This window comes from Notamacropus eugenii, chromosome 6 (genome assembly GCF_028372415.1).
Source record: "Notamacropus eugenii isolate mMacEug1 chromosome 6, mMacEug1.pri_v2, whole genome shotgun sequence".
NCBI classification, from domain to species: Eukaryota; Metazoa; Chordata; class Mammalia; order Diprotodontia; family Macropodidae; genus Notamacropus; species Notamacropus eugenii.
Genome location: NC_092877.1, coordinates 172,939,574 through 173,011,662, shown reverse-complemented (window position 1 = coordinate 173,011,662; position 72,089 = coordinate 172,939,574). Strand labels below are relative to the sequence as shown.

Genomic DNA, 72,089 nt, shown 5'->3' with positions numbered 1-72,089 from the left:
TTGGGAGACCTCAGCTCTTCCCTCTCAGAACTCAATAAACCCAACCAAAAATCAACAAGAAAGAAACTAAGGAGGTAAATAGAATATTAGAAAAGTTAGATGTAACAGACCTTTGGAGAAAACTGAATAGGAACAGAAAGGAAGAGACCTGTTCCTCAGCAGCACATGGCATCTGAACAAAAATGGACCATGTATTAAAGCATAAAACCCTCAAAATCAAGTAGTAGAAATATTAAATGTACTATTTTTGGATCACAATACAATAAAAATTACATCCAAAAAAAGGGTAGTGGAAAGAAATGTTAAAAATTAGTTGGCAACTAAATAATGTAATCCTAAAGAATAAGTGGGTCAAAGAACACATAGAAACAGTCAATTTCATTAAAGAGAATTTTAACAATAAGACAACTTACCAAAATTTATGGGATGCAACCAAAGCAGTACTTTGTGGAAAAATTGTTTCTCTAAATTTTTAAATCAACAAATTTGAAAAAGAACAGATCAATGAATTGCCATGCAACTAAAAAAAACATACAAAAAGAATAAAAATCTCCAATTGAGCACCAAATTGGAAATTTTGAAAATCAAATGTGATTAATAAGATTTAAAGTTAAAAAATTATTGAGCTAATAAATAAGTACAGGAACTGGTTTTATGAAAAACCCAATAATATAGATAATTTCATTAATTTGATTTAAAAAAAGAAAGAAGAAAACCAAATATTCAGTATCAAAAATGAAAAAGATGAAATCACCACTAATGAAGAAGAAATTAAAAGAAGCAGTAGGAAATATTTTGCTCAATTATATACCAATAAATCTGACAAACTGAGCAAACTTAACTGACAAAATTGACAAATTTATATGCACATATAAATTGCCCAGATTAACAGATCAGGAGATAAAACACCTAAATAACCCCATCTTATTGAAAATTGAAATTGAACAAGCCAGTAATTATCTTCCTAAGAAAAAATCCTCAGCATCAGATAGATTCAGAAGTGAATTCTACCAAACATTTAAAGAACAATTAATTCCAATACTATATAAACTATTTGGGAAAATAGGCAAAGAAGGAGTCCTACCAAACTTATTTTATAACAAAAATATGGACTGATACCTAAACCAGGAAGAGCTAAAACAAAGGAAATTATAGACCAATTTCCCTAATGAATATCGATGCAAAAATCTTTAATAAAATATTAGCAAGGCAACCACAGCAATATGTCACAAGGACTATACATCATGACCATGTGGGATTTAATACTAGAAGTACAGGGTTGGTTCAATATTAGAAAAACTATCAACATCATTGACCGTATGAAAAACAAAATCAAAATCCCATGATTATATCAATAGATGGAGAAAAAGCTTTTGATAAAATGCAGCACGGATTCCTTTTAAAAACAACAGAGAACATATTAATAAAAGGAGTGTTCCCTAAAATGAGAAGTAGTGCTTATCTAAAAACCATCAGCAAGCATTATCTTCCCTATAAGATCAGGTATGAAACAATTAATTCAACATTATTATTCAATAGAGAACTACAGCAATAAGAAGAAAAAGAAACAGAAGGAATTAGACTAGGTAATAAGGAAACAAAACTATCACCCTTTGCAGATAATGATGGAATACTTAGAGAACCCTAGAGAATCAACTAAAAAACTACTTGAAATAATTGACAACTTTAGTAAAGTTTCAGAATGTAAGATAAACCCATTTAAATCATCGACATTTCTTTATATGACCAATAAAGCCCAGAAGCAAGAGATACAAAGAGAAATTTCATTGAAAATAACAGTAAACAATATAAAATCCTTGGGCATGTACTTACCAAGACAAACCAAGACAACTATATGAACACAATTACTAAACATTTTTCACACAAATAAAGTCAGATCTAAACAATTGGAAAAATATTAATTATTATTGGGTAGCCCAAGCCAATATAATAAAAATGATAATTCTACCTAAATTAATTTATTTATTCAATGCCATATCAATGAAACTACCAAAAAATTATTTGATTGAGCTAGAAAAAAATAATAAAATTCTTCTGGAAGAACACAAGGTCAAGAATATCAAGGGAACTGATGAAAAAAATGACAAAGGAATGTGGCCTATTAATACCAGATCTCAAACTGTGTTATAAAGCAATAATCAACAAATCTATTTGGTATTGGCTAAGAAATAGAGTGGTGGATCAGTAGAATAGATTAGGTACACAAGACAGAGTAGTCAATGACCAAAAAAACCTAATGTTTGAAGCTTGCTATTTGACAAAAAGTACTGAGAAAACTGGAAAACAATAGGACACAAACTAGGTATGGACCAACGTCTCACACCATATAACAAGATAAGGTCAAAAAGGGTGCATGATTTAGATATAAAGGACAACACCACAAACCAATTTGAAAAGTAAAGAATAGTTTACCTGTCAGATCTGTGGGGAAGGGAAGAATTCATGACCAAACAAGAGACAGAGAGAGATAGAAATGTAAAATAGACAATTTTGCTTATATTAAAACAAAAAGCTTTTATATAAACAAAAGCAATGCAATCAAGATTAGAACCAAAGCAGAAAGATGGGAAACAATCTTTATACCAAGTATCTCTGATAAAGGCCTCATTTCTCAAATATATAGGGAACTGAGTCAAATTTAGAAGAATACAAACCATTCACCAATTGATAAATGGTCAAAGGATATGAACAGGCAGTTTTCAGAAGAAGAAATTGAAGATATCTATAGGCATATGAAGAAGTGTTCTAAATCACTTTTGAGTAAAGAAATGCATATTAAAAGAACTTTGAGGTACCATCTCACATCTATCAGAGTAGCTAATGTAGCAAAAAAGGAAAATGATAAATGTTGGAGAGGATATGACACAATTGGGACAATAATATGCTGTTGGTAGAAATGTGAATTGATCCAAGTATTCTGGAGAGCAATTTGGAACTGTGCCCAAAGGGCTATAAAACTGTACATACCCTTTGATACAACAATACCACTGTTATGTCTGAATCCCAAAGAGATCACAAAAAAGGAGAAAGGATTTACATATGCAAAAATATTTATAGCAACCCTTTTTGTGGTGGCAAAATATGAGAAACTGAGGGGATGCCCATCAACTGGGGAATGACTGAACAAGTTGTGGCATATGAATGTCATGGAATACTATTGTGCAAAATAAGAAATGATGAATAGATAGATCTCAGAAAAACCTAGAAAGAATTGTAGGAACTGATGCAAAGTGAAATGAACAGAATCAGGAAAACATTGTACACAGTATGAACAACATTATGTGATGACTAACTATGAATGACAACTCTTTTCAGTAACACAAGGAAAATAACCATATCCAGATAACAAACTGATGGGCTCTGAATGCAGACTGAAGCATAATTTTTTTTCACTTCCTTTATTCTTTTTCATGGTTTTTTCCTTTTGATCTGTTTTTTCTTTCAAAACTGACTAAAATGGAAATATATTTTATATGATAGCACATGTATGACTGATATCAAATTGCCTACAATTTTTGGAATAGGCAATGGAGGGAGTGTAGTGCCAATGTGATACTTACAGCATCTACAGTGGCCATGAACATCCTGGTGCAATTCTGAATTGTGAAATACAACAGACTCTCCACATGGCACACAAGAACCAAAACATTTATTCAGACACCAGAAAGCCAAATCCATTATAGTTACAAAAATCTATACGCAATAACAATGCAGAGAACAACACCATTCCCAAGCCCTGCTAGGCTTCCCACAAACCATCTCCATTAAACAAATTGCAAGCAGGCTTCTCTTAAACGAATCACAAACAAGCTCTCTCACTTACACTAGCCAGCTGCCTGCTTGCCTGAATCCTTCCTAGCTCTGACTAGACTCTGACCAATTTCCTCTCATCTCTGCTCTAGCTCCATCTCTTCCTGTTCCACCCATTCAACAAACTCCTCCCACCACAGGCTCCATGTGACTCAGACTCATGTGACTCAGGCTTCCATGTGACCTAGGCAAATCACATGGGCCTATTAATGAATGGGAAAGATTTTCCCATTTAAATTACCATTACAGGGAGGGAGGGAGAAAAATATGGAACTCAAAATCTTTCAAAAATGAATGCTAAAAATTGTATTGACAGGTAATTGGGAAAAAATTAAATACTTTAAAAAAACAAAAACAGAAAAAGAAAAAAAGATTTTCTTTTGACTTTTTTTTGACTGAATTTATCTCCCCAATCTTTAGCAGAGTATAAGAATTTAATAAATGAGTGTTTTCTGCTTCCACCATCTAGCTGCTGGATGGGTCCTGGGACAAACGGTCCCACCACCAGGCCTGTACTTGAAACTTTTTAAGCTGGAAAAAACTCATCAGTACTGTTTTTGTTAGGTACACATTTCACAAGTAAAGACATGGAAATAGGAAAGCAAAAGACCAATTAAGTAAACTAATAAGATAGGATTTACAGAATGAAATAAAGTGAAATGTCTGGAAAGGTAGGTTAGAATCAGGTTGCAGAAGGTTTTCAAATGCTAGAGAAAGGAATTTAGACTTTATTCAATAGGTTTTGGAATGCTCTAAGGCAGGGGAATGTGAAGAAACCTGTGGCTTTGGGAAGATTACTTTAGAACCAAGGATGCATTGGAATAATGGAGTAAGGGGAAATTGCTACTTATTACTACTTTCCCTGGGCAGGGAAATGGGTTAGGAGACTCTATAATAATCCAGGATTGCATCAGGGGTTGTAATGATGAGAAAAGAAAAGAGGGAAGTGATGGAAGACCTATTAGAGAAGTGAAATAAATAGTATACTAAAAGTTGATCCGTTGAGTAAATTGTTTATCCACAGGTTTTGTTTTTTTTTTTTTAAAACCATACCACCTAGTCTTTCTGAAACTGATGGTTGTGAGAAGCATTAATAATTATTCAAAAACAAGGGCATACAGAAAACTGAGAACTAAAAGTGACCTTTGATACCATCTAGCCTAGCAGTTCTAAACCTTAGTTGCGTTACGAACCCTTTTGGCAGACTGTTGAAATCTATGGACTTAATCTCAGAATGATAATTTTTTTTAAAAAAATGAGTAAAAAAAAGACAATTTTGATTAGAGATGAATGAAACTAATTTTCATTTATTTATTTAAAACAGAAGTTCATGGGCCCCACTGAAATCTCTTCCACAGCATCTTGGACTGCATTTAAAAATGCCCAATCTAGTTTAACTTCTTCATTTTACAGAGAGAGAAAAGTTAAATGATTTAATCAAGGACATAGAAGTACAAAGCCAGGATTTGAATCCAAACTGTTTAAATTCATTGCTTTTACTACTGTCCCACATTGCCTGGCATCATTTTTTAATAAATGCATTGTCTGTGTTAGTGCTCTGCCTTTGGACAAACAAAGCTAAATGTTTTACAGTTTGGCTATTGTTTAGTTGTGTCTGACTTTTTGTGGCCCCATTTGGGGTTTTCTTGGCAAAGATATTGGATTGCCATTTCCTTCTCTAGCTCATTTTACAGCTGAGGAAACTGAGGCAAACAAAGTTAAGTGACTTGCCCAGGATCACAAGGCTAGTAAGTGTCTGTAGTTAGATTTGAACTCAGAAAGATGAGTTCCTGATTCTAGGCCCAGCTCTCTATTTACTGTGCCACAGTATGTGAGTGTGTTTTTGCTGGGTAGCATATCCCAGAAAGAGAGTAAATGACTATATTAATATAATAAACACAGCTAGGTGGCACAATGGATAGAATATAGGGCTTGGAGTCAAGAAGACTCATCTTTCTAAATTCAAATCTGGCCTCAGACACTTACTAGCTGTGCGATCCTGGGCAAGTCACTTAACCCTATTTGGTTCAGTTTCTCAACTGTAAAACAAGCTGGAGAAGGAAATGGCAAACCACTCTGGTGTCTTTCCCAAGAAAACCTCAAATAAGGTCATGAAGAGGGGTACATATCTGAAATGACTGAACAACAACAGCAAATAATGTACGTTGTTTCATCAAAGCCATTTGGTACTGTTTAAAAAAACAAGAGGATGGATCACTAGAACAGACAAGACAAGGGAAGGCAAGAAATAATGGATCTTAATTATCTAATGTTCTTCTGCTTCTGTTCACTTCACTCAGCATCAGTTCACATAAGTCTTTCCAGATTTTTCGGAAGTTTGCCTCCTCCTCATTTCTTATAGTGCACTACTATTACATTGCATTCACATACTATTACTTGTTCAGTCATTCCTCAATTGATGGACATCCCCTCAGTTTCCAATTCTTGGCCACCACAAAGAGAGCTGCTGTAAATATTTTTGTATATTTGAGTCCTTGTCCCATTTTATCATCACTTTGGGATCCAGACTTAGAAGCGATATTGCTAGGTCAAAGGGTATACACAGTTTTATAGCCCTTTGGGCATAGTTCTAAATTGCTATTCAGAATGGTTGGATCAGTTCATAACTCCACCAACAATGCATTAGTGTTCCAAATACAAACAACTTTCAAAAAAAAATGACAAACTATTGATAACAATATGAAATCATTAATAAAAAGAGGACTATAAATCAACACAATCCTGAGGTTTTACCTTTCAGCAAACTGGCAAAGTGACACAACATGTTTGTTGTGGAGAGATTGACACACCAATAATGCATTACTGATGGAACCTGTATATTGGCATTCATGGGTCTGAGAAACTGTAGTATGCACAGTGGCTATACCCTGGTAAAACTGTGTCTCAGAGGGGCTAATCCAGGCTGAGAGTAGCCCACAGGCCATTGATGAGTTAGGGGGACATCTATCCCAAGCGTGTGAAGATTTCCCCAGCAGAACAGACAGATGAGAACAATTTGTTCCAATAACCACGAAGGTCGTGGAAGCAGGTGCTGTAGGACAGCTTAGTCAGACATCAACGATGCCAAGGTAATCCTACTGCCAGTCATGGCTTGTTTTGCCACTGCATTTCCATGATTTTGGAAGAGAATATGGGGCTGTAATTTGTGCAACCTGGCCTAACTTAAATCCAATTCATGCACAAATCAAGACATTATCCCATGGTGTCACTGATCCTCTTCAAAAAATGAAGGCTAAACATCAAATTGATATAACTATCCTGGAATGCAGTTTGGAATTATTTGAAGATAGTGACCAAAATGTCTATACTACTATAAATACTTTTGCATGTAAGGATCCTTTTCATCTCTTTTTGATCTCTGTTGGAATACAAGCCTAGTACTAGTATCGCTACTACTTGTTAGTACACCCATGCTAAGAGCAACTATATGATATAGGATGTGGATTGCTTAGTGACTTTGGGGACATAATTACTAATTCTTTTTCAGAATGACTGGAGAAATTCACAAATCCACTAACATCACTTTTTCTACAGTCCCTCAATTTGTTATTTTTCTTTTTACTTATCTTTGCCAGTCTAATGGGTATGAAGTGGAATCTCAGAGTTTCTATAATTTACATCTCTTTAATTATCAGTGATTTGGAATTTTTAAAAATATGATTACTGTTAGTTTGGATTTCTTCCTTTGAAAACTCTTTTCATGTTTCTTGACCACTTAACTATTATAGAATAGCTCTTAATCTTAAATATCTTGGATATGAAACTTTTATCAGAAAAATTTGCTAAAAATTTTTCTCCCAGTTTCTCTTTTATTTTCAACTAAACTTGGTTTTGTCCACTTTATCCTTTGTGACCTTATATGTTTCTTGTTTGGCTATTAACTGTTCCTCTGTCCTTATATCTGAAAGATGATTTCTTCCTTCCTCCCTTCATTTGCTTATGGTGTCACATTTAATTTCAAGTTATACATTCATTTGGAGCTTCTTTTGGTGTGTGAATGTGAAGTGTTGTTCTGTACTTAATTTCTGTCAGACAGATCATTTTCCCCAACAATTTTTGTCAAATCTTTGGACCAAATGGCCTCCAAGGTTCCTTGTAACTCTAAATTTGTGATCCTAAGAGGAAGAAAAAATATACCATAGGACCATATGGGCCAACAGAAGCCTATATATAATAATATAGGAAGTATTCTTCTACCTTTCAGACAGGATAAACTTCACACAGGATAACTAAGCTGATAAAACAGAAACAGTGGTAATACAACAGCGCCCTCTGGTCGTGATGTATAGGTAATAATCCTGATTCATTCATGTTCTATTGACTCATTATGAAGAATAACGCAATTAAGCAGATTGTTCAGATTAGACATCCTCCATAACGTAGGAAAGGAATCAGAGGACATCTAGGAAACAGAGAGGTTAAATGACTTGTCCAAAGCCACACGAGTAGCAAGAAGCAGAACTAGAATTCACATCCGTGGGACTACGGCTTCTGTGATTTAGGGCACAAAAGTGGAGTAGTGCAGTGTAGTATGTAGTTTAGGGGTATCTTCAGAGGAGAACAAGTAAACCAGTCTGACCAAAATGTGGAGAAAGGAAATAGTGTGAGATAAAGCCAGAAAAATGGGTTGGAATCAGACTGGTGAGAGCCTTGAATGCTGAGTTAGGGAATTGAGAGTTCATCAACTAAGTAATAGAGGGTTAGAGGTTTTTGGAAAATGAAGTAATGTGATCAGAAGGATGATTTAGGAAGCTTGATCAGGCAGTCTTTTATGGGTTGTGCTGGGCAAGTAAATAACTTTTAATTAAATAACTTTTCAAGAACTGTTCTATCACACAAAGAAGTGTATTCATGTCTTTGTGAAGGTCAAACTTACAGCTCAATTCAATTGAAAAAATAATTACTGAAAACATGCCATATAGACAGAACCAGTGCATGATGGGTAGGGGATACTTGTGGTATATAAGGGAAAGTACAACTATTATTGGTAAGGATGGCTAGGGATTTAACTAGCAATATTTTAGCTTTAAGGTTTTTGTTTTGTTTTAGCTTCCAGTCTAGGTTGATTTTAGAATAACCAGAGGTTAACTTCAGATTTGTATTTCTTACACAGTCTCTTTAAATCTAATTACTTTAACAAGTATTTTCCAAGTTCCTTAATACTAGAGAAACATCTCCAATTTAGTACAATTCAAATCAAACTTTATTTTTTGCATTACATGAAATTTCTCAGGGATTTTAAGTTGTATGGTTTGCTGTGATCAAGGGTAAATCATTTAACTTTTTTGATTTTGCTTCCTCATCTGAAAATAGTATTTGCACTCCCTACCTTGTACTGTGAAGAAAATACTTTGAAAATTATAAGGCACTAACTTAATAGAAACTATTGTTATTGGGGAAAATGGTTATTTTCCCCTCTACATCTCTTCTACTTATGTCTACAGATAAACAGGTTATCCTACAGTTAACCAAGGCACCCAACCAGAAGATTTTACTATATTAAAAAAATTAAGTTTAACGAAACTTAAATTCCAACAATCAAAACAGTTTATGTTAATGCTACAAAGTATTCCAAGGAAGAAAATATTTGGAAAATTATGTTTTACTTTTTTGTGGTTTGCTCTGTTGGTAAAGGTTGATGATTTATATTCCTGGAACTCTTTCTGATCTTTAAATACTTATAGTTTCAAGATGATTTCCAAACATTTTCTAATATTTAAAAAAGTAGCTTCTCCCTTAAAATCATAACATCTGCTTAAGTCACTTCTTAAAAATTTGTGAGCTTTGCTTACTCCACTCTAATTTACATTATTTTCTTTTTTGTAGTTGTTGCTGTTGTTACCTTTATTGGTTATTTGATTGATCATTATAGTTTTTTTTCTTCTTTATTTATTTTATAACTTTTAACATTCATTTCCACAAAATTTTGGGTTCCAAATTTTCTCCCCTTTTGTCCCCTCCCCCACCCCAAAACACCGAGCGTTCTAATTGCCCCTGTGTGCCAATCTGCCCTCTCTTCTATCATCCCTCTCTGCCCTTGTCTCCATCCTATACCCCTTTACCTGTATTTCTTATTTCCTAGTGGCAAGAGCAGTACTCGACAGTTGTTCCTAAAACTTTGAGTTTCAACTTCCCTTCCTCCCTCCCTCCCCACTCCTTCCCTTTGGAAGGCAAGCAATTCAATATAGGCCAAATCTGTGTAGTTTTGCAAATGACTTCCATAATAGTAGTGTTGTGTAAGAACTAATTATATTTCCCTCCATCCTATCCTGTCCCCCACTACTTCTGTTCTCTCTTTTGATCCTGTCCCTCCCCATGAGTGTTGACCTCAAATTGCTCCCTCCTCCCCATGCCCTCCCTTCCATCATCCCCCCCACCCTGCTTATCCCCTTATCCCCCATTTTCCTGTATTGTAAGATAGGTTTTCATACCAAAATGAGTGTGCATTTTATTCCTTCCTTTAGTGGAATGTGATGAGAGTAAACTTCATGTTTTTCTCTCACATCCCCTCTTTATCCCTCCACTAATAAGTCTTTTGCTTGCCTCTTTTATGAGAGATAATTTGCCCCATTCCATTTCTCCCTTTCTCCTCCCAATATATTTCTCTCTCACTGCTTGATTTCCTTTTTTTAAGATATGATCCCATCCTCTTCAATTCACTCTGTGCACTCTGTCTCTATGTGTGTGTGCATGTGCGTGTGCACGTGTGTGTGTGTTATCCCACCCAGTACCCAGATACTGAATAGTTTCAAGAGTCACAAATATTGTCTTTCCATGTAGGAATGTAAACAGTTCAACTTTAGTAAAGTCCCTTACGACTTCTCTTTGCTATTTACTTTTTCATGCTTCTCTTCATTCTTGTGTTTGAAAGTCAAATTTTCTTTTCAGCTCTGGTCTTTTCATCAAGAATGTTTGAAAGTCCTCTATTTCATTGAAATACCAATTTTTCCCCTGAAGTATTATACTCAATTTTGCTGGGTAGGTGATTCTTGGTTTTAGTCCTAGTTCCTTTGACTTCTGGAATATCCTATTCCATGCCCTTCGATCCCTTAATGTAGAAGCTGCTAGATCTTGTGTTATCCTGATTGTATTTCCACAATACTTGAATTGTTTCTTTCGGGCTGCTTGCAATATTTTCTCCTTGACCTGGGAACTCTGGAATTTGGCCACAATGTTCCTAGGACTCTCTCTTTTTGGATCTCTTTCAGGCGGTGATCAGTGGATTCCTTGAATACTTATTTTGCCCTCTGGTTCTAGAATCTCAGGGCAGTTTTCCTTGATAATTACATGAAAGATGATGTCTAGGCTCTTTTTTTGATCATGACTTTCAGGTAGGCCCATAATTTTTAAATTGTCTCTCCTGGATCTATTCTCCAGGTCAGTTGTTTTTCCAATGAGATATTTCACATTATCTGCCATTTTTTCATTCTTTTGGTTTTGTTTTGTGATTTCTTGGTTTCTCATAAAGTCATTAGCCTCCATCTGTTCCATTCTAATTTTGAAAGAACTATTTTCTTCAGTGAGCTTTTGAATCTCCTTTTCCATTTGGCTAATTCTGCTTTTGAAAGCATTCTTCTCCTCATTGGCTTTTTGAACCTCTTTTGCCAATTGAGTTAGCCTATTTTTCAAGGTGTTATTTTCTTCAGCATTTTTTTGGGTCTCCTTTAGCAGGATGTTTACTTGTTTTTCATGCTTTGCTTGCATGTCACTCATTTCTCTTCCCAGTTTTTCCTCCACCTCCCTAACTTGATTTTCAAAATCCTTTTTGAGCTCTTCCATGGCCTGAGCCCATTGAGTGGGCTGGGATACAGAAGCCTGATGGTAAGCTTTGTTCTTCCTCATCAGAAAGGAAGGGAGGAAATGCCTGTTCACCAAGAAAGTAATCTTCTATAGTCTTATTTTTTTTTCTCTTTTCTAGGCATTTTCCCAGCCAGTGACTTGAGTTCTGAATATCCTCTCCACTACCACCTAGCCTCCAGATCTGCCCAGCCAGCACTTGGGGTCTGAGATTCAAATGCTGCTTCCCAGCCTCAGGGCTTTGGGCAGGGGCAGGGCTGCTATTCAGTGTGAGATTAAGTTCAGGTGCTCAGGTCAGGGCAGGGCTGCCTCTCAGGCTCAGTTCCCTCAGGGGGTTTATGTAGAGACCTTCAACAATGGATCTGGGCTCCTGCCTGCTTGGGGAGCCCTGGTCTGCTCCTGCCTCCGCTGCTGCCTCCCGAGGGGGCCTGAGTTATGGGGGCACCCCACTCCCCTCTCAACTCGCCAAAGAGACCCTCTCACCAACCCTTGTCACCTGTGGGCGGCGGACCCACATGGCTGCTGGAGATTCCATCCCTGAAGCCTGCTCGGATCCTCTCCTTTCCGTGCCATGCCGCCAAGGCAGGATTTGGTTCTGCTCTGGGTCCAGGGAGTGAGGGACCTTTTGCAAGAGGTTTTCAGGCTCTCTGGAGCAGAAATCTCCTCCGCTCCATTGTTCTGTGGCTTCTGCTGCTCCAGAATTCGCCAGTGGTTCCTTTTTTTACAGATATTTTATGGGCAGTGGGTTTGGAGGTAGCGTATGTGCGTCTTTCTATTCTGCCATCTTGGCTCCGCCCCCCCCCAATTTACATTATTTTCAGCATTAATGAAGTTAAATTTCCCAAAAGGCTACTGAAAGGATTGGGAAAATATTTCATTATAATAAGGAAACTATAACATTTTATAAAATGTAGTCAGCATAAATATGCCTACAAAAATCCTAAAATGAAAAACAATTTAAATTCTACAAAAAATTTGTTACACACAAAATCCATGTATACAACTTAATATTCTGCTTTGTTTTATTTTTATAAGCTTAGAGAAACAGGTGTTGTATGTATTAAAGATATTCCCTTACGACTTGCAAATTGTATTACTTATTAAATGCAATTCATGAGCATGACATTTAAAGGAATTCTGTAATACATTATTACTCAGTGTAAAATATTGTTCTTGAATTTAACTTTTGGAAATTCAAATTTTCACCCGTTAGGGTTAGTCACACTAGGACATAAGCACATAACTTACTGGTTCAAATATAAACTCACAATTTTTAAACAATCTAATTTTAACAAATTAATGAAAAAAAGATTTAAATATAAAAGTTGTTTTGGTATACTTTTTTCTTTCCTTAAGAGAACCTTTTAAAAATTCCATAAATATTTAAAATTAAAATTTGCCTTTATCTTGTAAAATACAAGATTTCAAATTATTATTTTGAGCGGATACAAATAATTTCTAGGATGTTAGTTGATATGACTTACCCTTACTTATATTTATGATGTAGTTATGTTACGTGTGAAAATTAATAAGATCTACTGTGTCATTTTAATTCATGGATTTCACAATTTGACTAAATTGATATATTCCATACAAAAATAATAAGCATAATGGACACATATTTACTTCCTAAGTTGTTAATTTAAATAAAATAGTTGTTTAAATAACCGATAAGATTAAATAGGGAGCAAAGGTTAGACTATTTAAATAATCACACCACCAAATTCAGATTGACAAATGTCAGGCCTTATCTATGGTGACTGTTACAGAAGTTTTTCACCTAAACTTGCAAAACACATCCAAAATCATTTGCATAATTAAATGCTTCCTAATTAGGTATGCATCATGGATAACTCTAATCAGAAAACTTTAAAAAAAGTTATGTAAAAGGCCAGAACACTTAAAAGTATACTTCATTTTCAACTTTATTCTATTTGACAGTGAAACCTCAGTTATATTTTCTCAATTTAAAATTTTCCACCTCTCTTCAGTCCCATCAAATTTCTTAGGTTCCTGTAAAAAGGTCAAAATTTTTACTAATTTGCACAGTCCCCTATATTAAAGTTATTGATGCCACTATCAGTATTTCCAGATTAGGACCACCTCCTCAAGGCCCTTTTCTGTTTCCAAAGAGGATAGTGATAATCTCAGACACCAAATATAAAAAACAGGAATGTCTATTTTTAGCTGAACTAAAAAGGACTAACAGAAACTGATGGCAAGAGAATAAAACTGCAGAGTGAGGGTCTCTTTTTAAATACACACATAAGTGGAATGATTTAATTTACCAGTGTTAGTGATGACTCAGCTTGGCTGACAACAGACCCCTTTAATACTGACCAACACTGCCATAAATTTTAAGATTAAGTTAAATTATTTCACATCTTTTTTCATCTTCCTGGGAAAGAAAAAAGATCTTGAAGAAGAGATGTTGCTCTGGAAAATGCTAACTTCTGCAGAAGCTCTGATAATTATACAAATAGTTCCTCTCATTTTATCCATCATAGTCCTCAGGAATGTATAAGAGAAAATGTATCTCTGTGTATACACATATGGTTTGAATGTTTCCAGGCAATAAAAAACTTTTTTTTTTCTTCTGAGTTTCTAGAGTCTCAATATACTGCACTGGGCATATTTGTTTACCCTTTTATTCTTTACTCCAGTTTTATTCTCATTCAGAGCTGAATGGTAGGATTCAAAATTAGAAGGGAGAGACCATTTTGAATGACAAAGACAAATGTTAATTAGCTATAAAACTTATTCATGCAGTTAATCAAAAATTTTTAAAGGTTTTACCAGAGAGAGAAAAATTGTTATTGCCAATTTCTCTTCTCTAAAATAGGTGGCACGGGAGTCTCTAGCAGAAATTATTAAAAATTTACATTATCTACCCTACATGATCCTGTCATGACAGTAGCAAAATAAAATGCTTAGAAGTAATTTACATCACTGTTGCATTTTTCAAAATCTTGAAGAATACAAAACCCCCAAGCAAATCAACACTATCCTTGCTCTCATTTGTAGTGTAATATAGACTGCAAATTACAAGGAAAGGTCTATTAGCAATGGAACATAGGCTAGGATTTCAAAGCAAAAAAGGACCCTGGAAATCATCTAGGCTAATACTCTCATTTTAAGAATGTGGAAACTGAAGCCCCGGAGGTGAAATCACATGACCAAGGTCAGGCAGAATACAAATGGGAGAGACAGTATTTGAGCCTGAATGTCCCAATCAGCTTTAGTCAGTGCCTTGGAGACAATGGGCATTCAGGTGTGTTCACTTCAGGCTTTAAGTAGAAAGACATGGTCCCTATTTTCAAGAAGCTAAAAAATTAGTTATCTAAGAAGAGTCTATAAGTAGTTTTATTCACCTACAATTCCTCATTTTTATGGTCTGTGCTATAATCCCTGGGGTAAAGGAGGTAAGGGAGTGGAGAAAGACAATAGTGTTCTATGAAATTGAGGGGGGAGAGAGCATGAAAAGGGGTATTGGTTGAATAAGAAAGGTTTCATAGTTCTGATGCCCTTTCAGCTGAGGCAGGTAGGGTCCCACAGGAGACTTTAGAGCAAGAGGATGGCCTGGTTAAGTGCCTAAAGAAGATTACTTCATGCCTTTGTGTAGAATGGACCAGAGAAGGTAAGAACCAGAGATGAGAAGACCAGTTAGTAATTTATTGCAAAAAATAATTTTCAATGTTCATATTTCTTTTTTCTTCTCTTTCTCCCCCCCTTGTCTTACAGATTTATTTGAAGAATTAGATTTAGATGATTCAGATGTCATTTATGGTATTGACCTTTTATCCCATTTTACAAATATGAGGATGAATGAATTTTTAAAAATCACACCTAATAGAAGACATTTCCTGTAGTGTTCAGGTTTTTACATTTCTGTTTCAAATGCCATATTTCAAACTGTATTTTTATACTTCCTGGCTTTTTTTCTGCATTGTATGAAGACAATAAATCCAATTATGTATATATTCTCTCAATTCAAGTTAATAACCATTGAGCAACTATTATGTATCATGTGCATCTCAAATGTCTGCTCTGTTGCTGTAGGGCACAAAGATAAAAACAAATAGTCCTTTACCTCAAGGAATTTACTTCCCATGAAGCAATACAACATAGAAACTATATCTGGAGTAAAGGACGTAAGGGAGAAGGATAATTGTGCTTTAGGAAAATTGAAGGGGGCAGAGGATGAAAAAGGATAATGGTTGAGGAAGGAAGATTTCATAACTCTGATGCTCTCTGAATTGAGTCAGTAGCGTACCACAGAAGGTTTTACAACAAGAGAATGGCCAGTTAAGTACCTTAAGAAGATTACTTGTTGACTTTGTGTAGAAGGGACCAGAGAAGATAGAAACCACAGATAAGAACATCAGTTAGCAGTTTACTGCAAGAATTCAGGTAAAATAGGAGGGTGAATTTAGGAATGAAGAAACTGGAGAGGATGACAGATCCTCTGGATCCTCTGGAGGTAGAATCAAAAGGACTTAGCAATTTTTGGATCTGTGTGTCTACATAAACACACACACACACACACACACACACACACACACACACACACATATATGGAATGAGAGAAGTGTTAAAAATACAGAGCCAGATGACTGGGAACATGGCCTGTTTTTAACAAAGATAAACAATATTAAAGGACTGATGACTTCAGAGATAGATATGAGAAGACAGAAAATGATGAGTGCAGACTTGTTCATGTTGAATTTGAAGGTCCAGGAGGAAAAACAGGCTGAGAGGTCCAGAAGCCAGTCCTAAAATGTGCTGTCCATCACTAAGCACAGTATTCAGGTATGGTCTGATCAAGGCAGAGGTCAACCAGACTAACATCTCCCTTGCTCTGAACATGATATCTGTTTTAATGAAATCTAAAATTGCTCTAGCCATTATGGCTGCTATAATGAATCATATTGAGCACATAGTCCAACGAATTGCAAGAAATTTAGATGAATATTTATCTACCCATACTACTTGTATCTCATGCTTTAACTTGTGTTTGTCATTTTGTCCACAAAGAAGACATGAGGGAATTTGTCAAATATTTTGCTGAAATTCAGGTAAACTATAATGAGAATAAATCCTGTGGTGAGTCAATCTAGGAACCTGGTCAGTATGTGAAGAAAGTCTATTATAAGCTATTCTGATCACATTCCAATGAAATCATGAGAGTGGCAAACAAATTACTATTGAGGAAGAGTATCCCTGAGGCATGGGATTTTAGCAGTGCTTGAGGCTATGTAAGGTCAAGAAAGAGGAAGACTGAGAAGAAAGTTGTAAGATTCAGTAGTTAGGAAACCACTGATAATCTGGGAGTAAGCACTTTCATTGGTATTAGACCAAAGTGAGATAAAAGGTTTTTAAAGAATGAATATAAAAAAGTTTAGAAACTAGACAGTGAAAAGGAGAGGAGATATAAGATGTCATGACTAAGGGAAGGATGAAAGAAATTTAAAAGACCCAGAAAATTAAACATTTATTATAAATGCTGGTGTTTATCCCTTTCACACATCATTGTCCTTTATTTGCACTTTTTGAACCTAGTATAAAACTAGTCATATCATATTTGAAAGGGGAACAATGAATCTCTGTAAACTGGTATTTTTATGCTAGATTTGTAATGCATATTGAAAGTTAAAAGATTAATCTTCAAAAAGTTAGAATATTCATGAAAAAAGCTTATCTTCTAGTCAAATTAAAGCAGTTCACATTTTAAAAAATGATTCTACTGTGCTTAGTACATTTTTTAAACTACAGTAATTGAAGGGATCATAATGGTAAGCACGTTCTGCTGCAAAAGATTTTAGCACTGTGGATAGAGAGCTGGCCTCAAAGCCAAAGAGACATGATTTCAAGTCTCATCTCTGAAACATACTGGTTCGGTGACCCTCGGCACGTTTCTTAACTTCTAAGTGCTTCAGGAAACTCTCTAAGACTACAAGTTGCAGAGATGGAACCAGCCTCCATTATTAGAGGGAAGTTTCCTCACCTGAGCGTTCTCTATAAATTAATCACAGGATAAAAATCTTAGGTTCAGAGGTTGTTTCCTAATCTTAAGTAATTTGAAAAGTCAAATGTGCATGTTATTTTTGAAAGGTTATCTCAAAAGAAAAGCCTTTCCTGAAGCACCTTATTAAGAAATTTTTTGAGACTACACATGGAGATAAATCTTGATGAGGGAGTAAGAGCTGGTAATTTGAGAAAGAGAGGATAGGCTGAAATAAAGAAATCGTTATTGGGAATATTTTTCCACACGTTACATGACATAAAATACATGATGCATGAATTAAGAAAATAAAATCATAAAGCTAGGTAGTAATTTGAATGACATCCCATGGTAAATTTAAATAACACATCGGGTGGATAAAACTGATGTACTATTTAACTCCACTATTTCCTTTTCAGATATATCTGCCTTTAGTTGTCAGAAAAAGGAGAGCTACAGATACTCTAAGGATTGGACTTTTAATGTCAATCATCCATGCCACTCACTGCCAGTGATGAAAGACCACTCATCCACTAGTCCACTCATCCAATGAGTTTAGAGTGTCTCCTGTGAAAGAAGATGAAGTAGCTGGAGTTGAAAGTGGCCCTGAGAATGAGTTCAAGGTTGTGATTCCAGGAGCAAAACCAGTCTCTCAGAAGCAGAGTGAGCCACAACTCTCTCTAAAAATAGAAGGTAAAGAAGCTAATGAAGAAGCTTGTAGAGTTAATATTATGAATTTTCCACGGGTCAATTGTTTTCTCAAATTGTTACATTCCAATCTTTATTACAAGAGATAAGAAAAGATAAATGATAAAATCATGTGATGACAAAATTCATTTCTTGTTTCTCCTCTCGTGCAGCCTAGAATCAAGCAGCTGTCTTTGAATAAGTATTTTTATTTTCTCCTTTAATCAGTGTAACATGTTCCACAAGGACTGAAAGGCAGTAGCATAGACCATTGTGATAAATTAGTCTTCTCTGGGACAACTGTGATTTGCTACTTCCCTTTTTAAATATTTAACAAGTTAAGCAATTCAGCTTATATGAATTTATATTCACACAAAATGTCCATCTATGTGCAGTTTTTCTCTCATTTTAGATTCTTTAGAGCTATCTTCCCCAAAGCTTAAATTTAATCAATTTACCTTTTTGGAGATATGAAATGACCTAGTTAGCTGATTATAAAAGTAGTAAATACTGGCACACGGGATGGCTGCTATCATAGATTCACTGTTCATCTGGTGTGCAGGAAGACACCTCAGAAGGCTTAATCCTCTTACTTTATTCTAGTCTGATCTTTTGAAAGGGAATTGTTGGCAATGGAAGTACAGCTTCCTTCAATGTTCCATAGTCATCCTTCTCGCAGGGTCTGGGGAGAAGTGGGGAGCAGCTACCCCTACATCTCGACATGTCAGTCAAGGCAACCACAGCGTGTGCACTTCCTTATCAAAATCAGAGGTGAGATTCAAGCCTCAATGGGGCTAGGGTGAAGCAAACACACATTTTCCCCACACATTTACATATAGCATTCTAGTTTGTGCATTCAACCCTAAGGATTCCCCACTCACTGACGAGTGCACACCTGCTTTATAGGGAATCAAACAAAGAAGTTGTATTGCCAGCAATAGCCTCCAAGTTTACCTTACATAATCCCTGTATCTTACTGCACAGTCATGGTGCATGGTTGCCATTTTAGCCCAAGTGTTCATATTATTTATTATGTAATGTGGTACAAGTGTGATGGAGATGTTCTGAACTTTAATCATGAGAATTCATATCTAATACCAAGGAATAAAAACTCTAAGTACAGAATCACAGTAACTGCTTCTATGAAATTAGATAGAATGGAATAAAATTATCATACTAGGGAATATGTTTGTAATGCTGTCATTAGAAGCTTCATAAATGAAGGTGATTGTGTCATATTCAGGTTTAAAGATTTGTGTTCATTTTGGTTCAATACATTTGTCTGACCTGGGGCATATAGACTTATCTCTTCCTAATCTTTCATTCTTGTAAATTTCACTCCTTGCAATCATACTCTGTCTACCTCTGAAGTACCTGAAAGTGTTACAGTGAATTTCACATTAACTGCTGGCTTATTATCTGCATATCTTGCAGTCATGATTCTTGGCTTAATCAGAGTAGCTTAAAGAGTTACTTAATGATAGAGATCTCATTTACTTTGACTTCCCTTTGGAATATGGTATTAAGGAAGAGGACTTTTATCCAACTTTTTTTGAGACAGTTGTTGCCAGTGATTTCACATATTAAGAAATGGGTTTTGTTTTCTCTCTCTTTTGAGATAATCAGATTCAATTTTGTCTTTTTTAAAAAAAAAAAAATTCATCCTCTCATTGCCTGAGTCATGATTCTTTGTCTCTGAATTTAGTTCAGAAATTCACGTGTCCTGTAATGAGTTAAATTTGGAAATCCCATTCTCTCATAAATCACTTTTCTATTCTGGTGGTTAGTTTCAGGAAGCACAATAAGATCAATTTCAGTTTAATGAGTTTGTTACAGAGATGTCTTCCCTATGGTACAAGTCCATATCACACAATTCTTTCTAGTGCTGGAAATTAGACTTGTAATTCCATTGGGATCAGTTAACTCCATTGACCTGGACAGGTTAGTAACTTCTGTGAAACTAAGGGTCTTAGAGAATTGACTGGGGCACTGAAACTGTAGGTGGTGTGTTAATAGTCACACAGGCAATATCAAAATCACAGGTGGGACTCAAGCTCAGGCCTTCCTCATTCTGGAGTCAGATCTCCATCCACACTGCCTCTCAACCTTCATTCGTTTCTCTCTGATCCCCTGGCTCTGAAACCTTTGGTTATTGATTCCCTGTGTCTATCAAATCAAATGCAAACTGAAGAAAATGTGTAATAAATTCCATCTTTAAAAATACTTACATATCTCCTTACTAAAACTTTTGAGTGTTCAGATAATTGAAACTTTAGAAAGGAGATTTCATAGCCTGATATCAATAAATCGTGACAAAAGAGTAGCCATCAAGAAGTCATAAACGTACATAGTAGTACATGGCTTCATTGGAACCAGGAAGAGAAAGCAACCAACGATCCCTTTGCTTTCATCAGTTTGGGGGAGAAGGGTATGAGGGCCTCAGTCTCTAATGAGAGTTTTTTACTTTTTTTCATCCAGACACGTTTCCCCTCCCCATATTCATTTTCTCAAGAATTGTTGATGGTTTCTGTTCTCTTCAATTCTTTGCAACTTTTGGCTTACTTTCTTGCATGTTGGCATCGAGTTATATAATCTAAGGATGTTAAAACGAGGTGACCATAGGGAAAAATACAAAGTTCAAAAAGAAATTCTCAACTGTTTAGCACAGTAACTCTCGTGCCTGCAAATGTTTACGAGATGAATGAGCACTGGCTACTAAGGACCTTAAAAGTTGGACTCTAACCAGCCTTATCTCACCCTGCTCATCTTCAGACTCACTTTCAAACCAAAGGGTTCTATCAGTTAGTCTGCATAATGTCCTGCCCTGTGTTACCTCTTTGTGTCCCTTCAGGTCATCTGTTGAACTTGCTCTTCCTTCAGAAACTTTGTGAGGTATAAACTCCAGGAAAATTTCCTGCATTTTAATTGTCTTTCTGACAATTAATTTCCATTACATCGATTTGTTTGTTGCTTTTAAATGTACACTTTGTGTAAAGAATACGAATTAATTTTACATAGCACCTACTGCTACATACATGAAAATGCAATGCTTCCTAAAGTTTATTCAACTTAGACCCAAGAGTCATTTTTCCTTCAGAACTTTTCAAAAAGAGAAATAGAGATCAAATATTATATAGAAACAAAGAGAATTATATGTTCACTTAGCCCAAGGATACATGATTTCATTGTTCTAGACACTACTGTAGATGCTGTGGAAACTGAGACAGATTGAGCCCTAATTGCTCCCCGCCTATTTTCTGAGTTATGTACATTCTTCTTTATTAATTTCTGTGAGGTGAAAATCATCTCCCTATTGCCAGACATTGAATGATATCCACACAGAATATCCACATACGAACAAACATTGCTCACCTCTAGCTGTGTAACCTATCCCTCTCTCCTGGAAATTAAACACGTGTTTCACTTGTCAGTAGCAACTGAGTGTTTTCTTCCTCAGTCTGCAAATGTTGTGAGCATGAGTGTGCTTTGTTCTGAAAGAGGACCAACTTGACATAAGTATGCTAGAGTCAAGATTCAGTGTGTCTGACTGTGAGTGATCACACCAATAGTAGTTTTGAACTGTCACAGGTGTGAATATTCCATGTGAACATTTGAAGTGGACACTACCAATATGGGCATCCGGGGTTTCCTTGTAGCTGTCTCAATTTGGCTTTCTTCACAGAGCACAACACCTTCTGTGATGTGGGCACATGACAATGACTGGTCCTGTGCCAGTGTGTCGCATGACACACAGTCAATTCCAAAATTCTTTTTTTTTCAGTGAAAGATGAAAAAAATTTAATATCTATTCATACAAATACACACACTCAGACACATGCAATCTGTACCACAATTTCAGACTGATCCTTTTTTCTTTTCTTATCTTTTTTCTTTTTAGTGTTCTACAATCACTATCATAAAACTTAGATTTCCCCCCCTACCTACCCTCCACCACTCCCCTCCCTCCCTGAGATGGCATACAATTTTATATAGGATCTCCGCATACTTTCCTATTGAATACATTATCACTGTAGTCATGCTCTGTAGACGAACTAAAATAAATGAAAGAAATCATATAACAAATCAAAACATAATGCGCGCGCGCGCGCGCGCACACACACACACACACACACACACACACACACAAATGATCTGCTACATTCTGCCAATGAATTCCATAGTTCTTTCTCTGAGTGTGGAAGGCATTTTGCCTTAGAAAACCATTGGGAATTTTTTTTAAGTTCTTGCATTGTTATGAAGTTCCAAGTCTCCCAGAAAAAAATTCTCGCACACTGTGGTCATTACTGTGCACAAAGTTCTCCTGGTTCTGCTCCTTTCACTCAGCATCAGATCACATAAGTCCTTCCAGACCTCTCTGAAGTCTTCTTCATCATCCGCAATAGTACTCCATTACATTCATATACCATAATTTATTCAGTCATTCCCTAATTGATGGGCATCCCCTTGATTTCCAGTTTTTGGCAACTACAAGGAGTGCTACTATAAATATTTTTGTACATGTGGGACCCTTTCCCATTTTTATGATCTCCTGGGGATACAGTGCTAGAAGTGATATTGCTGGGTCAAAGAGTAAGCACATTTTTGTAGCCCTTTGGGCATAGTTCCAAACCACTTTCCAGAATAGTTGGATGAGCTCACAGCTCCACTAACAATGAATTAGTGTTCCAACTCTCCAGCATCCTCTCCAACATTTTTCATTTTCCTGTTCTGTGATATTTGCCAATCTAATAGGTGTAATGTGGTACCTCAGAGTTGTTTTGATTTGCATCTCTCTAATCAAAAGTGATTTAGAGCATTTTTTCATATGATTATAGATATTTTTAATTTCTTCCTCTGAAAAGTGCCTGTTCATATCCTTTGACCATTTATCAATTGGGGAATGACTTGTATTGTTGTACATTTGACTCAGTTCTCTATATATTCTAAAAATGAGGCCTTTATCCCCGAAATTAGCTGTAAAAATTATTTCCCAATTTACTACATCCCTCTGAATTTTGGTTGCATAGGGTTTGGTTGTGCAAAAACTTTTCAGTGCAATCAAAATTATCCCTCTTGCATTTCATAATACTGTTGTCTATCTCTTCTTTAGTCAAAAATTCTTCCCTTCTCCATAAATCTGATAAATAAACTGTTCCTTGCTCCTCCAGTTTGTCCATGGTATCAATCTTTATACCTAGATTGTGTATCCATTTAGACTTTATTCTTCTGTATGGTGTCAGGCATGGGTCTATGCCTAGTTTCTGCCACACTGTTATCCAGTTTTCCCAGTAATTTTTGTTGAACAGTGAGTCCTTATCCCAGAAGCTGGGGTCCTTGAGTTTCAATTCCAAAGTTCTTGAGAGAACTTGAGAGTGTCCCTTCATTGATTCTTCTAATCCCTAGTGAACACTTGCCCTTTGGCAGTTCTTAATAAAATAGTTCTTTTGACTAGTGTAATTTTACATTCACTATGACTACCCCATTGGAGTTGGAGAGTTTGAATGCTTGGCAGTTCAGTTCTGGGGAAGAACCATAGGATCTGGAACCTTATCCTATCCTACTATATGATATTCAGAATCTTCCTAAGAGAATTCAGATGGAAGAGATTCACTTACCTGGCATGGTGATGGTATAATGTCCAGGTTTCAGAGGCACACCATAATCCATTACCTCTTCTCTCCCATAATTTTCTTTGGAGCCTCCTAAACACTGAGCTAGTTCTATCAATGTCTCTGTCAACCTCGTGAGCAAGGCTATGCTGCTGTGTAAGGGGTAGCAAGAGGAAGATGGAGAAAAAGGCTATCATCTTTAGCAGTGGGGATACCATTGATAACCTGGGAGTCAACTGTTTCAGTAGAGTCTTAGCCCCATAGCAAGATAAAAGTGTGGGTGGAGTGAATGTAAATTACTCTAGCATTTAGAGAGTATAAAAGAGGAAAGATATTGAGTAATAATAACTTGAAGGGATGCCATGATTGAATGAAAGATCAGAGAAAGTTTAAAGACACAAAAATTAAATGTTGATTCTGCATTCTACTGCTTCTATAACTTTCCTACATCATCATCATTTAGTTGCACTTTTTGAAGTAGTCTTCTAGAAGTAGTCTTGTCATATTTTAAAAGGAAATGCTTAAATTCTATAAACTGTTATTTTCATGCTAAATTGATTTTGGGTATTGATAGTTAAAAGATTAATCTATAAGAAGTTAGATTATTCTATGAAAAGCTAACTTCTCATGTAATTAAATTAGGTCAAATGTTACAAAGTTGTTGCTAGTATACATAGAGTGAATGGGAGTTCATTACAAAAAATAAAGTAAGTGAATGGATGCTAATTGTGAATATCTTATGTGGCAATATATTTAAACATGGTGGATAGAGAGCTGGCCTCAAAGTTACAGAGACATGGTTTCAAGTGTCATCTCTGACACATCCTGGCTAGGTGATCCTGGGCAAATTGTTAACCTCTATGTATTCTAGGACACTCTGTAAGACTATAATTTGCAGAGAAGGTGCCAACCTCTATTACTCAAGGGGAGTTTCCTCACTTGAGAGTTCTCTGTAAATGAAGCAGAGGTTGAACATCATTGGTTGAGAATCTATTTCCTAACCCTAAGGAATTTGAGAAGTCAAACGTGCAAGTTATTTTTAATAGATTATCCCAAAAGAAAAGCCTTTCCTCAAGCATCTTAATAAGAAATTCTTTGGAACTACACATGGAGATAAATCTTGATGAAGAAGAAAGAGCTGAATATTCAAGAAAGAGACTTAGGCTGAAAAAAAGAAAGAAACCATTATTGAGATTCTTTTTTCACACGTCACAGAAGACATAAAATAGATGATGTGTAAATTAACAAGATCAAGGCATAATGCTTAGTAGTAATTTGAGTGACATCCCATGATAAAATTAAATAACATGTCAGGTGGATAAAACTGATGTACCATTTAACTCCACTATTTCCTTTCCAGATGCCTCTGCCATTAATTGCCAGAAAAAGGACAGTTACAGATGTCATAAAGATTTCACTCTTAATTTGAATCATCCTTTCCAGTCACTGCCAGCGACCAAAAATCTGTCAGGATCCACATGCTCTATAGTGAGTACTGTGCAAGATGATGAATCAGCTGGGGCTGGAAGTGGCCCTGAGAATGCATACAGGGTGTGATTCCAGAAGCAAAACCAGTCCCTCAAAAGCAGGGTGAATGACAGCTCCCTCGAAAAACAGAAGGTAAAGATGCTAATGAAGAAGGCTGTGCAGTTAATATTATGAATTTTCCATGTGTAAGTTGTTTTCTCAGATTGTTGCATTCCAATCTTTATTACAAGAAACAAGGAAAATAAATGATAATGTCATGGGATGACAAAATTCATTTCTTGTTTCTCCTTACATGCTTCCTAGAATCAAGCAGGTGTTTAATCATTGTAACATATTCCACAATCACTGAAAAGCAGTGGCTTAGACCATTGTGATAAATTAGACTTCTCTGGGATAACTGTGATTTGCTACTTCTCTTTTTAAATATTTAACAAGTTAAACAATTCAGTTTATATGAATTCATATTCACACAAAATGTCCTTCCATGTGTAGTTTTTCTCTCATTTTGGATTCTTTAGAAGTGTCTTCTCCAAAGCTTAAATTTAATCTATTTACTTTTCCCCAAGACATGAAATGATCTAGTTAGTTGATTATAAGACTGATAAATACTAGCATACAGTATGGCTGCTTGCATAACTTCATTGTTGATTTGTTGTGACAGGGAGAGACGTTAGAGGGCTTAAGACTCTTACTTTATTCTAGTCTGATTTTTTCAAAGGCAGTTGTTAGCCATGGGAGTACCGCCTCCTGCAACATTCCCTAATCACCCTTGTCCAAGGGCCTGGGGGAAATGGGGAGTAACAAACCCTATATCTTGCTGTGTCAGTCAGGACAGCAACAACTTTTGAACTCCCCTATAAAAATCAGAGATGAGATTGAAGTCTCATTGGGACTCACGTGAGGCAAACACACATTCTTCCCCCCCCCCCCCACATACACACACAGCATTCTAGTTTGTGCATTCAACCCTATACATTCACCACTCACTAACGATTGCCCACCTGCTTTATAGGGCATCAAACAATGAAGGTGTATTGCCAGCAATAGCCTCCAAGTTTACCTTACGTGATCCCTGTGTCTTACTGCACAGTCTAAAACACTTTAGCCCAAGTTTTTATATTATTTATTGTATAATGTGTTTGTGTTTGTCCTTTGTTCCAGAAGAAGACCATGCCATCAGAAAATGATGACATGACTTGCACTTGACTTGGTTTTGAGTGAGGTAGGGCTGATAGGGTTAGGGTTAGTGTGGTGGAGATATTTTGAACCTTAATCATGAAAACTCATATCTAATACCCAAGAAAAAGAACTCTAAGTACAGAATCACAGTAATTGCTTTTATGAAATTAGATAGAATTGAATATAATTATCATAGCAGGGAAGATCCTTGTAATTCTGTCATTACAGGCTCCATAAATGATGAACATTGTGTCATATTCAGGTTTCAATGTTTATGTTGATTGTGTTTCAATAGATTTGGTTGACCTGGAGCATGTGGAGTCATGTCTTCCTAAGCAATGTAAGCTCTGTTAATCTTTTTATTTTTGTGAATTTCACTCCATACAATCATATTCTTGTCTACCTCTAAGGCAACTGACACTTTTACAGTGAATTTCACATGAACTGCAGGTGTATTATCTGCATATCTTGCTGTCATATTTCTTGGCCTAATCAGAGTAGCGTAAAGAGTTGCTTAGTGATTCATCTCATTTAACTTTCCTTTGCAATATGGTATCAAGGAAGTGGACTTTTTTCCTACTTCTTTTGAGACAATCCTCGCCAGCGGTTTCACATATTAATAGTTAGGTTTTGTTGTTTCTCTTTTGAGATAATCGGAATGATTTTGTCTTTTTAAAGAGAAAAATAATCCTCTCACTGTCTCAGTCTTGATTCTTTGTCTCTGAATGTAGTTCAGTAATTCATATGTCTTGTAATGAGTTAAATTTAGAAATTCTGTTCCCTTGTAAATTCCTTTTCTATTTGGGTGGTTAGTTTCAGGAACCACAATGAGCTCAATTTCTGTTAAATGAGTTTGTTACACATATGTCTTCCATACTATACCAGTCCATGTTACAGAATTGTGTTTAGTGTGAGAGACTAGACTTGTAATTCCATTGGGATGAAATAACTTCCTTGACCAGGACAAGTTAGCACCTTCTGTGAAACTAAGCATCTCAGACAATGGACTGGAGCACTGAAAAGGTAGGTGGTTTGTTAATAATCGCACAGACAATATCAAAACCATAGCTGGGACTCAAGCTCAGGCCTTCTTCATTTCAAAGTCTGATCTCCATCTACACTACCTCTCAAATTTCATTTGTCTCTCTGTGATCCCCTGACTCTGAAACCATTGGTTATTGATTCCCTCTATCAGATAAAATCCAAACTGAAGATAATGTGTAACAAACCTCATCTTAAAAAAATTACCTATCTGCTTAGTAAAAGCTATTAGTGTTCAGGCACTTGTAATTTTTGAAAAAATATTCCATAGCTTGATGACAATCAATCGTGACAAAGAGCAGGCATCAGGAAGTCAGAAACGTAGATAGTAGTATATGGCTTCATTGGAAGCAGGAAGAGAAAGCAATCAAAGAGCTCTTTGCTTTCATCAGTTTGGGGGAGGAGGCTATGAGGACCCCCCTAATGGGAGTTTTTTTTACTTTCTTTCATCCAGATACATGTTTCCCCTCCCCAAATACATTTACTCAAGAATCGTTGATGCTTTGAGTTCTCTTCATTATTGGTAACATTTGGTTTACTTTCCTGCATGTTGGCATCAAGGTACATAATCTAAGGGTGTTAAAACGACTTGGCCATAGGATAAAATACAAAGTTCACAAAGAAATTCCCAATTGTTCAGCAGAGTAATTCACCTGCCTTTAAATGTTTGCAAGATGAATGGGTATACTAAGGACTTTGACGGTCAGACTCTAACCAGTCTTATTTCATCCTGCTCATCTTCACTCTTATCTTCAAACCAAATGGTTCTATCAGTTAGTCTGCATATAGTCCTGCCCCTGTGCCTGCCCCTGTGTTACCTCTTTGTGTCTCTTCAGGTCATCTGTTAAACTCTCTCTTCATTCAGAACCTTTGTGTAGTTTAAACTCCAGGGACATTTCCTGCATTTTACTAGTCTTCCTGACAATTATTTCCTATTACATCAGCTTGTTGGTTGCTTTTAAATGTTTACTTGTTATAACGAATATGAGCTAATGTTACAGAGCACCTGCTACCACAAGCATGAAACAGCAATCATTCCCAAGGCTTACAAAACCAGATTCAAGGTTAATTCTTATTTCAGAACTTTTCAAAAAGAGAAATATAGATCAAATATGACGTAGAAGCAAAAAGAATTATATGTTCACTGAGCGCAAGGATCCATGATTTCATTGTTTTAGACACTAGAGTAGATGCTGTGAAAACTGAGACAGATTGAGATCTATTTCCACTCTGTCTCTTTTCTGAGTTATGTACAGTCTTCTTTATTCATTTCTGCAGGGGGGAAATCATCTCCTTATTGCCCGACTTTAAATGATATCCACACAGAATATACACATACAAACAAGCATTGCTCACCTCTAGCAGTGTAAGCTATCCCTCTCTCCTGGAAATTAAGACTTGTTTCAGTTAGTAGCAGTTGTAGTGTTTTCTTCCTCAATCTGAAAATGCTGCTAGCATAAGTGTCCTTTGTTCTCAAAGAGGACCAAATTGATTTCACTATGGTAGAGTGAAGATTGAATGGGTCTGACTATGAATGATCATACTAATAGTAACGTTTTATGGTTTACTACACATCTGGCACAAATACTCTGTGAGGACATTTGATTTGAATACTCCAAGTATGGGCCTCTCATGTTTCCTTGCAGCTGTCTCAATTCTGCTTTGCTCTTAGAGCACAACAATTTCTCTGATGTGGGCACGCTATGATGACCAGTCTTCTGCCAGTATCTCCCATGTTACACAGTCAATTCCAAAATTCTTAAGAGAAACCTTGAGAGTATCCCTTTATTGCTTTTTCTATCCACCACATGAATACTTGTTTTGGGGAGTTCTTCATACATACTAAAGTTCTTTAGTCTTTTTGGCTTGTGTAAATTTTGCCTTCAATATGACTAGCCCATTGTAGTTGGAGAATTTGCATGCTTGGCAGTTCAGTTCTATGTTACAACCACAGTGTCTGAAACTTTATTCTGTTCTGCTAGATGATCTTCAGAATCTTCCTAAGAAAATTCAGTTGGAAGCGATTCAGTTACCTGGCCTGGCTCTGGTATAGTGTCCAGGATTCAGAGGCATACCACAGTGAATTATCTCTTCTTTTACATAATTTCCTTTGGAGCCTCCCAAGTACTTAGCTAGTTCTTCCAATGCCTGTGTAAACATCCTTGGCAAGGGTATGCTGCTGTGTAAGTTGTTGCAAGAAGAAGATGGAGAAAAATGCTATCAGCTTTAGCAGTGAAGATACCTTTGATAATCTGGGAGTCAGCAGTTTCATTAGAGTCTTAGCCTCATAAACAGATAATTCCCAATTGTTCAGCACAGTAACTCACCTGGCTGCAAATGTTTGTGAGATAAAGGAGTGTTTGCTACTAAGGACTTTGACAGTCAGAGTAGTTTATTCAGCTACTCAATGATACAGATCTCATTTACTTTGACATCCTTTTGCAATATGTTATCAAGGATATTTTCCTACTTCTTTTGAAATAGTCCTTGACAGTGGTTTCACCTAGGAAGAGTTAGGTTTTGCTCTCTCTGTCTTTTCAGATAGTCAGATTGATTTTGTGTTTTTTAAAAATATTTTTGTCCTCTTACTGCCTGAGCCATGATTCTTTGGCTCTGAATTTTGCTCAGAAATTCATCTGTCCTGTAATGAGTTAAATTTAGATGTTCAGTTTCCTTGTTAATCCCTTTTCTATTCAGGTGGTTACTTTCAGGAAACACAATGACCTCAATTTCAATTAAATGTGTTTGTTATACAGATGTCCTCCCTATGATACAAGTACACATCTCACAATTGTTTTTAGTGTGAGAGATTTGACTTGTAATTCCCTTGGGATGAATTAACTCCATTGACCTGGACAGGTTAGTAACTTCTGTGAAACTAAGGGTCTTAGAGAATTGACTGGGGCACTGAAATGGTAGGTGGTGTGTTAATAGTCACACAGGCAATATCAAAATCACAGGTGGGACTCAAGCTCAGGCCTTCCTCATTCTGGAGTCAGATCTCCATCCACACTGTCTCTCCAACTTCATTCTTCTCCCTCTGATCCCCTGGCTCTGAAACTTTTGGTTATTCGTTCCCTTTGTCTATCAGAGAAAATGAACACTGAAGAAAATGTGTAATATATCTTATCTTAAGCCCCATAGCCAGAAAAAATGTGTGCTGAGTGTATATAAATAACTCTATTATTTAGAGTTATTTATATAGGGGAAAAATAGTGGGCAATAATAAATTGAAGGGATCCCATGGTTAAATGAAGGATGAGAGAAACTTTAAAGACACAGAAATTAAATGTTGATTTTGTATCCTTGTGTTTCTATCACTTTCATACATCATTGTCCTTTAGTTGCACTTTTTGAGTCTAGCATATAAGTAGTCTTGTCATATTTTAGAAGGAAATGCTTAAAGTCTTTAAACTGTTATTTTCATGGTAAATTTATCATGGATATGAAAATTTAAATGATCAATCTTTAAGAAGTTAGATTATTCAAAAAAAGCTATCTTCTCATTTAAAGTAGTTCAAATGTAACAAAAGTGTTGCGACTATACATAGATCAAATAGGAGTTCATAAAAAAAAAAAATAAAGGAAGTGAACAGAGCCTAATTGTGAGCATGTCTTGTGCAAAAATATTTTAACATGGTGGATAGTGTGCTGGCCTGGAATCCACAACGACATGGTTTCAAATGTCATCTCTGACACATCCTGGCTAGGTGAACTTGGGCAAATTGCTTAACCTCTATGTTCTCTAGGAAATTCTCTAAGACTATAAGTTGCAGATAAGGTGTCAGTCTCCATTGTTCAAGGGGAGTTTCCTCACCTGAGAGCTCTTTGTAAATAACACACGGGTTAAAATTCGTAGGTTCAGGGTCTGTTTCCTAATCCTAAGTAATGAAAGTCAAATGCGCATGTTAATTTTGAAAGATTATTCCAAAAGAAAAGCTTTTCCTGAAGCACCTTCTTAAGAAATTCTTTGACACTACACATGGAGATAAATCTTGATGAGGGTGTAAGAACTGGTAATCCCCAAAAGAGAGGATAGGCTGAAAAAAAAAAAAGAAAGAAACCATTATTGGGATTGTTTTTTCCACACATTACATGGATAAAATACATGATACATAAATTAACAAAATCAAGTCATAAAGCTAGGTAGCAATTTGAGTGACATCCCATGATAAATTTAACAAGTATGCCAGGTGGTTAAAACTGATGTAATACTGAACTCCACTATTTGCTTTTCAGATGCATCTTCCATTAGTTGTCAGAAAAAGCACAATTACAGACGTCCTAAGGATTTGACTCAACTTAAATCATTTTTACCAGTTACTGCCAGTGACCAAAAACTGGTCAAGATCTGCAGACTTTAGAGTGAGTCCTATCCTGAAAGAAGAAACAGCTGGAGCTGGCTCTGAATGTATACAGGGTTGTGATTGCAGGAGCAAAATAAGTCCCTCAGAAGCAGGTATTATTACACTTCTTGTAATAATAGAAGGTAAACAAGCTCATGAAGAATCTTGCACAGTTAACATTATGAATTTTTCATGTGTCGATCATTTTCTCAAATTGTTGCATTCCAATCTTTATTAGCAGACGTAAGCAAAATAAATGATTAAGTCATGCAATGACAAAATTCATTTCTTGTTTCTCCTCTCATGCAGCCTATAATCCAGCAGGTGTCTTTTGAACAGGTATTTTTATTTTCTCCTTTAATCAGTGTAACATAATCCAGCTACTGAAAGGCAGTAGCTTAGACTTTTGTGATAAATTAGTCTCCTCCAGGATAACTGTGATTTGCTACTTTACTTTTTAAAATGTCAAATATTAAATGACCTAGTTAGTTGCTGCTTTGTAATTAGTATTACAATAGTATTTTTAGATGCTGCATAAATTAAGAAGTTTCATATTCAGGTTGAAATGCTTATTTTGATTTTGTTTCAATAGATTTGTTTGTACTGTGACATATACAGTTATTGTTTCCTATTCTTTAAAAGTTCTGTATATATTTTCAGGTCTGGGATCTTCTTTCCAAGTAATCATCCTCTGTCTTGTTCTGAGGAACCTGAAAGTTGTACAGTGACTTTCAAATTCACTGCTGGAGTATCTGCATAGCCAAGACTTTGGCTTGCTGAGAAAAGCTTATTGAGTTACTTCATAACACAGATCTCATTTACTTTTACTTTCCTATGCAATATGGCATCAAGGAAGAAGACTTGTTTTTCCCTTCTTTTGAGACAATCCTAGACAGTGGTTTCACGTATTAAGATTTAGGTTTTGTTCGCTGTCTTTTGAAATAACCAAATGGATTTTGTTTTCATGTATTTATTTTGTCCACTCACTGACTGTGTCATTATTCTTTGTCTCTGAACTTAGCTCAGAAATTCATTGGTCCTGTAATGAGTTAAATTTAGAAATCTAGTTGTCCTGTGGATCATTTTTCTATTCTTGTTTCAAGGTGATCTTCTAGCCTTAAAGGAAGCATGTGGACACCAAGGAATCTGGTCTACTAGTAACTGGTCTAGCTATCCTTCCAGGATGTCTGGCTTGTTATTTAAAGAAATCAGATCCTCTGTCTATGACCCTGCAGGCAGACTCAAGCAATGAATATTTCTTAGTCACAAGAGAGAAGCAAGTAGTTGTTGCTAATGGTTCCTTCCCAATTTCCAATGTGACTCACATTGTCCTGATTCCCAGGATGCTGTATACTCATTGTTTTCCCACCTATCTGTCCCTGTTCTTCATTCTCTTATACTTCCCCAAATTCCATGGAGGATAGTAATCTTATCTTGGATTTGTTGTCTTTGGTTAGTGAGAAATACAAGTGACCCAATTAATTAGTAACTGCTGGCCTAACTAGTAGATTAATCATGCATGATCACTGTCTCTTGGTTTACCTTAATTTTGAAATGTAAAGATTTCATCTAGATTACATACATAAATCTATATTCAGAGTTTCCTGGGTTGTGGTCTGAAATGATTGTCTCACTAGAAATGTAAATTGTGTCATTAGATTCCAATTACGAAATAATTTGATGAATGCATAATTAATAGAAATTTCTTATGTCTATTCCTTATTTTAAAAGAGATTACAATAGATAAATTATAGCTGTCATAACTGCCATTACTGTTAATGGTGAGATTTTATTTATATAAGAAAAGTAATTCTGAATAATATAAATTGTTACTTAAATATTCATATCAATTTAACACGATATTTGGAATTTAAAGGATCATCAGAGGAACGCTCAGAAAGTTTTGATAAAAGTGACCTGGAACATGTATGTAAAAAGGACATTCAAATTTCTGATATTTTACTTTACTAAAAGTGCCTTTCATTCTAGTGTTATTGGAAGTTTTTCAGAACTTAGTTTGCTTTTTAAATGCATTTTAATTGGTTTAAAACATAATGCATTTTTCAGTGAATAGATAGGACTCCTTTTTGCATAATAAAGCATAGGAATCTTTAATCTGAAAACGGATACTTTTAGAAATAGTCTCCTAGTGAAATGTGTCCATGATGAATGCTAGAAACCTAATGATATTGCTGGATTTTCCTTCATTTCCCACATGTATAAAATGAAGACTTTTTAAAATCCGTAAGAAATATTATGACTATGATAATTTTTATAAGTTAATCATTTAGCTTCTAATTAGTTAAGTGGCATAGTATAGAGAGTCAAGAAGACCTGAGTTTGTCCAACAGTGAGTCCTTATCTCAGAAGTTGGGTTCCTTGGGTTTATGAAACAGTAGATTGCTAGATTCATAGACTACTGTGTCTTCAGTACCTAACATTATGAAGTGCCAAATGGATAATTTTGATTACATTAAATTGAAAATTTTTGCACAAACAAATCCAATGCAACCAAGATTAGGAGGGAAGCAGGCAACTGGGAAAGAATTTTTGCAACTAGTGTCTGTGATAAAGGTCTCATTTCTAAAATATATAGAGAACTGAGTCAAACAAGTCATTGCCCAATTGATAAATGGCCAAAGGATTTGAATAGGCATATTTCAGAGGAAGGAATTAAAACTACTTATAGTCACATGAAAAAATGCTCTAAATCCTTATTGATTAGAGAGATGCAAATCAAAACAACTCTGAGATACCACATCACACCTAACATGACAAACAGGATGATGATATAAGTTGGAGAAGATGTGGGAGAGTTGGAGGACTAATTCACTGTTGGGGGAGCTGTGAACAGATCCAACCATTCTGGAGAGCAATTTGGAACTCTGCCCAAAGGGATACAAAAATGTGCATACTCTTTGACCCAGCAATACCGCTTCTAGAACTGTATCCTCAGGAGATCATAGAAATGGGAAAGGGTCCTACATGTACAAAAATATTTATAGCAGCGCTCTTTGTGGTGGCCAAAAACTGGAAATCAAGGGGATACCCATCAATTGGGGAATAGTTGAACAAATTGTGGTATAGGAATGTAATGGAATACTATTGTGATAAAAGAAATGATGAACAGGAAGACTTCAGAGAGGCCTGGAAAGACTTATATGACCTAATGCTGAGTGAAAGGAGAAGAACCAGGAGAACTTTGTACAGAGCAACCACCACAGTGTGTGAGGATTTTTCTGGTAGGCTTAGAACTTCATTGCAATGCAAGGACTTAAAAAATTCCCAGTGGTCTCTTAAGGCAAAATTCCTTTCATATCCAGAGAAGGAACTATGGAATTTGATTGCAGAATGCAGCCAATCATTCTCTTTTGTATTACATTTTGGTATGTTTTATGATTTCTCCCATTCATTTTAATTCTTCTATGCAACATGACTAAGGTGAAAATGTGTTTAGTAGGAATGTATGTGCAGAACCTATATAAAATTGTATGCCATCTCAGGGAGGGAGGCAGGAGGTTGGGGGGAAGGGAGGGGAAAAACCAAAGATGTATGGAAGTGATTGTAGAACACTGAGAACAAATAAAAAAGACCCAAGTTTGAATCCATCCTTGGGCTCCTAGCTTTGTATGTCTAGTATGATGCCAGACAAGCCACATAACATTTGTAAAATAATTATGCATAATGCTTGTCTCACAAAACGGTTATGAGGGTGCCATGAGATAATATATATAAAGTGTTAGGAAAACCTTAAAGTGCTACACAAATATTAGCCATTGTTATTATTTTAAAATTTTTATTATTTTACCCTACTCATATATTTTACAGGACAAAGTACAGATAGATGCAAATGATTATGATGACCTCATTCAGTCATGTGACACAGCTTCAAAGGATTATGATTTACCTCCCTTAAACTGTAAGAATGTTTTGTTATTGGTTGAGTAACTTAGTGCTAATTGTAAAAGTAAGAACATTTTGAAATTTTCTGACAGAATAACAGTGTTAAACAGAAATCAAAGATGTCTGACTCATAGTAAGGTGGAAGTGAGCCTAATCTCTGGCAAATCTTGGCCAAGATGAAAGGGATTATGTTGACTGAAGGCTAATAAATTTCTCAGCCACCTTCTATTTGTTTCAATTCAAAAAGAATTACTAAGTACCTACTGTGTGGTAAACATTCAAAGTTTAGATAAGTTTCCTCATTGAGTTTGCAATTTAATAGGGGATATAAGCTGCATAGATAACTCAAATATTAAAATATATATAAATGTTGGAGGAATACAGTCATATTACTATATGAGGTTCAGTGTGGAAAGAACATTAACTATGAAAAATAAATAACCTATGTGTGAAGGAACCATTTGAGTTGAGTTTTAAAGGATGGATATAATCTCAGTAGGTATAGAACATGAGAGTATATGGGGATAAAATGAATAATCTGAGCATGGAAACTGTGAGTAAAAAGGCAGGAAAAGGACAGTGAAAAAATCCAGTTTTACTGGACAATACATAGCAGCAAGAATTAAAAATGGAAAGGTAGATAATGGAGAGGGTCTAGATTTTGTCTATAGAAAAGTCCCTCAAACTTGGAGCTTCAGTTTCTTCATCTATTAAATATCATACTTCACAGGATTGTTGTGGTGGGATGTATTTTGTAAGCCTCTATGTGCTATATTATATAATATGCGTTCTTAATATTGCATGCTAGGATAAGGTGTATGAATATTATTTGCTTGGTTGGTAATAGGAGAACCATTTGAAGAGACTGACATGAATACATATATAAAGGTATCAGGTAGTGAGCTCTTTCATGGAAAAATTAATCAAAATATTAAAATCTTTCTCAAAATGGGCCAAAATATCAACAATCTTGCAAATGTTCTGCTAGTTTTTGTAATTCTTCTGTCAGCATAGCATACAGTGTACTGGACACAATGCCATGAGTAGCTAGGTTCAGATTCTGCCTTATACACCTACTAATTTTATGAATCTTAACAAGCCCTTTAACTTCTCTGTTCCTCAGTTTCTTCCTTTGCTTTGAATCTTTGAACTTATCATTTCCTTTACTGACAGCTTCACTTCGTGCTCCAATAAGTGTGTCTATCTCTACTAACTGTGTTATCTCTTTTTGCTTCAACTCTATTAAACATTGAAATATATGAAGACTTGAAAGTTGCCAAGGGAAACCTAATAATAAAGTCTATTGAATCTGTAACTTGATATAACACACATTTCTAACTCCAGATTAGGTCTAAATTTGGTGATGTATCTCTCTGAAAAATAAAGGGACAGCAGCTATTTTCCATAATGCTCTGAAGATTTTTTTCACTTTCCTCTGGTGTTTCAGCTATATTTTATTTAAAACTACCAGAAGACTTACCAATGAATAAATGAGGATAGATGTTATTGTATGCATGTTGCCTACTTATTTATGCTATAAGTCTCTAAAGAAGAAGCAGTATTTACAGACAACTATTTAAAGTAAAACATTTATTATACTTATAAAAAAATTTGGTATATTTGCAATACATAGATATTAAGTATATGATGAATTTTATTAATCTTATTTGTCCACGCAGAATACACAACCGAATATTTACTTTTCACATATAGTTCTCCCATATCGCGAAAAATTATGAACTCTCAAATTTTTTTTTTATAAAGTAATGTGTAACTTAAAGATTCTTTTTAATTGTCCACAGTGCCCACAGGGAAATGTTATTTTCACATTCGGTGTGAATATACATGGATATTACTTTGTAATTCCCAGAGTATTTGAATTCTAAATATACTGCTAGTGTTCTGCAGATTTTAAAATACTCATTTTTTATTGACTTGTGTTTTTTCTCTGCACAGATCCTCTTAGACATTTGAAAATTGAGGGTGTAGTTCTTAAATATGATCAATCAGTCGAACATAAAAAATCACATTGTACATTACTCGCCAGAAAAGTTAAGAATTTAGAAAACATGATTAGTGGAATGCAGAAACAATTGTCAGAAACAAGAGAAATGAAATCCCAGTTAGAGCATCAAATAGCAGAATGGAACAGAGAACTCTGTAGCATCAGGTATGGAACGCAAGATTTTAAATAAAGCCTTGGAAGCATTTCTCTTAGCGTTGAAAAAATGTGGCAGCGAATTTGAAGTTGGAAGGCAAAAATAATATTATGAATGAGCCCTACTTATTCCTTTTTACTCCACGGACATCTATGAGTCAAATTTTTAGAATTAACAAAACTATAGCGCATTTACTTGCAATTCATTTTTTTCAAAATGAGGTAAAAAATAAAATCTGAATACTGCATAGTAATGTGAAAATGGATTGGATTTTATCTACATTCCCATCTACACTTTTTACCAGAGTCATTCAAATGCATCAAAATTCAGGACGTATGATTTTCTAGCTATAACCAATTTATGGAATTTCTCTTCATTGAATCAAAAAAGCAAAAACATCCCTCCAGCTGTATGATGCATTTTGGTAGAAGTTTACTACCCTAGAGTAGCCTGGATAGAGAAATGGATTCCTGTCTCATTTCTGACACAACCTGACTTTGTGAGCCTGTGCAAGTTACGTTAATTCTCAGCACCACAGACAACTCTCCAAACTCAAAATTGTAGAGCATTCAATTTGCATCAATAAAAGGGAGTTCCTTGACTGTGAGTTCCCTACATGGATCCAGTTACCCCTAAATTAATATTCTTTTCCTTTAGTCATTCAGATGACTATATTTAAGTGGCATTCTATTCCTTATTTCTACTGACCTGTCATTTAAAAACAGCAGTTTTAATCTGTTTACCTTAAAGCAAGAGAAAATAAAGCTAGAGAAATGCTAGAGAAATAAAACTAGAGAAAATAAAGCTACAGAAATGCTATGTGAAGAAAATAGAAAACAGTTCAGAAGAGAAGAAGAACAATATAGCAAAGTAGTGGATCTAAACCAGCAACATGAATGCAGTGTCAGATCTCTGGAAGTTGAACTGAGAACAGTAAGAGATCATTTGCAGCAGGTAAATTGGAATGTAAAGTCACTATTTCCATCTTTTGTTGTTAAGAATACTTATGGGTTCCCTGGGAGTGGGGAGATGAATACTGCAGGTTTTTGAATTCTAAAAATGGCTATGATTTTTATTTCTAGTATAAGGAAGTTGGGTTCAATCATTTGTAAATATGTACTCATAAATATGTAACAAGAAAAGAAAAGTTTCCCATATTTTAGCATTTGAATGTAAAATTACAGTCTAAATACCCATGGAAGAAATAAAGTGAAGCTGGTACTTTTGAAAGTATGTCTCACAGTAGAGAATCAGTATGGTGTACTGAATAGAGCTGGCCTCAAATCCATGAGGAGGAGGGTTCAAATGTTGCCATGGACACTTCCTGACTGAGTGACCCTGAGCAGTTCATCTCAATGGACCCCAGGCCAGAAATTTCAAATTCCCTCAAAGCTGCCCACAAAACTCAGGACTAGGGGGATCTATTTGACAGCACTGTTCTATCCTTAGCTTGTACAAGAGTATAAATTCCAGAGCACGTTGGTAGAATAAGGTTATTCCTTACCTGAAAATTCTCTAGGTCAATGGAATTGCAAGCTCAATCCCTTTTTCTATTCCTTGTATGACACTTTAGCACTCATACTTCAGTATTCAGAATAGTTTATTGTTCTCTAACATCTTTACCTTTTATTTATGCAATTCTTATGCAATTAATATTATTCAAGCCTTTCTAAATGGAGGAAAGGCTAAGTATTCATTAGTCAGAGCACCTAAGATGAAATGAACCTAAGATGAAATTCAGTAAGGATGAATGTAAAATTATGTAATTAGATACAAAAATACTTTATGTATAAGTTGGAGGAAATATGATTAGATAGCATTTTGTCTGAAAAGATGAAGGAATCTTAGTCAGCTCTAAGCTGAAGTTGAGTCAGTGCTGCTATATGACTACCAAAAAGCTGGTGTAAATTCAGAGAAGCATATTTTCTAAATAGAGGAACTAAAAATGCCTCTTTACTCTGACCTGAATAGACATTGCTTGTACTATTGAATTCATTTGTGGCTCCCACAGAATTATGGTAACATGTAAGCAGGATGGCAAACAGGATGAGGAAGGCCCTTGGAATCTATGACATGTGAGGATCAGTTAAAGGAACTAGAGATGTTTATCCTTATGTCTTCAAGTTGTTGAAGGACAGTCATGTGGAAGAAGGGTGAAATTCGCTCTGCTTCAGTCTAAGGGACAGAGCTAAGAACAATGGATGGAGTGGCAAAAATGTACATTTTTAGAGTTAATGTCAGGAAAAAATTGCGAACAAATAGAACGCTTATAAATAGAATGAGTTGCATTGAGAGATGGTGACTTCCCTCATCTGTGAAGATTTCAAGTTGAAGTTGGTAAGAGTTAGGTATGTAGCGATGGATATGGATTGGACTGAATAGTTGTTGATATTCCTTTGCAATTTTCAAATGCTATTCTTCTTGTTGCTTTTCATTTTCAGTAGCCTACTTTTCTTAATTTTTTAAAATCTATTTTCTGCCCTCTTCAGATTCTATATTCCAGTTAAAGGTGAAATGTTTTTGCTGACTTTTGAAAGGAAAAGATGATTAAAAATTTTGTGAAATTGTTGTGCCCAGGTTGAAGAAGAGTTAAATAACACTCAAAGACAACTTGTTCAGGAGCAGAGAGCCAGAGCTTTGCAAGCCTCCATTCTGAATAATATTCTTTGAAAGCAGAAAGAAAAAGAAGCTGTTGCTTCCCAAACGACTCAGATTTCTCAGGTATTTGCTTTGGTCATTTTCCAATCTAACTACATATTTAAAAAGTCAGGATTTCTGTTCTTCATATTTGGACATATTTGTCATCCTCAGCCATGTCCATCTGTCTGCAGCAGAGAGGTTGGGACATGCGTGGTGACCAAAACCAGCACAGATTGTTTCTTTTGCTTGGTTGTTTCTTTTCTTTGAATGGAGTGATTGCTCCAGAGACTCTAGGTTACTCCTACTGAAAAAAAATCCCTGGTTCTCAGTAGTGCCTCTGCCCTTTCTGGACATGGGAAAGGGGCAACTCATAAGGGTCACTAACCCCAAGGGGGAGAAAGGAATACAACCAATCAGAAGGGGACACCTCATAAACAAACCACTTTTCTTCTTTGACTAAGAGATTTCTTCTGTTTGTGCTTTTCAGGGCGCAGAGTAAGGGTTACAACAAAACATATGTTAATAGTTTGGTCTACTTCACATTGTTGTCTCACTCATGTTCCATGAAAAAGAAGGAATAGTAGTATTTTCAGCAAGAATAAATTTCACTGGGGAAGAAGCCAAGATGGAGGAGTAGAAAGACACACATATGCTAGCTCCGAACCCACAGCCCATAAAATATCTGTAAAGAAGAACTCCCAACAAATTCTGGAGCAGCAGAAGCCAAAGAACAACGGAGTGGACTAGATTTCTGTTCCAGAGAGACCTGAAAACCTGACGTGAAGCAGAGCCCAGCCCTGCCTTGGCTGCATGGCACCCAGAGGAGCAGATCCAAGCAGGCTTCAGGGACAGAGTCTCCAGCAACCGTGCAGTTCCCTCCACCCACAGGTGACAAGGGTCAGTGAGAGGGTCTCTTTGGCTGGTCGAGAGGGGAGTGGGGTGTCCCCATAACTCAGGCCCCCTCGGGAGGCAGCAGTGGACAGGGGCTCCCAAAGCAGGCTGGAGCCCGGATACATTGTTAAAGGTCTCTGCATAAATCCCCTAAGAGAACTGAGCCCAGAGTGGCGGCCCTGCCCCCACCTGAGCACTTGAACTTAATCTCACACTGAATAGCAGCCCCACCCCCCCAAAGCCCTGAGGCTAGGAAGCAGCATTTGAATCTCAGACCCCAAGCGCTGGCTGGGTGGATCTGGAGGCATGGTGGGTGTGGAAAGAAAACTCAGAAGTCAAGTCACTGGCTGGGAAAATGCCCAAAAAAGGGGAAAAAAAATAAGACTATAGAAGGTTACTTTCTTGGTGAACAGATAATTCCTCCCTTCCTTTCAGATGAGGAAGAACAATGCTTACAATCAGGGAAAGACACAGAAGTCAAGGCTTCTGTATCCCACACATCCAAAATAAATATACCATAGGCTCAGGCCATGGAAGAGCTCAAAAAGGATTTTGAAAATCAAGTTAGGGAGGTGGAGGAAAAACTGGGAAGAGAAATGACAGAGATGCAAGAAAAGCATGAAAAGCAGGTCCACACCTTGCTAAAGGAGACCCCCAAAAATGCTGAAGAAAATAACACCTTGAAAAATAGGCTAACTCAATTGGAAAAAGAGGTTCAAAAAGCCAATGAGGAGAAGAATGCTTTCAAAAGCAGAATTAGCCAAATGGAAAAGGAGGTTCAAAAGCTCACTGAAGAAAATAGATCTTTAAAAATTAGAATGGAACAGATGGAGGCTAATGACTTTATGAGAAACCAAGAAATCACAAAACAAAACCAAAAGAATGAAAAAATGGAAGATAATGTGAAATATCTCATTGGAAAAACAACTGACCTGGAAACTAGATCCAGGAGAGACAATTTAAACATTATGGGACTACCTGAAAACCATGATTAAAAAAAGAGCCTAGACATCATTTTTCATGAAATTATCAAGGAAAACTGCCCTGATATTTTAGAACCAGAGGGCAAAATAAGTATTCAAGGAATCCACCAATCACCTCCTGAAAGAGATCCAAAAAGAGAAACTCCTAGGAATATTGTGGCCAAATTCCAGAGTTCCCAGGTCAAGGAGAAAATATTGCAAGCAGCTAGAAAGAAACAATTCAAGTATTGTGGAAATACAATCAGGATAACACCAGATCTAGCAGCTTCTACATTAAGGGAATGAAGGGCATGGAATATGATATTCCAGAAGTCAAAGGAACTAGGACTAAAACCAAGAATCACCTACCCAGAAAAACTGAGTATAATACTTCAGGGGAAAAATGGTCTTTGAATGAAATTGGGGACTTTCAAGCATTCATGAAGAAAAGACCAGAGCTGAAAAGAAAATTTGACTTTCAAACAAAAGAATGAAGAGAAGTATGAAAAGGCAAACAGCAAAGAGAAATCATAAGGGATTTACTAAAGTTGAACTGTTTACATTCCTACATGGAAAGACAATATTTGTAACTCTTGAAACTTTTCAGTATCTGGGTAATGGGTGGGATTACACACACACACACACACACACACACACACACACACAGAGACAGAGAGCACAGAGTGAATTGAATAGGAGGGGATCATATCTTAAAAAAATGAAATTAAGTGTTGAGAGAGAAATATATTGGGAGGAGAAAGGGAGAAATGGAATGGGGCAAATTATCTCTCATAAAAGAGGCAAGTGAAAGATTTTTCAGTGGAGGGAAAAAAGGGGGAGGTGAGAGAAAAACATGAAGTTTACTCTCATCACATTCCACTAAAGGAAGGAATAAAATGCACATTCATTTTGGTATGAAAACCTATCTTACAATACAGGAAAGTGGGGGAGAAGGGGATAAGTAGGGTGGGGGAGAGGATGGAAGGGAGGGCAATGGGGGGAGGGAGCAATTTGAAGTCAACATTCTTGGGGAGGGAAAGGATCAAAAAAGAGAATAGAACCAATAGGGGGCAGGATAGGATGGAGGGAAATATAGTCAGTCTTACACAACATGACTATTATGGAAGTCATTTGCAAAACTACACAGATATGGCCTATATTGAATTGCTTGCTTTCCAAAGGGAATGGGTGGGGAGGGAGGGATGAGGAGAAGTTGGAACTCAAAGTTTTATTAAAAACTGTCGAGTACTGTTCTTGCTACTAGGAAATAAGAAATACAGGTAAAGGGGTATAGAAAGTTATCTGGCCCTACAGGACAAAAGAGAAGATGGGGACAAGGGAAGGGAGGGATGATAGAAAAGAGGGCAGATTGGTGATAGGGGCAATTAGAATGCTTGGTGTTTTGGGGTGGGGGGAGGGGACAAGTGGGGAGATAATTTGGAACCCCAAATTTTGTGAAAATGAATGTTAAAAGTTAAATAAATTAATTAAAGAAAAAAAAAGAATAAATTTCACTTAGATTTCTGACATAAAGCTCTATCCACTACAAGGATTCACTCATTCACATTCATCATTGCTTAACATGATAGAAACATATGTTTATCAAATGCCAAATTCAGAATTTTGCATTTCCTTCTTTTTTTCAACTGTGGTTTGAAGCAAATCCTTTGATTGTTTGGCCCTTAGTAATCCTTTGGTGCCTGGGCACTGGGGAATTTCATTTAACTCAGCTGCTACCTATTCACCACCCTCCTCCTGGCTTTAAAGAAGGGATCTCACAGGATGGAGCTTCTTAACTTTTTGATATAGCTCTTTCCACCAGTCCTGAAAGGGGACCAATGCTCCTGGACCAGTTTTACTATGATGGGAGTGCAATATCAACTTTTTATACTTTGGTCTCAAGAATTCTTTCATTACTCCTTTAAAATTGGATGGCTAGGGCTAGATTACCTTCTACTGACCACACTCCAGGTCTCACTTTTCCCATCCCTAAAATGAGTGATTTTGACTAGATAATTTCTAAAAGTTTTAAATCAATGATGCTATGAAAATGCTATGGATCTATCAAAAGACAGATTTTTCCCACGAGTTATACTCAGAAATTTTAAGACTGGGATGCAGCTGTCATGGCTTTTGGCTGCATCTTGGAAGGACCTGAACCCAATCAGTTCAAACCTCTAGTTATTCAGGCAATGCCCACTCACATAGAATTAGGGAAAGATCCCAGTATGGTGGTTGAAGACACAACTGCCTGGACAGTGGGCCGAATCTGTGAGCTGCTCCCTGAGGCTGCCATCAGTGGTGTCTACCTTGCTTCTTCACTGCATCCCTTGGTGGGCCTGAGAGCTGAACCCAGAGTGACTTCCAACGTGCACTGGGTTTTCTCTTGTCTGGATGAAGCTGCTTGTGAAGCTGCAGATGTAGCTGATGATCAGAAGAGCCAACTACCTACTATTTATCTACTTCATGTGAACTCATAGTCCAGAAACTTCTAGAGACCATGGACAGACCTAATGGACACCAGAACAACCTGAGGAGTGCTGCATATGAATCCCTGATGGAAATAGTGAAAAACAGTGCCAAGGACTGTTATTCTGCAGTCCAGAAAATGACTTTGGTCATCAAGGAGGGACTGCAGCAAGTGGTGTAGATGGAGTTTCACATCCAGAGCACATCAGATAGAATTCAGTTCAGCGACCTTCAGTCTTTGCTCTGTGCTACTCTTAAGAATGTCATCTGAAAAGTGCAGCAACAGAACTCTTTGAGGATTTCTGATATGGTCATGGCATCCTTGCTGAGGATGTTCCAGAGCACAACTGGGTCTGGGGTGGTGGTGGTGGAGCACATTGGTAGAAGTGTTGGGTGGTGAAATCCTGAAATACACAGATGCCTTTAAAGTATTCTTGGGCATTGGTTTGAAGAATGATGCTGAGTACCAGGTTTGTTTGACTGTTGTGGGCCTGGTGGGAGACTTGTGTCAAGCCCTATAGTCCAACATTTTACCTTTCTGTGAGAGGTGATACAGCTACTGTTCGTGAAGTTGAGAAATGAAAATGTCCACAGATCTGTCAATCCACAGATTCTGTCAGTATTTGGTGAAATTGCCTTTCTGATTGGGGAGGAGTTTAAGAAGTACCTTGAGGTGGTATTGAATACTCTTCAGCAGGCTTCCTAAGCCCAGGTAGAAAAGTTACACTACGACATGGTGTATTATCTGTATGAACTAAGTGAAGGGCGCTTGGAAGCCTACACCAGAATCATCCAGGGATTAAAGGAAGACAGGAGAATGTACACCTGGATGTGAGGCTGGTGCAGTCCTGAGTAGAATTTATTCTTTCCCACACCGATCACATTGCTGGAGAGGAGGATCACACAGATGTAATAGAAGCTTGTGCTGCTGGACTGATAGGGGATTTGTGTACAACTTTTGGGAAAGATGTACTGAAATTACTGGAGACCAGACCCCTGATCCATGACCTGATAACTGAAGGATGAAGATCCAGATAAAAGGTTGCAGCAGAATATATTGTGCTTCATCTGATGTAACAAAAGCAGGAGTAGAAATCCTAATCTCATACAAAGCAAAAGCAGAAATAGATCTAATCAAAAGAGATAAGGAAGGAAACTATATCTGACTAAAAGACAAATAGAGAACAAACCAATATCAGTAATGAAGATATGCTCTCCAATTGGTATAGCATCCAAATTCCTAGAGGAGAAGTTAAGGGAGTTACAGGAAGAAATAGACAGCAAAACTATACTAGTGGGGGACCTCAACTTCCCCCTCCCTGAACTTGATAACTCTAACCTCAAAATAAACAAGAAAGAAGTTAAGGAGGTAAATTCAACTTTGGATAAGGTAGATATGATAGGTTTCTGGAGAAAATTGAATGGGGAAAGGAATATAATTTTTTCTCAGTGGTACATGGCAAATATACAAAAATTGACCATGTATCAGAGCATAAAAACCTCACAATCCAGTCTAGAAAGGCAGAGATAGTCAGTTCATCCTTCTCAGATCATAATGCAATAAATATTATATGTAATAAAAGACCAGGGAAAGATAGATAAAAAATTAATTGGAAACTAAATAATCTAATCCTAAAGAAAGAGTGGATTCAATAACAAATCATAGAAACAATCAACAACTTCATTCAAGAGAATAACAATAATGAGAAAACCTACCAAATCTTATGAGATACTGCAAAAGGTATTCTTAGAGGAAGCTTCATATCTTTCAATGTCTACATGAATAAAGTAGAGAGAAAGGAGATCAATGAATTGGACATGCAACTGAAAAAGCTAGAGAAAGAACAAACTGAAAATCACCAAAGGAAATAACCAGATTAGAAATACTGAAAACGAAAGGAGAGATGAATACAATTGAAATAAGAAAACTATTAAACTAATCAATAAAACTAAGAGTTGGTTTTATGAAAAAAACAGTAAAATTGATAAAATTTGGTCAATTTGAATAAAAAAAAGAAAGAACACCAGATTACCAATATCAAAAATGAAAAGGGTGAACTCACCTCCAAAGAGGCAGAAATTAGAATAATAATTAGAAATTACTTTGTCCAACAGTATGCCCACAAATTCGACATCTAAATGAAATAGAGGATTACTTTAAAAAAACTATGAATTTTCCAGATTAATAGAATGAGGAAGTTGAAATAGAAGAGGAAGCTGAAAGAGAAATTGAACTAGCCATCAATGAAGTCCCTAGGAAGAAATCTCCAGGGCTGGATGGATTCAAAAGTGAATTGTATCAAACATTTAAAAGGGAGTTAATTCCAATGCTATGTAGAACATTTGGAAAAATTGGGGAAGAAGGAGTCCTCCCAAATTGTTTTTATGATACAAATATGATTTTGATACCTTAAACAGAAAGAGACAAAACAGGGAAAGAAATTTATAGACCAATTTCTCTAATGAATGTAAATGAAAAAAATTTAAATAAAGTTTTAGGAAAAAGAGTATAACAACTCAAAACAAGAATAATATATTATTATTAGGTAGGATTTATACCAGGAATGCAAAGCAGGTTCAGTATTAGGAAAGCTATTAGCATTATTGATCATATCAACAACAAAACTAACAGAAACCACATGGTTATCTTAATAGATGCAGAAAAAGCTTTTGACAAAATATAACCTCCATTTCTATTGAAAACACTGGAGAGCATAGGAATAAATGATACTTTCCATAAAATAATAAGCATTATCTACCTAAGACCCTCAGTAAGCATTGCATGCAATGGAGATACTTAAATGCATTTTCAATAAAATCAGAGGTGAAACAAGGATGTCCATTATCACCACTATTATTCAATATGGTACTAGAAATATTAGCCATAGCAATAAGAAAAGAAAAAGAAATGGAAGAAATTAAAATAGGAAAAAAAGGAACTAAGTTATCACCCTTTGCAGTTGACATGATGATATACGTAGAGAATCCCAGAGATTCAAGTAAAAAACTAATTGAAATAATCAACAACTTAATCAAAGTTGTAGGTTACAAAATACACTGCCACACAGCTTCTGTATTTCTATGTATTACCTACAGAGCCAAACAGAATAGATAGAAAGAGAAAAGCTATTTATAGCTAGGGTAGACACTATAAAATATTTGGGAGTCTACCTGTCAAATCAAAACCAGGGATTACATGAACAGAATCACAAAATACTTTTCTCATGAATAAAGTCAGATCTAAATAAGTGGAAATGTATCTGTTGCTCATGAGTAGACTGTGCTAATACAGTAAAAATGACAATTCTACCTAAATTAATTTACTTATTCAGTGCCATTACCAATTAAACTATCAGATAGTTGTTTTCTAGAGCCAGAAAAAATAATATCAAAATTCATCTGGAAGAACAAAAGGTTCAGAATATCAAGGGAACTAATGAAAAGAAATGCTAAGGAAGGTGGCCTAGCTCTACATGAAAACCACTTGGTATTGGCTAAGAAATAGAAGGGTAGACAAGTGCAATATGCTAGGTACTCAAGATACAGTAGGAAATGAAAATAGCAACCTACTGTTTGATAAACCCAAGGACTCCAGTTTCTGGGATAAGAACTCAGTCTTTGACAAAAATGTCTGGGAAAGCTGGATAACAGTGTGGTGGAAACAAGGCATAGACCAATGCTTGACACCACACACAAGAAGATACTTCAAATGGGTACATGATGTAGGTATAAAGGTTGATACTATAAACAAATTAGTGGAGCAAGGAATAATGTATCTATCAGATTTATGGATAAGGGAAGAATTTTTGACTAAAAAAGAGATAGAAAGCATTATGAAGTGCAAAATGGATCATTTTGATTACATTAAACTGAAAAGGGTTTGCACAGTCAAACCCAATGCAAGCAAGATTCAGAGGGATGCAGAAAACTGGGAAAGAATTTTTGCAGTTAGTGTCTGTGATAAAGGCCTCATTTCTAAAATATATAGAGAAGTGAGTCAAATTTACAAAAATACAAGTCATTCCCCAATTGGTAAATAATCAAAGGATATGAACAGGCATGTTTCAGAGGAAGAAATTAAAGCTATCTATAGTTATATGAAAAAATGCTTCAAATCACTATTGATTAGAGAGTTGCAAGTCAAAACTTCTCTGAGATATCACATCAAACCTATCAGATTGGCTAACATGACAAAACAGGAAGATGACAAATGTTGGAGAAGATGTGGGAGAGTTGGAGGACTAATTCATTGTTGGGGGAGCTGTGAACTCCTCCAGCCATTCTGGAGAGCAATTTGGAACTATGCCCAAAGGGATACAAAAATGTGCATACTCTTTGACCCAGCAATACCACTTCTGGAACTGTATCCCCAAGAGATATAAAAATGGGAAAGGGTCCTATACGTACAAAAATATTTATAGCAGTACTTTTTGTGGTGGCCAAAAACTGGAAATCAAAGGGACGCCCATCAATTGGGGAATAGTTGAATAAATTGGGGTATAGGAATGTAATGGAATACTATTGTGATATAAGAAATGATTAACAGGAAGACTTCAGAGAGGCCTGGAAAGACTTATATGACCTGATGCTGAGTGAAAGGAGCAGAACCAGGAGAACTTTGTACAGAGCAACCACTTCACTGAGTGAGGATTTTTCTGGTAGATTTAGAACTTCATTGTACTTCAAGGACTTAAAAATTCCCAGTGGTCTCTTAACGCAAAATGCCTTTCATATCCAGAGAAGGAACTATGGAATTTGATTGCAGAATGCAGCCAATCATTCTCTTTTGTGTTACATTTTGATATGTTTTATGATTTCTACCATTTTATTTCTTCTATGCAATATGTGTAAGGTGAAAATGTATTTAATAGAAATGTATGTGTAGAAGCCATATAAAACTGTATACAGTCACAGGGAGGAAGTGGGAAGGTAGGGGGAAGGGTGGGAGGGAGGGGGAAAATCAAAGATATATGGAAGTGATTGTAGAACACTGAAAACAAATAAAAGAAAAAAAAGAAAAGAGTGCTAGATTTGAAGTCTGAAGAGACCTGAATTGAAATACCTCTTCAAATAATTACTAAGTATGGCAATGGACAGGTCCTCTAATAACTTTTCCTAATCTAAGTCCTAAGTGATGTTTTGCCCATGAGTATGTTGTAAGACTTTGGTGAGTCAATGTTTTGAAAGTACTGTGCAAAGTACCTTAAAAGGCCTGTGTACATATTAGGTGTTGGTATTTTTATCGTTAACACTATGAGTAGCCAGGGTGGGATAGAATGGATAGAGCAAAGGAAATCAAATATGCTGAAAGGCAGACAGATTTGGGGCCCAAAAATACAGTACATATATTGTGATTGATGAAACTCTTTTAAGAACTGTTCTTTGGGAAAACTGAGTCTGACAGAAATGTGAAATAGTTGAAACCCTCAATTTACTTTTTCTTTGAATACACTATGCTTCTTGGCACCTTGTGCTTTATTTTGAAATAGCAAAGAAAAATCAGAATGCATAATTGTATTTTGAATAGCATCTTTTCCTGTTTATTATGTTTAGGTTCCTGCAAGGGATGAAAAATAAAAATGTGTGCTGGATAAAAATCAAATCCTACAGGATGAAGTTGCCATACTCAAACTGGAACTAGACACAGTAAAAATGAAGCATCAGGAAAAAGAAAATCAATATACAGAAGACACTGAAGTTTTAAAAGAAAAGATTGATGAACTTCAAAAGAAATTACAAATGAAGGAAGAAACATTAACAAAAGTCATATCCCAGTACAGTGGACAGGTAAACGTTCTGACAACTGAAAATGAAGTGCTGAATTCTCAATTGGAGAACACAAAACGAAACTGAGACAGGCTAGAGACAGAAATTGCTTCATATCATTCCCGTCTGACTTCTGCTATTCATAATCATGAACAACATGATCAGACATCAGAACCAAACCTTGAACAGACCTTTCAGGGATTGCAAGATGAGTGGCTTCGTTTACAGGACAAACTAAATCATCACTTGTGTAGTTGAAGAGAGAACAATGGCGCCCTTTCTCAAAAGCTCCGTAAAGCTGAAGGTAAAGCTAGTAGTTTAGAAAGTGAGCTAAACCATGTACGTGATTCCCTCAGAGAAAAGACACTCACTTTAGAAACCACACAGAGAGAATTAAACCAGGCCCAACATAAAGCAAATGAACTTGAACACATAAATCAACTGGAAAAGGAAAAAAATGGACAAATACATTGTCAAACATGAATCTGTGCAAAAAAGATTAGCCGAAATCGAGAGTGAAAATACATTGCTTCAACAACAGCTTGAAGATACCCAAAACAAATACATCATTAAAGAAAAGGTATTGGGTGATATCGTGGATAGTTTATGCATCACTTCCATAATGTTCTTGCTGATACTGGAAAACAAGTTCTTATGGTAGAAGAGGGAAATAAAGAATTAATCAGGGAATATAACCACTTAAGAGAGAAGATGTGTAAATATGAAAAGGAGAAAACAGAAAGAGAGGTAGGACTTTAAATGATGTCATTTGATAAGCATTTAACTTTTTGAAATGAAAGTCAAAGTAATATTCACGAAGATAAATTAGGAATTTGAATTTATAGCCAGCAGATGATGTGACTAACTATCCTTGTAAAAATTCTGATATGTAAGAAAAGAGAATAAGAATCCAAAATAGGATATAGATCATAATAAAATAATAATATAATAAAATACAAATATGATAATTATAAAATTAATAATGCATAATGCAATGAAATCAAAAGAATTGACTGAATAAGTGAGAATAATGATAAATTTCAAAATAATAGTATAAAAACAAAATAAAAATGAAATGATTAAATCATCTTTTAGATAAAATGACTCACTCTGCCTAAACAAATTATGCAGTCCATGAAATTTTGATTTAGTAAATGTAGATAGGGTTAGTTACTTGTGAATAAATACTGATAAATTTACCATTCTAATAATATTCCTAATATTCCATTTTAAAATAGCAATGGAATAAATAATTTGACATGATAAAACTTAAGAAAAATCCTACAAAATTTTTCTGGTAATAATGTAACAATTTAAGTGAGACATCTCAGTTGAGATACTGTGAAATATTAGTTACCTTTTTAAAAAATGTTTATTTATTTTTAGTTTTCAACATTCATTTCCACAAAATTTAGACTTCCAAATTTTCTCCTCATCTCTCCCCTCCCCCACCCCAAAAGGCCATGTATTCTGATTACCCCTTTCCCCAGTCTGCCCTCCCTTCTCTTACACCCCTCCCTTCCCTTATACCCCTCTTCCCTGTTGTCTTATATGGCAAGATAGATTTCTATGCCCCATTACCTCTATTTCTTATTTCCCAGTTGTATGCAAAAGCAATTCTCAACAATAGTTCCTAAAACTTTGAGTTCTAACTTCTCTCCCTTCCTTGCTCCCCACCCATCCTCACTGAGAAGGCAAGCAATTCAACACAGGCTATACATGTGTAGTTTTGCAAAAGACTTTCGTAATGGCCATGTTGTGTAAGACTAGATATCTTTCCCCCCATCCTATCCAGCCTCCCATTTGTTCTATTCTCTTTTGACCTTGTCCCTTCCCCAAAGTGTTTAATTCTAATTTCTCCCTCCTCCCATTTCCCTCCTTTCTATCATCCCCCCACCACACTTCTCCCCTTCTCCCCACTTTCCTGTAGTGGAATATAGATATTCATACCAAATTGAGTGTACTTGTTATTCACTCCTTAAGCCAAATGTGATGAGAGTAAGCTTCATTTTTTTCCCCTCTCACTTCACCCCCTTTCCCATTCATTGAAAAAGCATTTTCTTACCTCTTTTATGAAAGATAATTTGCCCCATTCCATTTCTCCCTTTTTCCTCCCAATGTTTTCCTCTCTCACCCCTTAATTTTATTTTTTTTAAATATCATCCCTTCCTATTCAATTCACCCTGTGCACTCTGTCCATAGATATATGTGTATAATCACTCCAGCTACTCAAATATTGAGAAAAGTTTGAAGAGTTACAAATATTATCTTTCCATGTAGGAATGTGAACTGTTCAACTTTAGTAAGTTCATTATGATTTCTCTTTCCTGTTTACCTTTTCATGCTTCTTTTGATTCTTGTGTTTGAAAGTCAAATTTTCTATTCAGTTCTGGTGTTCTCATCAAGAATGCTTGAAAATCCTGTATTTCACTGAATGACCATTTTTTCCTCTGAATTGTTATACACAGTTTTGCTAAGTAAGTGATTCTTGGTTTAAATCCTAGTTCCTTTGACTTCTGGAATATCATGCTACAAGCCCTTGATCCCTTAATGTAGAAGGTGCTAGACCTTGTGCTATCCTGATTATATTTCCACAATACTCGAATTGTTCCTTTCTAGTTGCATGCACTATTTTCTCCTTGACCTGGGAACTCTGGAATTTGGCTACAATATTCCTAGGAGCTTCTCTTTTTGTATCTCTTTCAGGAGGTGATTGTTCGATTCTTTCAAATAGCAGGGCAGTTTAGATGTCCAAGATCTTTTTTTTTTGATCATGGATTTCAGGTAGTCCCATAATTTTAAATTGTCTCTCCTGGATCTATTTTCCAGTTCATTTGCTGTTCCCATGTAGTTCACATTGTCTTCTATTTTTTCATTCTTTTGGTTTTTTTTTATAATTGCTTGGTTTCTCATAAAGTCATTACTTTCCATCTTCTCCATTCCAATTTTTAAAGAACTATTTTCTTCAGTGAGCTTTTGAACCTCCTTTTCAATTTGACTAATTCAACTTTTTAAAGCATTCTTATCCTCATTGTCTTTGTAGACCTCTTTTACCAATTGAGTTAGCCTATTTTTAAAGGTGTCATTTTCTTCAGCATTTTTTGGGTCTCCTTTAACAAGCAGTTGACTTACTTTTCATGATTTTCTTGCATCACTCTCATTTCTCTTCCCAATTTTTCCTGCAACTCTCTCCCTTGATTTTCAAAATCCTTTTTGAGCTCTTCTGTGGCCTGAGACCATGCATACTTATTTTGGAAGTTTTGGATCCTACAGTTACACTTTTTGTAACTATTTAACCATGCTCATCAGTCTGACTAATTTTAATTCAAACTACTGTGAACTAATTTCAGAAATATCAAGGACTGGGTCATAGTTTTAATGAAATTCCAAAGATTAGTCACTACTTTCCTTTAAAATTTAGGACAATAATTCTATTCAAAAAGAATTTTTTTTACCTGTGGTACTAATTCCATTTTTCAAAAAAATTGTTTTGGCTCCCCTACTAATTTTTTTAATTACCTCATTTTTTTTTTTTTACTGTTTTACTTACAATTCTTGGTTAATGGGCAAAATTATAGTTTCTGGAATCACTGATTTTATTTGTTGATGATGAATAGTTTTACAGTTTAATACCTGTTCTCATTATGTGTGCTTTTTCATATATGCAATGGCTGGCAGGTCTACCAAATATTATACTGGGTAACAGTTTTGTATAAGTTTTTAAAAAATTTTATTTATAGTGTATATGATCACATGTTTGAATCTAGTCATTCCAAATAAGAATTTAGTTTACTTGTAGAAATTCAATTAATTATGCCAATTTTATCCTTCAAAACTTTACATTGGTTTTGCATTTCTATGAAAAAAGTTTATCAGACTTTAGTTAGATTTATTTTTACAAGGGACTTAATCTTATCTAATATGAGAAAAGTTTTGATTTCTTTGATTTTTGGCTTCGTTTGTTATTAGTAATTTTGGAATCATTTGTTTTGCTATATAGTGAAAATGAACAGGAGTTTTTGTAGCATATCTGTATATACATATACAAGTATACATTTCTGTGTGTGTATATATGCATATGTACATGTGTATGCATGAATATATGTATGTAGATCTTCCTTCTGGGATAGAAAATAAAATGGCATGCCTTCTCTCTAAAAAACTGAGACCTTGCACTATACTATATATACATAAGTGGGAGAACTACCATACTTTTTATAGTTCCCCCTTTTTCTGTCCATTGACTGCTACCAGGAGTTTAATTCCTATCCTAACAGAAAAAGGAACTGCTTTGAAGACTTGGCAAAGACAGCTGAAGATGTGAAGTGTAGCCTTCACCTTAAAAAATCTTATTTTTTGTTGTTATTTTGGCTTTGAGCAAACCAGATCATTCATGTCAAGTGCTTTTACCAAGCCTGACAGGCATATCAGTGCTTATGTACATTCTCCAGGGGAAACCAAGAACAAGGAAAATGGAACCTTTTCTTACAGTTGCATAGAAATAAGGTTGTTAACTTTTCTGAAAAATAGGAGGGGAAACTCCTAATGTTTCTGTCAAGTATAAGAAACTATATTTTCTTCCCTCCTCTATTCCATCACCTTCCATGTATTTGCGCATAAAAAATTTTATCTCTTAGGAAACTTTGGACGTGATATAATTCTTCTCAAAAACAGATAATGGGGAAATCAATGAATGTGTTGCTTCATGAGGAGTATACTTAGCAAGTAGGAGGATAACATTTTATCCATGGTGAATGGAGGGTGAGTGATATAGTCAAAAGAGCTTTGTAATCTCAGAAGGCAATTTCCAATCCTTTTCTTTATTAACTACTACCATTATAACCTTGAATAACTCATTTAACCTTCTTAGGATTTAGTTTTTCTCATCTGCAAATGAGGTGGTTATATTAAATAGTCCTTTAACATTTTTTTTGCTCTAAATCTATGATAATTATGAATATGCTGATGAAATTAAGGTGTATGTGAGAATATTGATATCAACTAATTTTGTAGGTGTATTCATTTTATATGAGCTGATATTGATTCAAATAATTTGGACGTATTTCTATCAGACCACAGTAAGAAGGCAACAAGAACTTGCTGATTCCTTAAAAGAACAATCCATGACAGAAACTTTACTAGAGGTTACATCATTTGATTGAAATCATTTTGAAGTTGAGAAAAAACTACCGAAGGAAAGAAATGACAGCAACAGTAAAGTATGTATGCAAAAAAAAAATCAGTAATTTGTCATTTATGAAAAATGTGTTCAGTGTGACTTTTCTTTCTTTTTTACCAGTATTATGTATTTTCTGAACTCTGTGCCTGTCATTTAAACTGACAGAACAAAACCTATAACCTCCACCATTTGGACACTTAAATTTTAATAATTTTATTCACTTTTTATGGTACTTACAATTTTGTTTATTTATCCTGACACAAAGAAGGAGGTGTTTTTCCAAGTAACAATAATAACTAAATCATTTCTATCATACTTTATAGTTAGAAAGCTGTATACATTCATTTTCCCATTTAATCCCCAAAATAGCTCTGTGAAGTAGAAGTTGTTTGTTTACTTTCATTCAAACTACTCCTTGAAAAAATGGAAAACGATATTTCTTCACAATTTGAAAGTAAATAAATAAATAAACAAATAAATAAATAAATGCAAAGTGAAACTGAAAGTTAAAGTAATTAGATGGATATTCTCATTATTATCCTCTAAATCAAACTGATCTCACCTTGTTGATTCCCATCTCCATAACTTCATCATGCTTTTCTTCTTGCTTAGTTACACATCCCCATGTATGTTACTTACCCAAAACCTGTCTACTCTTCACCTCCACGATGCTTTTGAATTCCAAACTTATGATTCTTTTGCCACAAGTCTTTTTTGACTTTTCAGTCCTGTTGATTTCTTAATCTTCTGAGCTCCACTTTTTCATTTTCAACATATAGGTTAGTATTTAACTGTATATTGATTGTCTTATGATGTTCATATCTGTTCTCAAACTACCATTTCCTGTGTCTAAGTTTTGTTTACCCAACTAGATTGTAATTGCTTGAGGAGAAGGATTATTTATACTCCATTATTTTTGATAGAACTTCCTTTTCACAGCATGTAGGTAGTAGAAGTAATTGTTATTATTGTAGTAGGAGCAGTAGTAGTAGAAGTGGTGGTAGTGGTAGTAGCAATAGTAATAGTAGCAGTAGTAGTACTAATAGTAGTAGTAGTAGTAGCAGTAGTAGTAGTAGTAGTAGTAGTAGTAGTAGTAGTAGTAGTAGTAGTAGTAGTAGTAGTGGTAGTAGTAGTAGCAGTAGAAGTCATAGAAGAAGGAGAAGAAGAAGAAGAGGAAAAAGAAGATGAGGAAGAAGGAGAAGGAGAAGGAGAAGGAGAAGAAGAATAGTAAGAGGAAGAAGAGGAAGAAAAGAAGAAGAGGAAGAAGAAAACTAAATGTTTATTTGTTGACTTTGCCATGAGTTGAAGTTTTGACTAGAATTAAAATTTCTCCAAGGTGGTATTTGGACTAAATCCCTTTGAAATTTTCTAGTCTGATTTTTTTAAAACAAATTTTCAATTTCCCAGAGTCCCTGTATGGCAAATAGAAATTCAGCATTATATTATTTTATTGTTATTATTTTTTATTAAAAATCATTAGAATGAAAGTAATGTTAAGCATAGAAGAGTTTCATAGTCAAATTCTCCTAGAGTGTTCCTTTTATTATTATGAAATATATTTCTCCATCATCAGTTGCTGTCTCACATTTATATGTAGTTAAAGGTGTGGCATTCATCATTATACCAGCCAAAAAGTACAGCAATGGATATTTCTGATATTCTCCAAAACACATTTTCAACCTCGTACCCATCACCGAAGGTAAAGTCATCAAAATCTATGACCAAGTGGCCCAAAATAGAATTTTTGATGATGAGCTTTTTCTCCACTTAGAGGTAACTTGAGGGAAAAATGGATAGAACATTGGGTCAGGAATTAGAAAGACCTGACTTCACATGTGGCCTCAAATCCTTATATATCTGATCCTATGCAAGTCACTTAATCTTTCTTAGTTTCCTCAATTATAAAATGAGGATTATAATAGCTCCTATTTCCCAGGATTGTTGTGAGAATCAAATGATTATAATTGTAAAAGTGTTTGCATAGTGCCTGGCACTTAACAAATTCTTGTTTCTCTGCTCTGAAAACATAAAGGCAATTGTCCATTATATACAAGTAATCATTGCCTCTCACATTTTTGTAAGTACCTCCTAATGTTACAAAAGAGTTCTCTTACCTGGTTAACTTCAGCATACTTGTCCTATCTAAGAAATAACTGTGAGGCCCAATCTCATTCGTAGGTAAACTTCTTTTCTTTCATATTTTTATGTTTGAAATTTTTCTAGGTTTCAGAAATCAGTATTGGAATGAAATAAATTTTGTTTCCCAATCACCTCCTCTATCAGTCATTCTCTTTATTTGCCTCATATTCTTTTTGACCCATATTGATTAAATTACTAACCTTCAAAAGCTTTTGGCATCAGGCTACGGTCAAGAAACTAGGTGTGAATTGAGCCCTAGAATATATAGCAAGGAAGCAATAAGTTAGAGTACATCTTTGGCAATATGAATTAGCTCAGTTAATTGGAATTCAGGGCAAACTGACATCATTGCTTTTCTAATTTTCCTTCTAATTTCCACTATATGATAAGTAATTCAAATTACTATTTCATCCTGGTTTAATACTTCATTCACTAGTGAATCAAGAGCCGCTAGGTGGTGCAGTGTGATACAGCACCAGTGCAGGAGTCAGGAGGACCTGAGTTCAAATTTTACCTCAGACACTTGACACTCATCAGCTGGGTAACCTTGGGCAAGTCACTTAACCCCAATTGCCTCATCCTGGGTCATTTCTAGTCATCCTGATGAATATCTGGTCACTGGATTCAGATGGCTCTGGAGGAGAAGTGAGGCTGGTGACCTGCACAGCCCTCCCTCACTCAAACAAAGAAAGTCAAGTGCAAGGCATGTCATTATTTCTCTGATGGCATGGTCTTCTTTGGCAACGAAGGACGGACAACAACTAGTGAATCTCAATTATGTAAATTACCCTATGATAGGTGCAGACCAGGTTATGAAAACTATGTGGAAGAAGTGCCCTCTCTCCTTGAAGAATGTGCATTCTCACTAGGAAGCCAACGGAAAATGTGGGAAGTTCCTTTATAATACTAGGTAGCATATTAACAACTGCTAACTGAATTGCATACATGTAAGTATTTATAAAAGTTAGAGATCACTATAGCTGGAGATTAGAACAGGTGGTATTTAATCCAGTCCTGTTCTTCTCAACACCAAAAAACTACTCAAGGCAAATTTACTGACTTAGTACCTCTACTGAACAATTGACAAATAGGTAAATTTAATTTATGTTTTACATACACACACACACACGTGCACACACACACACACACGTATAAAACCTACACCTGAAGGTGACTTTTCCCAGATTTTGAGCCCTGCCTCACCCCCTTGCCATCCATATGACTTTTCACAAATGGTTTTCTGTCTTCAGGGCTCAGATTTCTCATTTATAAAATGATGTACTAGCTCATCACTAGGGTCCCTTTTTGCTCTCACAGTCTGACGATTCTAAGCGAGTTTCCTGCAGTTGCTTCTCCTTACTTTCTAATCTAGTCAGCTCTCACAAATCTACGGTGAAAAACTATTTATTGAATTCCTGCTATATCCTTATACAATATATCACCAATAGATACTGAAATAATAAAAAACAAAAGTGAGTGGTGGTATAAAATTTAGAAACTAACTAGAATGGCATACTCTCTGTGTGCTCCTGACCAAAATATCCAAGAATATTATGAAGGCACAGATCATTATTGCAAGATACCAAGAAAAGTTTTGAAGGAACGTTAGAACTTTGAGTTGCCTTTGAGATATGGGAACAGATCAACAGGACAGAAGAGCAATACAGTCCAGGAAAATAGAAGAAGCACAGGAGTGTGAGGAGGGTTGCTGTAGAGAAACTAGAGGTAAAAGTTGGAAAAAATATAATGAAATTAGAGTTTAGAGGAAAGAAGGCAGAGAATTTTAGCCTCAATCTGGTAGCCCATACATAGCAGTCCTATTGTAGGTTCCTGAGTAAGGCATTAATATGATCTAAACAGTGTTTTATAATGATTTACTTAGCATCTTGTAGTAAGGATTTCTGTGAGGGTAAAACTAGAACAGAAAGACCCTGTAGTCCTTTTGTTTTTAATTAAACCAGAGGTGAGTGATAATATCATTGTGCTTGTTTCCTAATCTGGAAAATGAGAAAGTTGGATTAAAATATCCACCCCTCTCAATTTTTGATCCTCTGTTTGAGGTACTAGCCCAAGACTAAAGTGGTAATCCTGAGATATAAGAGGAAAGAGAAACACTGTGAAAGGATAACAAATGGCAAATCAAATAAGAGAAACACAATCCTATGTTTCAATGAAGCCTTAGAAGGACTTCAAGAAGCCTTCAATGAAGGACTTAGAAGAAAGGGTTTTGGCAGAGAGAACTTCTGCCTATTGGGAGATAATCCAGAACTCTGGCTACTCTAAGTCATTCATTAAGGCTCTTAGAGATGCAGATTCTAAATCACAGTTGAGCACAGGAATTATTTGCATTGAGAGATGAAATTTTTCACTGAGAATTCCATATATCAGTTAAATCACAATACATGCAAAATAAATAAGTGAAAAATCATAGGTAAATAGACAAAAGAAATGGGAATAAGAGATGAAAAATGGCAGCTGTTGTTATCATTCGTTGGAGAAGTGTGGAAACAAAGAGGAGAAATAGAAGTGAATCTAGAAAGGGCAGCAGAATTCAGAAGAATGAAGAGGGTTCTTTCTTCCTTTGTAAGACAGAGAAGATTACCTGGCTCATAATCTAGAACAATAGATGACCACTCAAGGAGAATGACAAAATATAAATTTATACAGGTTGCATCTCACTTAGTCAAATATAAAGAGATTTGGAAAACAGTTTTACAGCCTTGCCTGAGAATACATATATAGACATCTCAACATAGGAATGGTTAGAACATGGGCCAGTTGTGCCAACACTAAGGCGGAATGGAGATGAAGGGACTGTTTCCATTGGCTCTAGAGAAAGGGGAAAGGCCAGTGTTCCACCAAGGTGTGGTATGTTGGCAAATTTGACCCACTTTCTATTCATACTATGCATTTCTACCATTTTTAAATTTATTAATATTATTAGTATAAGTAATACTTTTATTGAAATCAAATGAGAACTTTCATTGATGTAAATTTCAAAAAAAAAAAAAAAGATATAGTTTATTGTGAAATCCCAGGAAAGCTTTGTTGTTTAAAGTAAGATGAATCATTTTCAAATCTCTTCATATTTCTTTTGGTTTTATAAATTATGCTTAAACTAATATTTACAGTTGGATCTAGAATTAAAGAAAACTATCCTTTTTAGAAATATCAGTTGATTTGTAATTATGTTTTATATTATACAATAATTTTTATGATGTTTTAGACTATGTAAAAAAGCAGGGGTAGCAATTCTAATCTCAGACAATGCAAAAGCAGAAATAGATCTAATCCAAAGGGATACAAAAGAAACTATATCCTGCTAAAAGACACCATAGACAGTGAAGCAACAGCATTATTAAACATATAGGCACCAAGTGGTATGGCATTCAAATTCTTAGAGGAGAAGGTCAGGGAGATACAGGAAGACGGAGAGAGCAAAACTATACTAGTGTAGTACCTCAACCTCCCCATCTCTGAACTTGATATATCTAACCTCAGAATAGACAAGAAAGAAGATTAGGGGGTGAATAGAAATCTGGATAAAGCAGATCTCTGCAGAAAACTGAATGGAGATGGAAAGGAATATAACTTTTTCTCACCTCTACAGGGCACAGATACAAAAACTGACCATTGAGTAGGGCACAAAAATGTCACAATCCAGCCCAGAAAGGCAGAGATTGTCAATGCATTCATCTCAGATCATAATGCAATGAATACTATATGTAATAAAAAGACATAGAAAGATAGACCAAAACTTAATTGGAAACTAAATAATCCAATCCCCAAGAATGAGTGGGCGAAACAACAAATCATAGAAAAAAATAACTTCATTCAAGAGAATAACCATAAGAAGACAACCTTCCAAAACTTGTGGGCTGCTGCGAAAGCAGTTCTTAGAGGAAGTTTTGTATCACTGAACCGTGCACATGAATAAAAAAGAGAAAGAGGACATCAATGAATTGGGCATGCAGCTGAAAATGCTAGGAAAGAACAAACTGAGAATCCCGAAGTAAATACCAAATTGGGGAAACTGAAAAACAAAGAAGAGATTAACAAAATTAAAATTAAGAAAATTATTGAACTAATAAATAAAACTGTGTTTGTTTTATGATAAAAACCAAAAAAAATTGATAAACCTTTTGCCAATTCGTTTGAAAAAAGGAAAGAAGAAAACCAAATTCCCAATATCAAAAATGAAAAGTGTGAACTCACATCCAACGTGGAGGAAATTAAAACATTAAATAGAAATTGCCTTGCCCAACTGTATGCCCATAAAGTTATCAATCTAATTGTGATGGATGAATATTTTTAAAAATGTATATGTACATAATCCAGATTGACAGAACATGAAGTTCAATACTTAAACAACGCCATCTGAGAGAAGGAAACTTAAAAAGCCATCAGTGAACTCCTGAGGTGAAATGTCCAGGGCCAGATGGATTTACAAGTGAATTCTATCAATCATTTAAAGAACAATTAATTCCAATATTATACAGACTATTTGGGAAAACTGGTGAAGGATTCCTGTCAAAATCTTTTTAGGATAGAAACATGGTTTAATACCTAAACCAGGAAGAGCCAAAACAGAGAAAGAATATTAGAAAGCAATTTCCCTAATAAATATAGATGTGAAAAATTTTAATAAGATATTAGCTAAAAGAATACAGCAATTTATCATGAGAGTAATACATTATGATCAGGTAGGATTTATAAGAGAATTGCAGGGCTGGTTCAATATTAGAAAAATTATCAGCATTATTGATCATATCAATAGTCAAAGGGACAAACCAGATGATTATGTCAATAGATACAGAAAAAGCTTTTGACAAAATGCAAGACCCATTCCTACTGAAAACACTGGAGAGCATAGAAATAAAGGGAACTGTCCTTAAAATAATAAGCAATATGTACTTAAAACCATCAACAAGTATTTTATGCAATGGGGATGAGCTACATGAACTTCCAATAAGACCCGGGGTGAAAGAAATATGTCCATTATCACCATTGTTATTCAGTATGGTACTAGAAATGCTAACTTTAGCAGTAAGAGAAGGAAAAGAAAGTGAATGAATTAGAATAGGAAAAGAAGAAACTAAGCTATCACTCTTTGCAGATGATATGATGATATTCTTAGGGAATCCTCGAGAATCAGGTAAAAAGTTACTTAAAAGAATAAACAACTGAGAACTTTGCAGGTTGCAAAATAAACCCACATAAAACATCTACAATTTTATGTATTACTAACAAAGCTCAACAGCAAAAGATAGAGAAATTCTGTTTAAAGCTATGGGAGACACTAAAATATCTGGGGGCCTAACTGCCAAAAGAAACCCAGGGATCATATGAACACAATTACAAAACACTTTTCCCACAAATAAAGTCAGATTTAACTAAGTGGAAAAACATCAGTAGCTTGTGGGTAGGGCAAGCTAATATGATACAAATGACAATTCTACTTAAATAAACTTACTTCTTCAGGGCCATACCAATCAAACCACCAGAAAATTGTTTTCTAGAGCTAAAAAAAAAAAATCAAAATTCATCAGGAAAAACAATAGGTTCAAAATATGAAGGGAATTAATGAACAGAAATGCTAAGGAAGGTGGCCTAGGTCTAATAGATCTCAAATTGTATTATAAAGCAGCAATCATCAAGAGCACTTGGTACTGGCTAAGAAATAGAGGCGTACACTAGTGCAATAGATTCAGTACTCAATTCACAGTAGTCAATGAATATAGCAGTCTACTATTTGATAAACTCAAGGACCCCAGCTTCTAGGATAAGAACTCACTGACAAAAACTGCAGGGGAAACTGGATTAGAGTGTGGTGGAAACTTGGCATAGACCAATTCCTGACACCATACACAAGTATAAAATTCAAATGTATACATGATTTAGGCATAAAGACTGATAATAAAATAAATTAGGGGAGCAAGGAATAGTGTATTTGTTGGATTAATGGAGAATGGAGGAATTTATGACCTAACAAGAGATAGAAAACATCATGAAGTGCAAAATGGATAATTTTGATTACATTAAATTGAAAAGTTTATGCACAAACCCAATGCAAGCACAATTAAGTGGGAAGCAGAAAACTAGGAAAGAATTTTTGCAACTAATGTCTGGAATAAAGGCCATGTTTCTAAAATATGTAGAGAAACTGAGTCAAATATATAAGAATACATGTCATTCCCCAATTGATCAATGCTCAAAGGACATGACAGGCAGTTTGCAGAGGAAGAAATTAATGGTATCTATAGTTATAAAGAAAAATGATCAAAATCACTATTGCTTAGAGAAATGCAAATCAAAGGAACTCTGAGGTACCATATCACACCTATCAGATTGGCTAACATGACAAAGCAGAAAGCTGATAAATGGTAGAGAAGATGTGGGAGGGATGGAACAGTAATTCATTGTTGGTGGAGCTGTGAGCTGATGCAACCATTTTTGAGAGCAATTTGGAACAGTAGAAAGGGCTACAAAAATGTCCATACCCCTTGACCCAGAAATATTGCTTCTAGGACCCAAAGAGATCATAAAAATGGGAAAGGGTCTCACATGTACAAAATTATGTATAGCAGCTCTCTTTGTGGTGTCCAAGGACTGGAAATTGAGTGGATGCCCATCAATTGGGGAATGAATGAATAGGTTGTGGTATATGAATATAATGAAATTCTATTTTGCTATAATAAATGACATACAGTAGGACTTCAGAGAGGCCTGGAAGGACTCATATGAACTGAAAATGAGCAGAACAAGGAGAGTATTGTACACAGTACAAGTGACAGTGTGCAAGAACTGATTCTGGTAGACCCAGACCTTCACAGCCATCCAAGGACCTAAAACATTCCCAAAGGACTCGAGGCAGAATACCATCCACATACAGAGAAAAAATTATGAAATTGGAACACAGAAAGGAGCAGAATATTTTCTCATGTTATATTTAATTTTGGTTTGTTTTCTCTCATGGTCTCTCCCATTCATTTTCATTTTTTCATGCAACATGACTAATGTGATAATGTGGTTAATAAGAATGTATGTGTAGAACTCATACAAGATTGCATTGCATCTCAGAGAGGAAGGGGAGAGGGAGAAAATCTAAGACTTATAGAAGTGATTGTAGAAAACTGAAAATGAATAAATTAATTTAAAATTACATCTCCAAATGAAAAAAGATCAACAACAACAACAACAGTGTAACTGCTTGATGGTCTTGAAGGAAGTGGGTTCATGGCTTGTTTGTTGTTTTTTCCCTGTTCTGGAAATGAACAAAAGTGAATTTTCTTTCATTCATATTGAAGCCGCACAAGGAGATACTGCCCTGGTCAATATATAGCAATTATGAAATCTTCTTCTCCAATTCTTTCTCCTCTCCTCCTCTCTTTCTTATCCTTCATCCTCCTCCCTCCTTTCCCTACTTTTTGCCCACCAAATTATTCCCATTGTCTTTTCTCTTCCATTGGGGGAATGCAGAACACCAAACAACAATGCAATGGTTAATCATATTTATCTTAGAAAATCAGAAAGCAAACTCTGAAGAAACATGGAGAGGGAATAATTTTATTTCCTTAAAAAGAAAGTGAACATAAATTTGTCAGCTTACAATAACTGAATCCATTTTGATGTGACTCCATTTTGTGACAGAATTGTATTGTTTCTCTATCAGTTGTCAATCTCATGAACAATTGTGTGGTATCATTATGATGTGTGCTTGTAGGCAACTGGTAAATATATTTAGAAATTCTAACAGGACAGACCACCAATGACAAAATTTTATAAACAACTTTATTAGTAACTTATGTAATGAACTACCAGTCAAATTATGTGGTAAACAAATAGTACCAGCACTATCAATAAGTATAAGAGACCAGGAGAAACCCTACTCCCAGGTTCTTTGCTGGTAAAATGAACATGAATAGCTCATGTTTGCTGCATGCAGTCCGAATGATAGACTAACTGGATGATCACCTTGGAAGGAGACTGGCTGAGAAGGGCAGTAACCTTGTCATGAGCATCGCTATGAAAGACACTTATTGGAACCTTTTAGATGATGGTTACTCTTACAGGGGCATGATGCGTTTATGCAATATTGTTATCATATCATCATTAATTTAGAGCTGAGAAGGACCTTAGAAGTCAAGAAATCCTAGCTCATCATTAGACAGATGAGGACACTGAGAATATGAGAAGTAAAGGTCATCCAGCTAGTATATGTTAGGGGTGGGATTTGAGCACAATATCCACTAGCATATTCTGCCTCTCATTAGTCACAGCAACCTAGAGACCATTTAGTCAGTGATCATCATCACTAGTTCAGTGACAAGATCTCAGTTCACTGAAGCACTGACCTAGACTCAGCTGCATATGTCTCTTAAGTATTTACAGAATGCTTTGCCCCAACCAAGATGAATAGAAAGTAGTTCACCACAGTTTTAAAGGTAATTCTGCCCATTGCAAGGCTCTTAAGAGAAGATGTAAGATTGATCTGTGTTCCATGGCAGAACTTCAGCTTCACAGAACAATCAGAATTTGTTCATCCAGAGCTGCAACAGTAACTGGACTCGGGTTCAGAGGATCTTGTCTCCAGAGATTTTTTAGGCAACTATTTGTAATTCATATTGTGGTTCCACAGCAATAATTGTCTTCAAGTAGCCATGAAGAGCCAATATAAATGTGCTCTCATAGTCATTTCTCTAGTGGCTACGGAGTTCCTTTTTTATGCTTGGAGAGTGTCCCATTCATAATGGTGTAACTTTTAATTTGACAGCTGAGGAGATCTCTGTTGCATAAGAAGAGGCATGAACTCAATTAAAGTCATAGGCTGCATTTTCATTACTTATCTCTTGGCACTCAGGGTAGACATTTGCAAATAAATTGTTCCGAGAATGGTAGTATATTATTAATACACATGATATGGAAGTACTGACATAGCTATCATCCCCAAGCAAAACCATCCTGGAGTGTAGCACATTTATTTCCTGTACAACCAAGCAAAACACATCCACTGACAATAAGAGGGACTGGTGTCACTTGCTGGTACTGTCACTACAATGAAGGAAATTCCATAAAAAATTAAAGCTTTGTTTCATTCATTCTTCCCATACTATGTGCTTGAAATGATGCTCATCAAAACAGAAAGCTGGGGAATAATTTTTACAGCCAGTGTTTCTGAAACAGTCCTCATGTCTAAAATATATGGAGAAATAAGTCATACTTATTAGAAATCATTCCCTAATTGATGAATTCTCAAAGGATGTGAATAAGTTATTTTCAGAGAAAGATATTAAAGCTACCATCATAAGAAATACTCTAAACAACTATTGATTATAGAGAAATGCAAATTAAAACTACTCAGAGGTATGACCTCACAGCTATCAGATTGGTTAACATGATAGAAAAGGAAAATAGCAAATGTTGAAGATGTGGAAAAATCAGAGCACTGATGCATTGTTTCTGGAGTTGTGAACTGAAACAGTCCTAGAGATATATTTGAAACTATGTCCAAAGGGCTATAAAACTGTACATACCCTTTGATCCACTAATACCACTTCTAGCTCTGTATCCCAAAGAGATATTAAATGCCAAAGGATCCACAGGTATAAAAGTACTTATAACAGCTATTTTGGGGATGGCCAAGAACTGCAAATTGAGGGGATATCCATGAAATGGAGAATGGCTGAGCAAGTTGTGACATATGAATGTAATGGAATACTATTGTGCCATAAGAAATGGAGAACAGGCTTTTTTCAGAAAAACCTGGAAAGACTTACATGAATTGATGCAGAATTAAGTCAACAGAACCAGGAGAACATCAGAAACAACAAGAATGTGCAAGGATTAACTATGATAGACCTAGCTCTTTTCAGCAATACAGTGATCCAAGAGAATGCTAAAATACTCCTGATGGAAAATGGTAATCACATCCAGAAAAAGAACTATGGAATCTGAATGTAGATTGAGGAATAATACTATTTTGAATTATTTTTCCTGGTTTTACTTTCTTGTGGTTTTCCCTTTTTGTTCTGATACAACATGACTAATGTGGAAATGTGTTTAACATGATTGCATATGTATAACCTATATCAGATTGCTTGCTGTCACAGGGAAGTGAGAGGGGAGGGAGAGAGGGAAAAAAATTTCGTACTCAAAATTTTACCAAAAAGAATATTGAAAGCTCTCCTTCTATTTAACTGGAAAAACAATAAGATACTCTTAAGTAAAATAAGGAAGAAAGCAGAAAGGAATTAGCAGTCAAAATCTCTACATATCTTTTTCAACATTTCTTAACTATGCAAATGTCTGTTATGTGTTTTGCAGCACTATTTTCTGTACTTGTGGAATCCATTCCTACAATATTTGAGGCAGTGAAAGATATAATGAAGGAAACTCTCTGGGGAAAAGAAAAGAAAATGACACTCATCTCCACTTAGCTCAACTCTATTTTCACAATGAAGAGGTGTGGAACCAAGATGTCAGAGTGAAAACATGGATTTGGGAGACCTCTCCTCTCAAACTCAGAGAAACTGTAAAAAAAATGGCTCTGGACAAATTATGGAGTTGCAGAACCCACAGAATGATGGAGTGATGCAAATCTTCAGCCCAAGAAAGACTGGAAATTTAACAGGAAGAATTTGCCATGCCATACTCGGAGCAGAGCACAGGCTAGCATAGACAGTGTTGGCACATAAAGAACCTGAACAGGCCTCAAAGGGACTGAATCTTGGGCAACAGTGATTGCTTCTAGACTTCACAACCCCAAAATGCAGAGAACAAATTGAAAGGTTAGAAGAAAAAACATGTAGGACCTGTGTGGGATATTACAGCGTTCTGCCCCAGCCCCAGGCTGCTAGAGTGGGGCAGGAGTCAGCAGCAGCCTCAGTAGCAGGGGCAGTGGCAGTGGCTGCTGTTGTTTCTGGGACACTAGGCCCACAGAGTGTTGTGGTTTTGAGTAGCTAGGTGACAGTACACCTACCCACCCCAACCGGAAGCAGCAAACAACCTTGACAAAGACCTCAAATGCTCTGGGGAAATGAGCCAAGAAACAGAAAAAAAAAAAAACAACCCAGGCTATAGAGTTTTATTTTGGTTGTAAGGAAGACTAAAATATGAAAACAGAAGAAGACATCAAATTCAACGCTCCTAAATCAAAAGCCTCCAAGAAGATTATGAATTGGTCTCAGGTCATGAAAGAGCTCAGATAAGATTTTGAAAATCAAATAAGAGAAGAAGAGGAAAAATTGGGAAGAGAAAGGAGAGTGTAGCAAGAAAATCATGAAAAAACGTCAACTGGTTGCTAAAGGGGACACAAAAACGTGAAAGGAAATAATATTTTATGAAATAGACTATCTCAGAAGGAAAAGGAGATTCAAAAAGCCAATGAGAAGAAGTATTCCTTAAAAAGCAGAATTGGACAGATGGGAAAAGAGGCCCAAAATCTTACTGAATAAAATAATTCCTGAAAGACTAGAATGAAGCAGATGGAAGGAAATGACTTTTAAAAAAATCAAGAAATTATAAAACAAGATCAAAGGAATGAAAAAATAACAGACAATGGGTAATATCTCATTGGGAAAAAAAACTGACTTTGAAACTAGATCCAGGAGAGATGATTTTACAATTCTTGGACTACCTGAAAGTCATGATCATAAAAAGAGCCTAGACAACATCTTTCAAGAAAATATCAAGAAAAGTTGTCCTGATATTCTAGAAACAGAGGGTAAAATAGATATTGACAGAATGCACCAATCACCTCCTGAAAGAGATCCTAAAAGAAAAACATCTAGGAATTATGTAGCCAAATTCCAGAGCTCCCAGATCGAGGAGAAAATATTGTAAGCAGCCAGCAAGAAACAATTCAAGTACTGTGGAAACATAGTTAGGATAACAAAAGATCTAGTAGCTTTTACATTAAAGGACTGAAGAGCTTGGTATATGATGTTCCAGAGGTTGGAGGAGCTAGGATTAAAACCAAGAATCACCTACCCAGCAAACAGAATTTAATTCTTCAAGGGAATAATTGGTCATTCAATGAAACTGAAGGTTTTCAAGCATTCTTGATAAAAAGACCAGAGTTGAATAAAATTTTGAATTTCGGTCACAAGAATCAAGAGATACATGAAAAGGTAAACAGGAAACAGATATCATAAGGGACTTACTGAAGTTGAACTGTTTATGTGTATTCATCCATCGCAAAAACAGATGAGGAAAAGGAAAAAGTTACATATATGGGTCCTATGAAAAGGAAAACTAATAAGAAACCTCATATTATATGATTTTATTAAACTGGGCATCCAAAGAACTGGGTTCAGATCTAGTCCCTGTCATTTATTAGCTATGTCCCAGGATATAAAATGGAGATAAACTTACTTCAACTGTCTCTTTCAAGCGATGGTTGTAAAAATGCAAATAAAATATGTAGTGCTAGATGAACCACAAGAAGCTAGTAGGGTACATGGATGCTATTAGTATCACCAATAATAATTGTAATAGGAGCTGTTTTTCCATTTTAATCTAGTTTTCATATAGCTTCCTTCCATCTATCTTCATTACAAAATTGAAGAAATATTTTTTAACATACAAATTTCATAATAGGTTTTAGCAAAACAGTTGTCAGTAAGTCATGAAATTTTAATTCATGACTTGCCTCTATGTTTAAAGCATTAACTAATTAAATTTACCAATGTATTCTTTTCTACAGATAACAGCTAAGTTGTGGTTTTTTTGGAATGTATTCGTTGGCCTTCTCCACAATAAGAATATATACATATTAGAAAATAATTATACAATGCAGAAGAATTTTTCTGGTAGACTTAGTACTTCATTTCAATGCAAGGAGTTAAAAAATTCCCAATGGACACTTGAGGCAAAATGCTCCACCTGAATTTTTTCAAAGACATGTAGAAAAGATGGAAACAATAATGGCCTAAACTGGGTTGCTGACTGTATAAACGAAATGGAAAATGAGATACTTTGAAGGAAGAACTGGCTGTAGTTAACAACTGGATGTTGAGGGTGAGGCACAGAGAAAAATCAAAGATGAATAAGGATTCCAGACTGGGGGGGAGGGGGGAGTCAAAGGATAATGTTGCAATCAGCAGGATGAAAAGGAAGCTAGATGGAGATTCTGATTTAAGGAGAAAGTTGGTGAACTCTTCTTCAGATATGTTGAGTTTTAAATACTCGTGGAATATCTAAATATGTATGTCTAGTAGGTAGGACTGCTGGACTAGGACTAAACTCAGGAGAACTTGGACTATATGTTCAGATTTTGTAGTTATTCGTGAAGAATTTATAGCTGCAAGGCAGTGGGAAAATTTCTAAAGGGTCCAGTGGACTGAAAGCTCAATCTGAGGCAGCAATAGGATGTAGCAAAGAAGAAAGCTAATGCTATCCTAAGCTTTATTGAGAGATTTAATATGTCACGTTCAGCTCTGGCTATCTCTTTTTATGAGGGACATTGTCTATCTGAAGCATGTTCATTAAGGGGCTGACTCAATGATGAGATGGCTATTGATCTTGTTACTTGAGAATCATTTGAAACAAATGGAGAAGGTTAGCCTGAGAAAGACCGGACAAAATGTTGAGGGATAAGGACTGTAATGGTCTTCTGGAAATTTTAAAGGATGTCAAGGAAAAGTGGAATAAGACTTCTGCTTTCCCAAAGGGCAGAACTAGCAACATTATATGGAATTTTCACAAGCAGGGTTTTACTTGAGGTACCTGACACATAGTAGGCATGGTTAGAGTTTTCCAAAGTAAAACAGATTGACTCCAGAAGTGATGAGTTGACTCTACTTTCTTGGAAATTATCCAAGCATAGGTTTAGTTGATGACCACTACATTGATGCTTTTGTACAGATAATTATTAATTAAAAATGTCTGGTATTTAATAGCACTTTAAGTGTTTGCTGAGAGCTTTACACCATTTATCCTCACAACACTGGGAGATAGGTATTATTTTAGGTGCTTTCTCTAG

At 35.7% G+C, this 72,089-nt stretch overlaps 1 pseudogene; it reads left to right on the top strand.

The window, feature by feature from the left end:
* Positions 1-24,123: 24,123 nt before the first annotated feature.
* On the top strand, positions 24,124-46,062 carry LOC140512187 (importin subunit beta-1-like; annotated as a pseudogene).
* The last annotated feature ends 26,027 nt before the right edge of the window (positions 46,063-72,089 follow it).